The 71,665-nt window shown below is 45.2% G+C and overlaps 1 protein-coding gene and 2 long non-coding RNA genes across 5 annotated transcripts; 2 read left to right on the top strand and 1 right to left on the bottom strand.

Moving 5' to 3' along the window:
* Nucleotides 1–32,458: 32,458 nt before the first annotated feature.
* On the top strand, nucleotides 32,459–36,122 carry LOC132249394 (uncharacterized). Of its 3 annotated transcripts, XR_009460876.1 has the most exons (4): nucleotides 32,459–32,616; nucleotides 34,023–34,103; nucleotides 35,038–35,153; nucleotides 35,843–36,122. It is a non-coding gene; the product is annotated as an uncharacterized LOC132249394 (long non-coding RNA). The 3 variants fall into 3 exon arrangements; XR_009460877.1 differs by lacking the exon at nucleotides 35,843–36,122 and having other exon boundaries at nucleotides 34,051–34,103; nucleotides 35,038–35,479; XR_009460875.1 differs by lacking the exon at nucleotides 35,843–36,122 and having other exon boundaries at nucleotides 35,038–35,479.
* Nucleotides 36,123–46,418: 10,296 nt separating this feature from the next.
* MED10 (mediator complex subunit 10) lies at nucleotides 46,419–52,156 on the top strand. The gene is made up of 4 exons (XM_006271125.4): nucleotides 46,419–46,578; nucleotides 48,075–48,158; nucleotides 49,286–49,388; nucleotides 51,309–52,156. Exons 1-4 carry the CDS (start codon nucleotides 46,457–46,459, stop codon nucleotides 51,402–51,404), a joined length of 405 nt encoding a protein of 134 aa, XP_006271187.1. The 5' UTR covers nucleotides 46,419–46,456; the 3' UTR covers nucleotides 51,405–52,156.
* A 5,027-nt stretch (nucleotides 52,157–57,183) lies between these two features.
* LOC132249103 (uncharacterized) lies at nucleotides 57,184–59,296 on the bottom strand. The gene is made up of 3 exons (XR_009460502.1): nucleotides 58,904–59,296; nucleotides 58,224–58,307; nucleotides 57,184–57,941 (listed from the first exon to the last, which is right to left on the bottom strand). It is a non-coding gene; the product is annotated as an uncharacterized LOC132249103 (long non-coding RNA).
* Nucleotides 59,297–71,665: the final 12,369 nt, after the last annotated feature.

Below are 71,665 nucleotides of genomic sequence, written 5' to 3'. Positions count from 1 at the left end.
CAATGATAACTGTACCCCAGAGTCCTAAAAAAGTTGACTGGGGAAATCTCTTGGTGGTGTTATCTAGTAGATCTGGAAGTATTGGGAATATTCCAGAACACAGGAACTGTGCTAGTATGGTGTCAATGTTCAAAAGAGGCAAGCTGAGTCACTCAGATATACTGCTTTTTGGATAGTCTAATGTAAGACCTGGGTAAAATAATAAAAATGCTGATACACAAGTTAGTCAATATTGAATCAAAAGACAGGAATATAATTAAACCCTGTCAACACAGGATTATGGAAAATAGGTCTGGTCAAACAAACCTTATTTAATTTTTTTGATGAGATTACAAGTCTGGTAACAGCTTAGACATAATAGACTTTTATAAGATGTTTGACAGACTGATTAAAAATGAGCTGTATGCAATATCAAAAAAGCACATATTAAACAGGTGAAATCAAGCTGACAGAACACAATAAATGCTGTAAATGTGGAATCATCATTTGCTGGACAGGTTTTTAGTGGAGTTTCCCCACAGGGATCAATAATAGACACATTACAATACAATGTTTTTACTAATGATCTGGATGCAAATATAAAATCACTTGCCATGCCTACCTGTGTGCTTTACTACACAGTAGACTAATTTACTATGCAGTAAAGCATCACCATTTACATGTGCACAACAATTAGGCCGATGTAGACTAATTTACTGCCTCATCAGATAGTCCCGTCAGACACAAGGACTATCTGATGACGCAGTAAATTACTGTGCTTAAAATCATGTGTAGATAGTAATTGGGCTGGCTGGGGCATGAGGGTGTTTCAGCATAGGACTATCCGGCAGGCAGCCCCCCTGCTGAAGCACCCTCATGCATGGGCGACTGGCGCTGCCTTAGTCGGGGTGGGGGTGGGGCACAGTCCCTCCACAGCTGATCCTGCCAGCCAGGGGGGAGTCCCCCGTGCCCGAACTCACTGCCCGGGGGGACCCTGGCGGCCAATCCTGTGATGTCCGATTGCTATGGCCGATCACTGCACCTGCTTCCGGGAGCGGCTGCAGTGACTAGCAAGCACTTGCAGGGGGGCACTGGTGTTCCCACCTGCCCCCCATGCCCATTGCCTTAGTGGCGAGCACGGCCAGTCAGGGGGTGCACTGGTGCTCTCAAGGGGGTACACATGCACCCCTGTACACCCCTTACACATCGCCACTGCCCTCATGCTCCAGCCAGCCACTGGGCAGCACATAGAACCCCAGAGCTGCAGGGCTCCACATGCTGTGGAGGGAGTGACTGAGACAAAAGGGTGCTTCAGCATGGGGCTATCTGGCAGACTCCCTCCTCACTGAAGTACCATTGTGCCTCAGCCAGCTGCTCCATAGTATGTGGAGGCCTGTTGGAGCAGCCCTGGGCTGGCTGCTCCAGCAGGGCTCCATGTGCTGTGGAGTGGCTGGCTGGGGCAAGAGCAGCTCCCATGCTAAAGCATCCTTGTGCCTCAGCCAGCACCACTGCTGCACATATGTGCCCAGGACCAAAAAAATGCTGGGCAATTAGCTTCAGAGTTTATTCATGCATGGAGGGAACCTGGGGCATGAGGGCACTTAATTGAGGGGGTGGCCTGCTAGCTAGCCCTGTACTGAAGTACCCATGCTTCAGCCAGCTACTCTGCAGCACATGGAGCCTGGGCAGAGCATCCCTGGGCTAGCAGACTGACCCTCTGGGTCCCCTGCTAGCCTGGGCTGCTCCTACCAGGCTCCATGTGATGAGCATTAAGAAACTCTGAAGCTAATTGTCCCAGAATTTTTTGCTCCTGTGCACACATTCAAACAGTACATCTAGGAGCAAAAACTCTGGAGCAATAAGCTCCGGAGTTTATTTGTACGCATTAATTGCATGCATAGATGCACCCACTGTAGATAAAATAAAAGAATGATTCACAAACTTGTGGAGTGGAAAGTCCTAATGAGGACAGGGGAGTCACACAGAGCAATTACACAAGACCAATTACACAAAAGCGCCATAGTTAGAGCGCCATGAGCCCAACAGGCATTCACTAATATTGTGTCAATGTCCAAAAGAGGCAAGCTGATACACAGACTGGATAGTCTAAGGTCAGTCCTGGGCAAAATAATGGAAATGCTGATATACAAGTCAATAGTGAATAAATTATAATAATTTAATATTATAATATAAGCAACAAATATGATAATATAATAATATGATCAAATAAATAACCAACTGGTGTTTGTCTGTTGGGTGGGGGGAGCTGGGACCTTGCCTGCACTGAACCTGGCCAACAGGCAGGGGTGCTCCAGAAGCCTCCCAGGAGGCTGTTGAACTGACCTTCTCCCCAGCCGCCCACTCCTGCCCCTCCCAGCCCCCTGACCAGCTGTCAAGTGTCAGCAGCAGCTGGGGGAAAGGGGGGCAGAATGGAGCCTGCCAAATACCCCTGCTGGAGTCTCAGGGGCAGCTGGGCTCGGCCTGCATGGTGGGGGAGGAGGCTTCCTCTCTCCCTGCCCCCATGTGAGCCCTTTGATAGTAGCAGCCTCCTGGCTGCCACACCTGGAGCTGGGGTGGAAAGCAAGAAATGAAGGCCCCCTGCCTTGTGGGCCCAGCCCAGCTCCCTCCAAGACCCCAGCAGGGGTAGTCAGGCTGGGCCCATGAGGCAGGGTTGGGGCTCTGTTTCCCCCCTTCACCCTTTGCTGTGGCCAGATCTGGGCTGGGGACAGAATGCAGCCTTCCCTGCTGCACAGGCCTGGCCCTGTTCCCCCCAGTACCCCAGTAGGGGTAGCTGTGGCAGGCGGGGCTCCCTTCCTTTCCCTCCAGCCCCCACCTAGCTGCTCAGAGAGGAGACAGATCCTTTTCTGCCTCTTCTCTATGACATCCCAGGGGTGGAACTCAGTTGCAAGCAGCAGCCCAGCCCCACAAAGTTTCCTGGGATGTAGGTAGAATCACCCAAAATTTACCCACAATGAGAACCTCTACACAGGCTCTGTCCTAGAGCACCTTCATCTGATACTACATCAAATGAGACTTAACTTGTCACATTATCTGCCATCTTTAGAGCACCCTGCAGCCCCAAATGTTTGTTATATTAGGGCTACAGAGAACTATTGGTGGCTTCATCGTGTGAAAAATGTAACTTCTGTACATACCCTAGGTGGTCTAATGGTCCCTTCTGATTTTAAAATGTCTGAATGCCTACCAGTCATGTGATGAGTTGCTATTTGAGGGACTAGGATTTATATACAGAGTTATATACAGGCAGTCCTCAGACTTATGATACAATCGGTTCCTGATTCCTGAAAACCGTGTCTTAAGTTGAAATGTTGTAACTTGGAACCAATTTTCTCATAAGAAACAATGTTATAAATGGGAATTGGTTCCTGAACCAAGGCCCGGTACACTATTTTTACTAAAAATACCCCAGGATTTTGTACTCGGTCAATTATAGATGAGTAATATAGCTACATTAATGTATTTATATTGTAAATAGCAATCATATTGATTTGGAAGGACTTCTTTGAGGTGACTTTGCTGGACTTTTTGAAAGGCTCTTGGTTGGCCTTTTTTAAGGGTTCTTGGATGGAGTCTTCTCAGGAGTCTTGGCTGCAGGTTTTTCTGGAGTCTTGTCTGCTTTCTTAAAGAAAGTGTCCAAGGAAGTTTGGACAGATGTTCTCCAGGGAGATGAGCGACGAAGAGAACTTGTTTGTTGGCATGGCGTTGCATTGGATCAAGCATTGTAAAGTTGAAACTGAGGTCATAAAGTTGAAACAGGGTGTCAATTTATAAACATTGTAAGTGTGAAATGTTGTAACTCGAAACATTGTAAGTTGAGGACAGCCTGTATATAAAACCTGGCAGAACTTTGTCATGAGGGCCTGGTGAAAAATGTATAGTTGGACAAGAGACTGGCTGATTTTTCTTTTCCAATCATCCCTCAACATAGAGTCATAGACAATTAGGTTTGGAACGCACCTCAGGAGGTCATCTAGTCCCGTGTTTCTCAACCCATGGGTTGCGACCCAAAAGTGGGTTGCAAGAATATTTGCAAGGGCCACAAGCAAGTCCCAGAAAAACACAAGAGAGCACAGGTTTCCCCTTGCAGGGTGGCAGCATTCCAAAATTCCAGCCTGCAAGGAGCTGCTTGGGGCAATTGGAAGCACTTGGTGCACATGCATCTGTACCTGCACATGAATGTGGCCAGCATGCAGCCAGGCAGGGTTGTGGGAGCATCCCCAGCACCTGGATACACGAAACCGTATGGGGAGTGATGGTTGGAAGGTCAGGGCTTGGGCACTGTTTGGGAGGGAGGTGTGTAGAGGGGATGGGTGTGTGAGGTGGGGCAGGTACTTGCCAGCACTGGGGGAAGGTGGCTGAGTGCTGAGGCTGGGCTAGCAGACTGTGGCTTGGGACTGGCCCTCGATGCTTACAAATGGGTCCTGGTACAAAAAAGGTTGAGAACCTCTGAGCTAGTCCAACCCCCTGCTCAAACCAGGACCATCCCCAACTATGTTATCCCAGCCAAGGCTTTGTCTAGCTGGGTCTTAAAAACCTCCAAGAATGGAGATTCATGATGGAGATGACCATGTAATAGGGGATTTTTGTTCTTGGACCAAGGAAATTCTCTCATGATTTTTGACATCATGCCAGTAGGTTAGAGGTGGATAGACAGTGACCCTGCAAGCTAATACGACTTGGAAACGAAAGGGAGCAAAAACAGCTTTCCACAAAGACATTTGTTTGTTCCCACTGGATATCTAGAACCCTTCTACAGGCTACAGATTTATGGAAAACCTTCACCAATGGACTTCAGCAAACACCAACCTTTTTGGGGAAGAAAATGAATCAAGAAGATTGAAACACTAGCCAGCAACTGATAACAAACTTCCCAACATAAAAGGAACAAAAAGTTTCATTAGATATCACACAAAGAAAAGCTTCCTGCTTCTGATAAAGGACCCTGATCAGCTTATTGTCTTTCCTCAAATAGCTTCAGCTCACTACATTGCCATGGAGTGTGAATTTTAGAGTTGTAAATACCAAAATCTTCCTGCTTCTTTTCCATTTCTGCATGACTATTCAAGTACAGAACATGTAGCAGATGTGTGAGAAGGTGCCAGTTTGATGGGTTTCCCACTTGCATGCGTTTTGAGAAAAATGGAGGAAAGAATTGGAGTCTAGGGCAGAAGAGGACTTAGTCCAGGCAGCCCTCCAATACCTTGTTCAGTACTTGGAACAAAGCAAACAAGAAACAGAGCTCTTTTCACCCTTTCCTCAGGTTACATTGAACTCATGTTTGGAGCAGTGACATGAATTTCTCTTATCCCCATCACACAACCAGGTAATGTTTTTTTCTGTCTTTTTACCCATGCCTTGGCATTCTCATTTAAGTTTTCTTTGGCTACCTCACTCAGGCTTTCTGAGCCAGATCAGTAATCCATTTTCGATTGCATATCATTTACTGTTTTTGTCTAAAATGCTAAAGGTCCCTGACTGCACAGATACTATTACAGTCAGGGAAATCAACATAAATGGAATCAGGTATGGCTAAGCCAGTGAGCCTAGTGCCAAAACTACTGCCTTGACATCAGCCCAAGAGCTAATGACGGTAGGCTGGGGACTTCAAAGCATCTTGTAATTAGAGATAGGCAGCCACGGAAACATATGGTTGGAAGCAAGTTCACATTTCTGAAATTGGTGATGGTTGTTCTCAGGAGAGACTTTAGCTCTTGAAGCCCAGTCCTACAAGGTTTTAGTCAGGCAGGTCTTCAGATGAGCTCTTTGTCTGAATAAAATCCATTTGGGTAGAGTTTGCAACACCATACCCTTCAGGTGAAATATGAGGCAAGCTCTTTTTATTTGTTGCCAAAGATCCTAGCACTAGCACTGCTAGTGACTTATAACAGTGGTTTTCAATCTTTTTCCATCTGCAGACCCCTAGAAATTTTGGACGCAGGTGCGGACCCTTTTGGAAATTTTGAACGGAGATGTGGACCCCTCTGAACTATAAATGTGGGTCTTCACATACTTTTGATGGATCATAGTCATCCTTCACAGACCCCTTAGACACAATCTGTGCCCCTCCTCAGGGGCCTGCAGACCACAGGTTGAAAACCACTGACTTGGAACCCCAAATGAGAGCTCAAAAGACTCGTGGTTTATTCCTGGCTTTATCACTGACCTGCAGCATCACCTTTGGTAACTATAAAGTGTCTCAGGCTAATAGGAACATAAGACTGAAAGGGGCTTCCTAGGCCGAGTCCAGTGTCCTGTGCTCATAAACAGTTGTTAACTGAAGGAATCCCTACAGTTGTAATTTCAAACCTGACCCACAACTCCAAGGAGTAATACCCAAAACACCAAGAAAACCCTTTAAAATCTTATGCAATTTCATCAAAGTAATGAAGAGCTGCATCTATGGAAAATAAATTATCCAGCTCTTATCTGTGTGTCATGAAATTATTTATACTTAATTTAGTACAAATATTAAGTTGACAAAAAATTCTCAGTTAAACCCAGAGCTCCGAAATAGGATAAGTAACCAGACAAAAACATGACGCTTGCTGAAAACTCAAACCTGCCTCCGCTACATGCAATCAACTTTTGCTTTTAGTGTGCCAGTCTGGAAGAGAGGGTATACATAGAGGAAAGATGGTTAAAACAAAAAGACAGATTTAACATAACAGAAACAAATACCATTTCCCATCATTCCAGTCTTTGGCAATTTAAAATGGAAATGTGACAGCTTAGAGAAGCGTCATTTTTGTTATATTACAATGAAGGGGCCACTATGTGCAGCTGATACTTTGAATCGGAACTAAGGAAATGTCATCCTGGGTGTTGGGTTCACTGTAATACAAAACATTTTGTACCTCTAAATCCTGTAGACAACCATGCCTTCTCCATAAGTTTTAGTGTAAATTAAAAATCACAGTTATTTTCCCCTGTGAATATGCAATGAAGTACTACCACCACCACCAAATAAACAGTTTAGATTTTTAGACATTCCAAGAAAAAAGTTTTTAAAAGACAATCCATTCCCCTCATCCAAAGCTGATAAAGAATGTGTCCAATTACAAGTAAAAAACCCCCAAACCCTCTCTCTCTCTCCAATTGGAAAACATAACCTAGGCAAACGAAGAGTGTGTGAAAAGGATTCATTTATTTCTTGTATACGGTGTACTCAAGTTATTACGTACCATGCAACAAATGAAACAGATGGTTAGTATGTAACAGGACATGTCAGTGGATGGGTATAGGAAAAAAGGTGTTATAAACTGAAATGTTACTTGAACTGAAATAAAATAATAAGTTGAGAAAGAAATTAAAACAGCTATCAGGATAATGGCATTGCTGCAGCACAAAGGTTTGTGGTAAAGTATATTGCCAGTGGATCTGGTCAGAAAATCTTCCTTATGGCTGATTCACTGAACCCAAAATGTTTAATCCAAAACATCCTAAATTCAATGACCTTCCAGTAAATCAATGGTAGGAACCAGCAGCGGGAAGGAGAGAAGGCAGCACACGTGTGTCCCGCACGCACGTGTGCCCTTCTTACCAACCAACTGACCGGAGGCGGCGGCGGCAGCAGCAACAACAGAGGAATTGGCAGCGGGGGCAGCAGCAGCTGATCCCCCGAAGGTAAGTGGGGCGGAGGGACCCGGCGCAGCTGAGCCGGATCCGGAGGGGAAGCCCCCCGGGTCCCATATAGCTGAGCCAGTAGGGAGCCGCGCTCCCGAGCCACGCGGCGCGAACAGAGCGCGCAAACAGGCGTGCTCTGTAAGAGCACGCCGGCGTTTGCGCGGGCGCTCGCGCCGGAGGGCGGGCCAGGAGGGCCAGGAGTGGGACTCCTGTAGGGGTAGGGCGTAGACACCGCGCAGGTCTACAAACAGCAGCTTGTAGAGTGGTGTCTACGAGGAGTACTGCTAGGGCCTCTGCCCAGGGGGACAAGGCTACCAGGGGCAGGTCTGAGGCCTCCACCCAGACCGAGCCCATGGGGGAGCCGGTGTCCCCCTACCTCCTGGCCTGTGGGGTATCCCCAGCAGGGCCGGGGGGGGGCAGAGAAGGGGAAGAAATAGATGCGGGGCTCCTGAGGCAACTCTCGGAGACCATAAAAGCTAAAGAGGCGGTAGTCGTGGGGGACCTAAACTACCCGGACATCTGCTGGGAGACGCAGACAGCAAGGTCCCATCGCTCACGCAGGTTTCTAACTTGTGTACAGGACCTCCACCTGAAACAGGAGGTGTATGGTCCCTCTAGGGGGAATGCCATACTGGATCTGGTATTGGCAACGGGAGATGACATGATAGGGGACCTCCAGATCGGTAGCTATCTGGGAGACAGTGATCACCTTATAATAGAATTCAACATAAGACGGCGAGTGGGTAAGGTAACTAGTAGGGTGAAAGTACTAGACTTTAGGAAAGCTGATCTCATTGCACTCAGGCGATTAGTCAAGGAAGCACTGCAGAGTAGGAGTTTTGATGGGATGGGTGCCCAAGAAGGGTGGCTGTGCCTAAAGGAAACGATCCTTTGGGCACAAAGCAAGACGATCCCCGAGCGAGGCAAAAGAGGGAAAGGGGCCAGGAGGCTTCCATGGCTGACCAGAGAAATCCAGGGCAGCCTAAGGGCCAAAAGGGGAGCACATAAAAAGTGGAAACAGGGTGAGATCACTAAAGATGAATATACCTCCTCTGCTCGTGCTTGTAGGGAGGCAGTTAGGCGGGCCAAAGCTACCATGGAGCTAAGGATGGCAACCCAAGTAAAGGACAACAAGAAATTGTTTTTTAGATACATAGGGAGTAAAAGGAAGGCCCAGGGAGGAATAGGACCCCTGCTAAATGGGCAGAAGCAATTGGTGACAGATAGGGGGGACAAGGCTGAACTCCTCAACGAGTTCTTTGCCTCAGTGTTCCTAAGCGAGGGGCACGACAAGTCTCTCACTGGGGTTGTAGAGAGGCAGCAGCAAGGCGCCAGACTTCCATGCGTAGATCCTGAGATGGTGCAGAGTCACTTGGAAGAACTGGATGCCTTTAAGTCGGCAGGCCCGGATGGGCTCCATCCGAGGGTGCTGAAGGCACTGGCCGACGTCATTGCAGAGCCACTGGCGGGAATATTCGAATGCTCGTGGCGCACGGGCCAAGTCCCGGAGGACTGGAAAAGGGCTAACGTGGTCCCCATTTTCAAAAAGGGGAGGAAGGAGGACCCGGGCAACTATAGGCCAGTCAGTCTCACCTCCATCCTTGGTAAAGTCTTTGAAAAAATTATCAAGGCTCACATTTGTGAGAGCCCAGCAGGACAAATTATGCTGAGGGGAAACCAGCATGGGTTTGTGGCGGGCAGATCGTGCCTGACCAACCTAGTCTCTTTCTATGACCAGGTTACGAAATGCCTGGACACAGGAGGAGGGGTGGATGTCGTATACCTGGACTTCAGGAAGGCCTTCGATACGGTATCCCACCCCATACTGGTGAACAAATTAAGAGGCTGTGATGTGGATGACTGCACAGTCCGGTGGGTGGCGAATTGGCTAGAGGGTCGCACCCAAAGAGTCGTGGTAGATGGGTCGGTCTCGACCTGGAAGGGTGTGGGCAGTGGGGTCCCGCAGGGTTCGGTCCTTGGACCGATACTCTTTACTGTCTTCATCAGCGACTTGGATGTGGGAGTGAAATGTACTCTGTCCAAGTTTGCAGATGACACAAAGCTATGGGGAGAAGTGGACACACCGGAGGGCAGGGAACAGCTGCAGGCAGACCTGGATAGGCTGGACAAGTGGGCAGAAAACAACAGGATGCAGTTCAACAAGGAGAAATGCAAAGTGCTGCACCTAGGGAGGAAAAATGTCCAGCACACCTACAGCCTAGGGAATGACCTGCTGGGTGGCGCAGAGGTGGAAAGGGATCTTGGAGTCCTAGTGGACTCCAAGTTGAACATGAGCCGGCAGTGTGACGAAGCCATCAGAAAAGCCAATGGCACTTTATCGTGCATCAGCAGATGCATGACAAATAGGTCCAGGGAGGTGATACTTCCCCTCTATAGGGTGTTGGTCAGACTGCAGTTGGAGTACTGCGTGCAATTCTGGGCGCCACACTTCAAGAAGGATGCGGATAACCTGGAGAGGGTACAGCGAAGGGCATCTCGTATGGTCAAGGGCCTGCAGACCAAGCCCTATGAGGAGAGACTAGAGAAACTGGACCTTTTCAGCCTCCGCAAGAGAAGGTTGAGAGGCGACCTTGTGGCTGCCTATAAGTTCATCACGGGGGCACAGAAGGGAATTGGTGAAGATTTATTCACCAAGGCGCCCCCGGGGGTTACAAGAAATAATGGCCACAAGCTAGCAGAGAGCAGATTTAGACTGGACATTAGGAAGAACTTCTTCACAGTTCGAGTGGCCAAGGTCTGGAACGGGCTCCCAAGGGAGGTGGTGCTCTCCCCTACCCTGGGGGTCTTCAAGAGGAGGTTAGACGAGTATCTAGCTGGGGTCATCTAGACCCAGCACTCTTTCCTGCTTATGCAGGGGGTCGGACTTGATGATCTATTGAGGTCCCTTCCGACCCTAACATCTATGAATCTATGAATCTATGAACTTCATGGAACCCTACCTGGATTCATGGTAGGCTCCTGGTACTATGGTACCTTCAAGCAGTATAACTGGCATCACCCTTGCTATGGTCCTGGCGTAGAAGCAGCCCCACCAGGCAGACTAATCCAGTTCCAGAACCCCAGTGCTGCCAGGGTCCATATCTCCAAGGCAGTCAGCCATGCCATGGCTTCGCATCTTCTGCCCTAAAACGTGAGTCTGCTCTGTCATGCAGATTCACCATGGAGTTGGGACTCAGAGGCTGGCAGTCCTGGGGAAGCCCCACCATTTAGGCTGCAGATCCTGGAAACACTGGGGAAACCAGCTATGCCAGGGTCTTTTGGCTGGCCCCTGCACATCTGGGAATCTGAAAGACCTCAGAGACCTGGTTAGAGCAGGGGGGTCAAGGTTTCTAGGCTCCCAAGTAGAGAATTAGATCTGGGACTGCAGTTGGGGCTTGCATGTAGGATGCAAAATGTATGAAATGTAGTGGCTTAGTGCAACTTGAGTCAGTACTGAGGGGGACAGCACTCAGTGGGTTCTACCATATATCTTATTCAGATTGTTTGCATTAACTTTTTTTACATATCAGTTTAGATATCCCCTAGTCTTCTTTGACTTTAGCCAAAAAAACAAGCTAAAAGGAAAGCCTAAAAAGCAATCTCCCATCACCATAAATTGTGTAGCCAAGATGCTTGCATTTGGAGGCATTTGTAGACCAGGCACAGTGGTGCCTGCCAGTACTTTTTTTGTTTTTTAAAGACATTTTTCGTGTTCTAAAACCAAATCAGCCAAATCAAGTCCAAATCTGAAAGTCAGTCCAGAACCATAAGTGGCCCTACAACCAGCAAACATCCGCCATTCCCACCAGAGGCTTCAGATATTTCTAAAGTATTTTGTCAGGCATCCTAAGCGCAGGCCCAAGCCCAAAGTCTTGGGATTCAGATGCACCCAAGTTTTGCCTCCTCTCAGCCATATGGAGGCAGGAGCAAGCTAGGGAGGAGCCTCAAATTTCCATAAAGTGGGTTGAAGACCTAATGCCTCTGCAGGTACTAAATCATGCCAGATGAACAGTCATCCCCAGGAATGCTTAAGGAAAACTGCCTTCATGGACATGAACACATGGTGTTTCCCCTGCCAGGTGGTTATGATGCTTCCCCCCTACCAGTACTGCAAAAAAAGTTAATGCAAACAATCTGAATAAAATATATGGTAGTACCCACTGAGTGCTGTCCCCCTCAGTACTGACTCAAGTTGCACTAAGCCACTACATTTCATACATTGTGATTTCCTCTTCATTCCCACAGCTGAGCTGTACTTTTCTTCCCATTTCCAATCATTCCTATTTCTTCACCAAACTTAAATGTCTGGTAAACATCCCAAAAAGGACCCCAAACAGTTCACCCAGAATTCCTCTGTTGCCCCCTCTCTCAGCCTGTCACATATGATTAGTATGTCCCTGCCTTCCATGAAATAGAGAAAACAATCTACCACCTCCTCTGGAACTGCCTGTATGCCAGGGAGGTGAAAGAAAGTATTCATACTCCTCAGGATGATGACAGCAGTCAAGACCCTAACCAGAGAAGTGGTGCTGTTTGAACAACTGACCAAGCAGCGAGGGACCCCAACAGCCTACTTCATCCAGTTCATCTTCTGCTTCAGGAATGCCCTGTGAAAGACCAGGAACTTGGTTATAGGCAGGCATATGAACCTCCCAGTTAAGGACCAAGTCAGAATGGGAGTGAGTGAGCTGCCGGTGTACTACAGCAAGATGTAAGAAGGTGGTGAGGAGAAGACAGTGGGGGACGTGTGGGAGAGAAAAGACTGGCACAGACTGTTCAAAGGCAGGACCAGTGGAGAGAACAATGGCAGTGATGAAGACAATGATGATGACAATGACATTGATGAGTGAAAGGACTGGGGAAACAGGTGGAGGATTTGGGATGGGGGTGCGGGGGGAGGAGAGAGGGAGGGAAGAGGGCGCTGAGGCAGTCTTCTGTGTGATTGTGACAGGTAAAGGAGATAGGGATGAGCATGTGAGCATGCAGGCACACAGTTGTGGCTATTGTAATGGTGATGATAATGGTTTAACTGTAGATGTGTGTCATGAACTATCAAGTGAACCAGGCTGGTCACAAGACGGAACTGTAAAGGTATGTGTGTGTGTATGTGTATTTGCAAAAAAAAAAAAAGTTTGCCCCTATATAAGTAAATGTGAAAGTGCTATTTAAAAGTGTGTTTGTGAAATACCGGTGCTAAAACTTGCAGCGGTTCCAAAAAAGGCAAAATGGCATCAATTCTGGATGAACCAAGTCTATGGGTACTATATGCAAATTGCTACAGCTCTGTTTATTTCAAAGTTGGTTTTTCAAATTTGTTCCTAGCTTCCAGGTGCTCAGATAAAGCAGGGTCTGACAGTAGGGAAGGGGCTGCAGGGGAAAGAAGTTGGCAGGGAGGGAGTAGAGGGCAAAGGGGTTACATGACACCCCTTGCCAGATTTATTTTCCCTGCTGCAGTAGTGGGAGTGGGACAAATTCAAGACAAATCTTTAGTACAGTAATTAGATTCTATACCTGGAAAATTATATCAAGTTTATACATTTTCCATATGCAGAATCTAATTGTTGGGGGGTCATCTTATAATCCAGGGGTTTTCAAACTGTGGGCCACAACTCCCTGGGGGGGTCATGAGCAACTTAAAAGGGGGCCACAAACTTCCAATGGGGTACCACGGCAGCATGGGAAAGTGGCATGTGGCAGCAGTGCAGAGTGGTAGATGGTGGTGGCGGCAGTGACTGCTGGATGTGAGTTCCCTTTCCCCTGTTGTTGCCATTTAGCACTTGGGGTTATGGTAGCACAAAGTTTGAGAACCCCTGTTATAATCAGGTTTGTCTTATATTCAAATACATATGGAAGCTTGTAAACACCTAGTTTTGGTGTTTTTAAAGCAACCTGCCCTCCTCCACCTACATTTCTGCTGTTGAGAAATTATTGAAAAACAGGTGGGATTTTCTTGCTTACTAGAATCCTGCGTTTCAGCCAGCTCTCATTGCTGGTTGCTGCAAAAGACAAGTGAGCCAAAGCAGCATTTACTTAATTTTTAACTCCTCTGGAAGGTCCTGGGAAATTTTGCCTGGACAAGTACAGATAAACTCAGAATTAAAGCAGTGCCAAAGGAGTAAAATTAGATATTGGAGTTAATGTTATGGAGTATATTTATGTTAATGGTGTATATTTTGCACAGCTAGATAAGCATATACTGTAATCCATCTCACCGAAACATTTCACTGCAAATGTTGAGGTATGATTTGTTTCTTTCCTTGTCTCCACGTCTCTGTAGGTGTCACATCCCATGCGCACCATGATTCACACTACATTGTTCTATATTTTTTTGCCTTTCCCAGAAAGGTCTGCAGTTCTGTCTTACGTTCCAGCCAGTCTATTAGGTGGGGTTATCCAGTAATAAGCCAACAAGTTCATTAAAATACATTTTAGGAAAGGTAAAAGTAATTTCAGAGTTCAATGCACTGATATGTAATGCAATTCTACATCGGAGCCAAACATGTATGTGTAGAGTTTAACGTTAGCTGTTTGCTTCATCTAATGAAAATTTTGTATTTTCATTACTTGCCTAAGTAAGAGTGATATATATATGTGTTTTTGTCTCTTTTCTGTGGAAGTGTATGGTATGGGCATGCCTATCTAACGTTAAAAAAAAGAAAAGAAAAAGAAGATGAAATGCTTCATGATCCAGAAGAATGAAGAATAGGGCTTAATCTTCTTTTCACAAATGAGTCCTAGTGTAGTGTGGCAGGGTACTGTTGGTGCCTGTCACTTCTGGGGCTGCTCATATAAACAGGGCATTTCTGCTGCTAGAGGTCAGGTAGCAACATTTCCTGGTTGGAGGGCTGTTGGTATCATCTGGAGGTAAGGGAGGAGCTGCAGGCGATGGATAGGAGGCTCTTGGTCCTGGGCATGACTTAAAACTATACCCTGCTAGGAGTGGGTGGCCTGGTGGGGCTTTCAGTGACTTGGGAGCCCCCAGAAAATGCCAGGCCAGTTATCACCCCAGTGAAAGGCAGGTTGGGGTACCCTAGCCCCCACAACTGGGTGGGTTACCCCCTTTGTAGGTTCTGGAAGGTGCACCCCCAGAGAGAGAGAGTGAGGCCTTAGACTTACACCTGTCTGGACTTCCCTTGACTGGCCCATGCTGGAGCCAGGACCAGAAGGGTTGAAGGGCTGGGGGCCCACCATGAGGAATGCCCAAGAGCTGCATGCCTGGGTTTCTGACTGGCCTGGATGTGGGCCAGGGTTAATGAGGCAAAGGTCCTGGTGGGGGGACCACACCTGAAGGGGAAGTGGTTCAGGGAGCTATGCTGCCCAGGATGAAGGCAGAATAGGCTGCCTGAGGAGAGGAATCCAGGTGGGGTTCAATTAATAGGATTCTGGGTCCCAGAGTGGGGCTGGTGAGGATGATAACATCTAGATGCCATCTGTGAAGCTTGGGCTGCAGTGTAGGGAAGGAATAGAGCTGCAGATGGTGCCCCCTGGCATCAGGGCAGGAAATGTGTAGCCTCCTGCTTAATTACATCATTAACTAATTAATTCCAACAAGGCATGGCGGGTGAGAATGTGGGAGGTTAGCCCAGAAACAGATAGGTGGGCCATGGTTAAATAGGTTCTGAGAAGGCTCTCTGTTGCATGCAGCCTGCAGTGCTATTGATGGCACATGAAAACAATGTAAAAGTGTTCTGATAAATAATGTTGATATAGCAACAGAAAAGATAAAGTAATCCTAATGAATTCTATATGTAATCTTCTTATGTAATACCTTTTATATCATCTTCAGTGATGACATGAAGGTAAAAAAAAATCATAAACATGGTAGATATAGATGGATTGTTCTGGTGGGGTTGAAATAAGGTTCCAGCCCTAAAACCTGTGCTTGCATGAACAGGATATTGGCCACTTCTATATGAGGCTGATTGCACAGTTACTACTGCACAGTCATTTAGTTCTTGTATACACAAGTACTAGATAACTGTACAGTAACTAGAGTTACTATGCAGTAGCATTGCTGAATGGCTTTTGGGTGATGCTGACTGAGTAGTTCATTACTGCGCAGTAGCGTTGCATCACACTTCATGCCATGCAACACTACTGTGCAGTAGTAATGAGCTACTGAACAGTCAGCATATTGTGCACACACAGCCAGTGTCATGTAAATAGTCCTGCTTGCTTAGAGGTTGTTAGAGAAATATGATCCAAGTCCTACTGATACCAGTAAGAAGATTTTCATTGAGCACATCTATATGTGCTATTAATGCACAGCAAGCCTTCCCTGGGAGCACATCTACACATGCTCCCTGTTGAGAGCAGATTTGCTCCCAAAAGGACCAGCCCAGTATAGGGGAGCTCTTTCCTTGCTCTGCCCTACTGCAGCAGCCAGGGGGAGCTCCAGGCTCCCCTGGGTGCTAGTGCAGGGGTTGACAAGGGACACGGGACCAGTCCCTATATGCGTGGGGCCAGAAGAGCTCTGTTGGCTAGAGCAGCAGGTGTTGCCTGGCCTCAAGCACATCAGGAGGGCACATCTGCAGCAGGAAGACCTCGCCTGGCCCCATGCCTGTTGGGACACAGCTGCCAAGAAGCTCCCTGCTTCAGAGGTTTGCTGGAAGCTGTCCTGGCTGTGGAGCAGCTGCAGGCAATCCACCTGCCAGGTGGGGAATCAAGGGGCTTGCTGGCAGCTGCCCTGCTTGGCACAGAGCTGGCTGCTCTAGGGAGCAGGCCAGGGCTGGGACCCAGCCCCTGCCTACCCCCCCAGTGTAGCCAGCTCCATGCTGGAAGCCAGGAGCTGGGACGGGGCAGAGAGCTCCCTGTCCCTGTGGTCCCCGGCAAATCTGCTCCCAGTTGGTATCTACACAAGTGTTACTGCACAGTTAATCTAGTATCTGAATTTACAGGTACTAACTAGCTGTGCAGTATACTAATCTGCTGTGCAGTAAATGCCCCAAACATGTAGACAGTAATGCTTTACTGCACAGTAGATTAGTATACTGCACAGTAAAGCATCTCATGTAGACACACACATTGACTTCAGTGGGCTTTGGATTAGGCCAAACAACCTCTTAGGAGATACCCATTATCATGTGATATGTCCCATGGGCTAACTGTGCTTGCATGATTAAAAGGTGGAGCCCTTATTCTGCTGCCATAGTTGATCAAGTAGTATTACAATCGAGTTGATCTAGTAATGTTACAATCCTTATGTTGATCTAGTCAGGTTACAATCCAGCCTGTTGTGTGAATGTACCACCCCACCAAACTTGCAGTAAGGGTTTGATTTATTTCTAATCACTACACAAACAAGATGCTAAATAATCAAACTGTATGAAACATATAATTAAGTGTTTATATGAAAGAGCAAAAAGTTCTTTCACAGCAGATTCCTTCTCAGAAATACAGAGATAGGAACTTTATGACATGAATATCACTAACATGATGGGCCACAAACGGGTTTTTCCAGTATCTGGCATTCTTCTTGCTGCTCATCTGTCGTCTTTGCTCTTCTGTTGATTATCCTCTATTATGAATAATTCATCAAGAGGCAACTGGTTTTCTATAACTAAGTGGCTAGGCAGATCTACTATCTGGATTTATTATATGTGCATGGCAATTTTAAAAGCCACTAAAAAAGGAAGAGATCCATTGGAAAGCACAAGATAGAAAGGCTAAAAATAGATATAAAGAGGAAGTGAGAATGTGAGCAAGATGGAGGGGGAGATGGAGAAAAGGAAATAAAGAAACTGGACAAGGGATAAGAAAAAGCAAGAATGATGTAGGCATTTTTTTTCAGGTAAGTAAATTTTATTTGATTTAGGCTCTTCCCGCTCTCAGGTAGAAGAGAAGGGCTAAGAGGAAGGGTGTGGCCACTCAAGGTTTCAGACCTCAGGAATTAGAAAGTGAAGCTTCAGGTTGTCTGTAATTCTGGGGACCATGCTAACCCTTGTAATTATTTTATTCTAAGCACCAGTTTGTACCATATATCACAGTGTAACCTGGGTGCTACGCAGAAGGTACCCCGTCTCCAGTTGAAGGGATTCAGCAGGTGGGGATGGTGGCTGCCTACCTGCAGGCCAGCTCACCTCCTTTTCCTACAGAGCTGTTCAGGGACCAAGGACACCCAGGGATATTTAACTATTTACAGATTTAATGATACAACATGATATGGAACTTGCCTATCTATATCCATAGGTATAGCTATATATGTATATACACAAGTGTTATTGACAAATAGGTTTATGTAGGCAATAACCCTTTTGTTTTTTAACCTTGAACTCAAGCACAGGTCTAACCCTCTATGGACTTCCAGTTAATTTGCAGCCTTGCCTCCTCAACAGAACCCTCCCAGCAGCAGGTGAAGGAGCACTTGATGATAAAGCATGGGTTAGTCTACAAATCAATGACGGGAATATCTGGCAGTCTTGGGACAATAATTCAACATACACTATAAGGTTACACCAAATGAAATACACATATATACAGACAATGCATACAATGAGTTCAGACGTAAAGGACTGTAAGCTCTTTTTATAGTACAACAATAAGAAAACAGGGTTACAACAGGAATCCCAACAATGTAAGGAACCAGATCACCACAGTGGCTCAGCAGCTGTGCCCAAAGAAGAAATGGCAACCCAGGAAAAGTTCCCATTACCTAATACAACATCATTATCCTCTCCCAGGTCGCTCAACTAAGAGGGGTCCATAATCATGGCACCACCCTTTACAAACAGGGGCCCTAGACTCCCCTCTGTGCCTGGAGGGGGGGGGGGGTGCAGGGGCAATCATCCCCTTTCCTCAGGGGCTTCCCTTTAATCACCTGTGGTGAAGAAGGCCCCTCTTCCCCTGTGAGAATCCCCTCACCCTGGGTAACTCATGACTCCCAGCATCCTCCCTCATGGAGGTGGTCAACCCATCCAGTCGCTGTTTGCGGCAGGAAGGCTTGAGCTGCCTTGTGCAGCCACCAGGGCCTATCAGCCCACTGTGCACTGCCCTGTGCACAAGAACCCATGTTGCCCCAAGCAGCCATGGCATCCTGTCAGCTGTATGGCCCTGTGCAATGATCTGTGCACAAATAGCCTAGATCCTGCCTCAAGCAGGGTTAGGGACCCGTGATGCCTCGTGCAGCTGCCAAGGTCCTGTCTGCTCTTGGACCCTCTGTACACCAATCTGTGCACCATTGTTCCTGCCTTGTGCGGGGCTGGAGACCCACACTGCCTCATACAGCTGTCAAGGTCCCGTCCACTCCTAGGTGCTCTATGCACTGATCTGTGCACCATTGCCATGGTTCCCCCCATGACAGGGGGCTGGGGATGCAGCCACTTGCTGCTTTTCCCCACCAGAAGCATCTTCAGGGCACTTCTGGGGCAACTGCTCTGCCCTGCTGGTCAGCTCAACCAGCTCTTTTACAGCTTTCACCTTCATCATCCCTCACTGACAGCTCCCTGTGTGCTGAGCACACTGACTTTTTATTCTTTTCAGAGATTCCACCCCTGGATTGGGAGCAGACCGATCAGGAAGCTCAAGGGGTGAATTCCCTTTCAGGTCCATTCCTCACCCCATTCCCTCCCTCCGCCCCTGGGTCAGGGTGGGGCAAGCTTGCTCCTGCCTTCCTGATTGGTGGGGAAGGAAAACTGTCTCTGCCAATGGAGCCGGAGTCCTTCGGGCTCAAGATAACAGTGCCACAACAGGAAAAGTAGTTTCCCCAGTGCACACCAGAGTTGTACAGGACAGGGTCCCCTGGACTGTATTGATTTTGTACTTTTAAAGACCTCCAGGCATAGTTTCAAGCTCCCTTTCTCACAATCCCCTTTGTCACAAATTACTGTAGACTTTCCACAGACCTCACTTAATCCTTTTCTGACAGTCAAGTGATACAGCTTGACAGCCTCTCCCAGTGAGCAGGAGAAGAGACTTAAGAAACTTGCTGATTTATGTTTACTCATACATTTGTGTGTGCATGTACGCACGCACACACTATAAAGTGCATATAAGGCACTCAATCTTGCCAGGGTCTGATCAACTCCTGGAAAGTGCTTGACACCCACTGAAGTCAATGGTAATTAAAAGCACTGACTAATCTTGAGCAATTGATTAACTCTTTGCAGGTTCAGATCTTAATCCTACTTTACTTTGGCTTTTGGTTTGGACCTTTTTCAGCTTTGTCAAGCCCTTTGAGTTCTCTTAGTTAAAACAGACTAAAGTACAGATTCCCAAAGCTTAGTGCATCTGTCACATGATGAGCAGCCTGCAGGTGTGGCAGGGGCCAATTAGAGAGTCATCTGACCAGAAGAGCTGGGCTCGAAGTATATAAGCCCAGGGCCTCAGCTCATCATGGAGTCTAGTCCTGGGAGTCATGGGGGAGAGGAGCTCTTGGACAGCAGGGTTCCTGGGTAGCATCTGGGCTGGAGGCAAACAACTCTGGTGGTTTGTGGATGGGACTAAGGGGAGGTAAGGAGATCCCAGCTGTCCAGAATGGAGAGAGGGACCAGAAGGCCAGAGAGCCTGGAGTTTTATAGCCCAGGAGCAGGTGAATGTCAGCAGGGCCAGGGAGCCCAGAGGTGTGTAGCCCAGGAGGGATGAGAATCAACAGGGCCAGGGAGCCAAAAGTCTCACTGGCCCATGAGCAGGTCCAGAGAGAGGACGAAGGCTGAGGAAGGCCACAGCTGGAGACTGGTGGGGTCAGAGGAGCCCAGAAATCTTGACTGGCCTAGGAGAGTGGCCAGGACCCAAGGACCAGGTGTTGCAGCCAGAGACCAAGGGGGCTAAGGAGCCCAAGCCCAAAAAGGATGAGGACTGGGGCTAGAAGCCTGTAGCCCAGAAGTGGTGCATGTTAGCAAGAATGAGTAATATCTGTGAGGCATGGACATGGTGTAAGGGGTGGTTGGAGTGGTGTAATTAGCCCTTAAGGTGGCGAGTGGAGACACCTGAGCTTAGGATTGTGAGATCTGACTTAGGAAGCCCTGGGCAGTGTCTTTTTCTAAAAGATAAATACATCAAGGCTTGGCAAGTGAGGAAGAGAGGAGATTGCCCAAAGAGAGCCAGGTTGACAAGGGCTGAGGGGACTGAAAGGGTATCATAACCACCCCTGAAGCAGGACCCTGTTATTGCCTCATATTTCCCAGAGATGTCACAGATACCTACAGCACTGATATAAATAGGAATTGCCTACATAGCTTGGAGGATTTGAGCCTAAGAGGCTGAGAAGCTATGCTGGTCTGTCAAGAGGAACAGCCCAGAAAATACAGATGGGAAAGTGGGAAGTGCTGCCTTCCTGCCTTTTCAATAACGGGCTATTGATGGTTCCCCAAATGCCCTGGTATAAACTTAGCTCATGGTAATACAACATGAACAGTCTGCCTCTGTCTCCTGAAAATAAAGCACAATCTGCAATTTTCAGACACTAATCTTTACTAAGCAACTTCTCTTCACAACTTTTTCAATGTACACTTATTTGTTCGATCTTCAGAAGGAACATTGTATCTAGGTATTTTTTAGCAGGCTTTGCTTCAGTATAGCCATTAAACCCCCTTGGTGAAGCTGACAGCTCTAAATGCAACTGTGACATTTCTTGGAACAGCACGTGATATAATCACAGAACTTGATATCATGCTGTAAAGTACCTGGCTGTAAAAGCTCTGTAATGTTAACTAGGTCTCCATCCATCAGTCTGCACTTTGCATATTGGATAAGTAATGATTGTCTACATTATTGCTATAGGAGCTCAGTTGGAATAGCAGCAGTTAATTGGCCAATACCTAGCATGACAACAGAGAAGAAAACTGAATTTTATTGATACACTCTTCAAATTGAGATTGACGGGGGACAGAAAGTACCAGCAGCACCCATTCTGACTGCTCTTTAGTTCAGTTTTCTACCTATTGGCATTTATTTTGTACAAGCTTTCCTTTCCCTCCCCCACATCTGCTGTAGTTTTAAGATATGAGACCAACATTTCAAGTGGGACATTCAGGGAGTAGAAGGACTGTAACCATTTCTTCCTCCTCCAATTTGTGTTTTGTGCAAGGGCTTATCTGGCAGGCATGCTCTGGGGATGCCCACTGCATCAGGCCTTGTGAAGAGAAGGATGTAGGGATGTCTCATCTGACACTTATACTTGAGTTTAGGCTCAAGCTGCTCCATGCTGCCAAGACTTAGGTAGCAATGTTCAAGCCCACTGGTGGAAATCTAAGAGACTTTGTTGGTAGACATTCAGGGCCAGATCCTATTTCCCCCCATGAGGCTCCTACACATAATCCTGTTCCACTCTCCTTAGTCCCTGCAAAAGGATTCATGTCTCTTCTTTTGTAGCTCTCTGGGTGCATCTACATGTGCGCTTTACTGTGGAGTAGACTAATTAACTCCGCGGTAAAGTGTCACTATCTGTATGTGTGCCAGTATTAGGGTACAGTAAACTAATTAACTCTGCCGTAAGATAGTACTGGCGGGGACAGTACTATCTTATGGTGGAGTAATTAACTGCACTGAAATGCATGTGTAGACAGTGACTGAGCAGGGCCCAGTTTAGGTGTCTACTAGGTAGAACAGGACCTGGCCTTTAATCACCTGATGAATAGTGGCATCCAAAGGATTAGGCAGCAGCTGGGAAGAGGCAAATCTGGGGTCTTGTCCTTATTCCCTTGGTGAACTATCTGTTTTTAAATCAGTGACTCTCTAATGTGAAATGCAAACGCATGTTGGGAGCAGGAACTGAAACCCAGGACTCCTCCTTTCCTCACTGGACCACACAGTTGCACTTCTACTTCTTCTGGCCCTATGTCTCTTGGCTGCCCTGTGGATGGATAATGCCCGATCCAGCCTGTTCCTGGCCTGGTGCTTTGGAGACTCCTTGGGAAGTAGCAGGTGTGGATTTTTGTCCCCCACCCCCTCCAGGATGAGAAGGGTCTTATCACCTAGGTCTACCACTTCCTAGATTAGCCCTCTAACCATTAGGCTAATACAAAAAAGTTGGGAACCAGCATTAGCACTGGTCAATCAAGGACCTGCATTCAGAAATGGGCTTAGGTGCTTTAAATACTCAGTGGATGGAGGAGGCTAGGGCCTGTTTATATTCCAGCTATTTGACATGTAAGTGGACTTAGGTTCCTAAGTGTGATTCTATTCCACTTTGCTTGAGTCCCTGTAAAGCTGTTAATGCAAAAAGTGGGTCCTTCTCCTCCTCCCTGCCTTTGTCTCATTTTGAAGGGTCAGATGATGGTGTGTTATAAAAGTAGAGGAATTAATGGATTTTCAGGCCTTGAGCAGGGTGGAATAGAACCACACTTGGGCACTTTAGTCCACATACATGATGAATAGATGCAATAGAATCTGGCTCTTAATGTGCAACCTGAAGCAGGTTCAGAAGCCCTTGCAAGTTTAGATACATCCTGTGCTTAGCATTTCCTGCTGGGTATTTCCAGGTTTCTCTGGGCTTTCTGGATTGTGCTGTGAAGATGCCTACGTCTCCCCATTCTCTGTATATGGCACCTAGGTGCCTGACATTGTCTATTTGGACCACTCTTGTGGAGGTTCCCCATTTCCTGAGTGGGGACCCTCAACATCTAAACCTGCTCAAATTGGATTTCTCTTCTGGGTCAAGGTTCCAAGGACCAGATCCTCACTCACCTATTAGGCTGTGTCCAGGCAAGCACAGACATGCAGCATGTAATGCGGCAGACCCATCTGCGGTGCCACATGCCACACACATAGGCATTCCCCGTGCTGCTACTTTGCAGCACAGGTGTTTGGGTTTTTTTGACCCCAGGAGATCCCAGGGTCAAACAAACCCAGGCTGAAAAAACCCAGGATGGTGTATGTGGCAGCAATGTGCACCGCCCAAAATCAGAGCCTGGCTGGTTGGAGCCATGCTCCAGCTGCCGGCTAGGCTCCCGACTGAGGAAGCGTTGCAGCTGCAGCTCCCTGAGGCCCCGGGACACCAGGTAAGGCTGCTGGGGCCAGCACAGTTGCTGGGAAATATACGTTCCCACTTCTCTGGACGTGGCCTTAAGTGCCTATGTGTAAAACTATCCCATCCTGCTTGACTCTCTCCTGCTTGCTGCTTTTTGTGACTTAGACTTAAGGCTAAGATGATGCCATATTACAAAAGTATGCGAGTTAATGGATTCACAGGGACAGGGTGAAACAGGTACCTAATAAGCAGAAAAGGATCTCTTCCCAATATTTTCAGGGCCCTTGCAATACCTAAGTGCAGGTGCCTATGTAACCAAGCTGGATCTGGCCCTGAGGTCCCTCAGTAGTGGATCTGCTTGTAGCTCTGTAATTTTATGTGGGCTTTCTGGTGAAGGTATAATTCATGAAACCAAAGCCTAGAAAATGTTAGTGTTATCAAACAACCCTAAGTCAAAACAACAGCTTCTTTTCATGAACACTGACAAGGAAAGTGCAGTATTTAATTAGACAAGGGCTTAATACCAAGGTTTTATTACCAACTTTCCTTCTTTGTTATTTATTTTAGAACTTGCCTCTGATATTTTGGTTGTTCTTCTGAGCTTTGTACATTTTTATTTTCAATAATTGCATTTATCATCTTGGTTATTTTGACTTACTGTTTATTAATATTCACTGTTTTTAAAAATAATTATATGATCATTGTTTACTACTACTTTTTGCATTTTTAGCTTTTATCTCTTTTCTTTACTGGTGTGTGACTAGCCCCTGTTAATTTTTAAGTAAAGGTTCTCCTTGCAGTAACAGGTCACCCCTATAGTTTTTCATATCCCAGAGAGTGACATATTGTTTAGACAACCTCCTAAGGTCCCTTCCAGCTCTATTTTGCTATGATTCTATGAACCAGGCCTCCAAGGTGAGGGAAATGACCCATGTGCCACAAGGACTGTGCAGTCCCCAGTGGTACTGTGTAGTCCCAGTGATGCACGGGTCATTTCTGACTCTACATTGTCGTGACAAGCTGCTGTACAGTAGCTTGTTGCTACTGCACAGTAGTGGTGGCATTACAGTTAATGCCCATTGCACAGTACTGGTGGGTACTGCGCAGTGATTTAGTACTTGCTAAAGACAGGGAAAAGGCAGTGTAGGAGTCTATAAGGAGCCTATAAGGAGCTGACAGGAGGCAGTAACTCATGAAACCGTATCTACTCTGGTCCTTGAGTGCAGGGACTGAGCTGCGGCTCTGCCCATCACTCTCAGCAGAGATGGCTAGTGGTTTTCCCTGGCAGAATGTGTTCATAACTCTGAAGTTGCTTCCTGAAAAACCCATCTGAGCAGCAGAAGCCCTCCATAAACATGGTCATCATGAACAGAGATGATGTCTATACTAGTAAATCAGCTCCTACACTGTCTTCTCCCTGTGCCATCTTCCCAGAAATGAGGACAGGGGATGGTATATTTACTAGTCTCCTGAACTATGAAGTTTTCTCTTTAAGGGCCTTGTTACACTTTACACCATGAGCCACACAAATGTTGATCAGTGTTAGTACTAGTTTGGAGAAGTCACACCCTTAGTCTAGAAATCTCTGACTTTCCCCTATCTGCACACCCGTGACTTGCCACTAGACACCTGGTGAGCAGAGGCAGGACCAGGAGATATAGCTGTGAGTTGACACTAAAGCACTGGTGAACCACGACAGGTTCTTTCTATCCCTGCTCTATGGGCAGGGGTGTGAGAGATCCTGGGATACTGAAGGACTTCAACTTGGGTGGCAAATATGTGGGGAGTGGCCACACCTTAATGGAACAGAAGCTGGATAGTGCCGATTAGAGCTAATCCTGCCCCGGATGTCATTTTGAGCTGCATAATGAGTACTTAAAACCACTTTAAGGTGTTAATGTGCAGACAGTCCAGGGGTTAAGAGCTCCAGGAGCCATCCAAAATTACCATATAACAAGGCCCTAAGTCTTTTATTGGCCCACTCTTTTTTTCTGAAATAGGGAAAGGAAGATTTAATCTCCTCCAATAATATTACTTATTAATAACAATACAACAATACTACCTATCAGTTCATTTATATGCCACCTTTAATCTTAAAAGCACTGTATAAACATTAATCTAATTAAATTAAGTCCATTAATCTCATTGAATTAATCTAATTAAGATTTTATATAAACGACATGTTTCTGTGTTTGACTTTCAACTTCTATTAAATCTCTTGCTGACAGATGCTTCCATTTGTCTAGATTTGGCAGAGGCCGGGGGCCAGATTTCACTGCCTTGGAGCTAGAAGAATTCAGTCCTGCTAATCATGAGCAGCACAATCAGGGAGGAGGGTATAACACTGGATGGTGTCTCCAAACCCAGTTTTGCTATTGGTTCTGAAGCAGTTCAGCAAAAGCCCTACATCTAAGCTGGATGATGCCATTAAGTAGCACATCACTGCTAGCCCTGACTATGCTTCAGAACTGGTACCTCCTGGCAGAAACCTTGGAGCAGTGCAGCAGCAGTACCAATATCTGGTCCTCCAGGATGAATTCCACCAGTTTGTGCCTGAAGAAATGACTCAGAACCAATGTGTAACCATTATGGTTGGGCCTTCCAAACAGCAAAATTTGAAAATGTAGCCATCTTGTCACTATATCCACCCTTAGCATACTGCCAGATCAGTGATTCTCAACCAGAGTCCTGTGGCACCCTGGGGTGGTTTGAAATCCTTTTGAGGGTGCCACAGGATACCACTCAATGTTGGCAAACATTCTGACCTGCTGTGGTCTCTCTGTTTTTTGCAACAGAAGACTTGCTTTATTCTTTTCCTGTAGTCAAAAAACAAGTTAAACTGAAGACCTGGCATGTTCTTAATCTGAAGGGTGCCTTGAGTTTAATGAGGGGTGCCTTGAGTCTAAAAAAGGTTGAGAACCACTATTAGATAAATCCCATCTGTACTTAGCATATTGTTAAAGAAGCAAGTTTTACCTCTTAACCCAAAATACAGTAATAAACTTCCCAAACTTTGAGAAAACAAAAAATGTTTGTCTCCTCTCTCTAGTCCTAACACGATATGTTATGGGCTTTCTACTAGCTCCTCTCATTTGTTCAGTATAAAAGAAGCATTTCAGAAATTATGTAATTCCAGTCCCCTGTAAATAGTACCTTCAGAGTAAAGTGTGCAGCAGTATGGCTGACCACTAAGAATGTATTTCATGATATTTTGGTAACTCTTGACAAAGGCCTAGAACTCATTCACTTCTTTTTTCCCTCTTTTTTTCACAGGAAATACCAGGGAAGGCTTTTCTCCCTGTTTAAAGTTCATGTAATACATCTTTCTTAACATAGCACCTGCTCACATTCGTTTGGTATTTAATTGTTTGTACCAAATATTTTTATTTTTTTCATTCTCAACTCTGGACAATGCTTTTGCATTTATAAAGGACCAATTTCTATCTTACTGAGTATGTACAGGACAAGGGAACAGCTGAATTTGCCCCAGAGTCTTTTTTTAAATTTTAGTCTGAGGAAAACTGTAAGTAGTTAAAAGATAATGCATGCAAGGTATGAATATCCAATTGTGGTAATCCTCATTGTGGATGGGAATTGATTGGCTTCTGGTTGTACCAAAGGCATCCACATTGTGTTTGGCATATTCTGGGTTCAGCTATAAATTGGATGATCCCATACATCATGAAAAATGGACCCTTCTAAGAATCAGTCCAGAGATCACTTGTCTTCCTCCGCTGGTTCTAAGGCTGAAAATATGGCCTTTGCATCCTTATAGGCCAGAACTCATCACTGCTGCCAAGCTCACTGATCAATTTAGTGATCAATCATACGAGAACAAGGCAAGCAGTACCATAGTAAGGGTGGTGCCAGCAGCACCAGGTGCGCTTGCGCAGAGGGCACCAAATCAAATGTAAGTAATTATGTGGCAGTACATGTAGGGGGGCACTCTGCACATGACCTGCACCAGGCAACAAAATGCCTGGCTAGAGTTCTAAAGGCAAGGCTGGATCTTCTTTGGGATCTTTTTGTGATCAACACACAACTATTCACATTTTGGGGCAGCGACTCAGAGATGCTGAAGAGTCTTCTGGGACCTAGGAAGGCAATCAGTGGACACAGTAGGATGAGGGTTTTCAACCTTTTTTGGTTGGTGTACCCGTGGTGGCCAGCTGAGAAGCAGGGAGTCCCCCAGCCAGTCAGCGAGCGGGGTGTGGTCCCCCAGCAGCCGATTGACAATTGGGGGGGGCCCTTGGCAGCTAATTGATAAGCAAGAGTGGGGAGGGCCTGCATGCAGTGGCGAAACCAGAAGTGCCAGTGGTGAAACTGGAAGTGCCCTCCGCTTCTTTGTGTCGCTGCTGCATACCCCCTGGGGCTTTCCCAAGTACCCCCAGGGGTACACATACCCCTGGTTGACAAACCCTGCAGTAGGACATCCAGCAAGGCCTGTGTGAGGGTGGGAAGTAGGCCTGTGTGAGTAGGCAGCTATTCGATTCAGCTTTGGATCCGGTCACTTCAGATGTCAGTGATCGGATCCAGAGCTCCGGACCAGGTTTACACTTCGATCCGGCTGAAGTGGCTCCAAGGCTTTGGAGTCACCTTGGAGATCTGGCCATAGAGTATAATGGGGAATCAATGAAATATCTATAACTTTGTTGTTTTTTGTCTGATTTGGATGAAACGTGTGGGGGTGGTAGCCTCTGCTGAGAGCATAAAGCCTGCCACGGTTCAAGAAGATGGGTGCAGTGGCTCGGGGGGGAACTGCATCTCAAATTCTTGAAAGCAAAACTCACGTCAGGTGTATTTGTTACGCTACAGTGGGGTGAAAACTGCAGGGGTAGTAGCCCCTGGTGAGGCCACAAAGCCTGCCAGGTTTCAAGAGGATAGGAGCAGGGGTTTGGGGGGAATTGCACCTCAAGCTGCTGCCAGGCAAAACTCGTGACATGGGTGCTTGTGCAACTGACTGTCTCTGTCCTGGGGCAGTTGATTGTCTGTATTATTTCCTCTCCTTAATCTGTGGTTTTGTAGGTGTTAATCCTTGCTAATTAACTCATAACCTTAATTAGCAAGGATTAACACCTACAAAACCACAGACTTGCTAATTAACTCATAACAACCTTAATTAGTGGGCATCTCTGCACGTTTAATCCAAATCAGACAAAAAACCCCAAAGTTATAGATATTTCATTGCTTCCCCATTATACCCTATGGCCGGATCTCCAAGGCGGCTCCGAAGTTTTTTTTGAAGCAGTTTGGAAGCTCTGAACCACTTTGGAAAGCCTAACCAAGTCAGCGCTTCAATCTGGACACGCTGCTTCTGATGCTGAAGTGTCCGAAGCTTCTCTGGATTTGAAGCATGGTCTGAAGCACTGCATAGCCCTAGTGGGAAGAAATCCATTCACTGGGAAGTAGAAGTGTATATACTACGTAGCAGGTTTTACTGACCTAAAGACGACTTGTCCAACCCAGCCCATCTCCTATTGACCCAGCTGTAGAGGTGATCTTAGGGCAGATCTACCAGAGAGTGGTGGGACCACATTGCTTTGTGGACATGGGATGATGAGCACTTGTGGCAGATTGTCCACACATTCAAATGGTGTGCCCAGGAGCAATTTTAACTCTGGAGCAAGAAGCTCTGTTTAGTCGTGTGCTGTAATTGTACATGTAGATGTGCTCATGAAGAGGCACACCTTCATGGGTATATACAAGGAGCTTCCTCATGTCATAACAGTGCAGTAGTAGATTGCCATCGCAGCCTGGAAACTGGCTACACCAGACTGCACTAGGACTATGATGAACCAGTGTGGTATTGGCAAATCAACTGTTATGGTAATGGTAGTAGAGGCTTGCAAAGACATGTGGAGAATATTTTTTACTTGTGAGCTGCTTGCATCAGAGATATGCTTGGAATAATAGCTTGCTTAAGATTGGTGGGGCTTGAAGGACCCTGCAGATACTTTAACCCCAAGGAATAGAATTCCCTAATCCTGCTGGACCTGGTAAACTGCTGAGGAAATAGCGCACATACCAACTGTAGCTGCACAGGCAAGATGCTCTCAGCACCAGGGTTCTGAGGACAACGAGTGCTTACTTGTTTGGACAAACTGGAAACTTATTGCCTCTCAATGGCAAGGTCATCAAAAGGGTATGGGTACCAACCTGCATTAATTTCTGTGGCATGACACTGACCCTTTCCTGCTGTGTCTTATGAAGCAGTGCCCAGACAACATGGGGCCACACAGAACATAGTATTGCACCACTTAAGAATGGCAGAATGGTGGTCCTGTGTGCAGTTAAGAGGTTGAAGGGAACATGATCCTGCCTCCAGAATTAGTTGGACAACAGCATTGGAAATGCATGTGCACTTGTAGCCTGCTGCAGTCTGCATAAGGTCTGCAAATGTAGCGATGAAACTGTACCTGGAGACGACGCAGGGCATTGCTGGGCTTGGTCATCATTTCCCAAAGCCAGAAAATACCCCAAAACCAGCATGGGCTCAAAGCAGGCTAGGGAAACAAGAGATGCCATATGTGCTTGCCTTGCTGCACACATCCTGAGTGATTACCCGCTTGCCAGCGCATGTGCTATTTTTGTGGTGTGCAGATTTCCAATTATGGTAATTGGTCTTCTGGCCATTCTGTGAGCCTCTTTGTCAATGTGCTTGGGACATCTTGATCCAACCAGAGTGGATGATGGAACAGTGCTGTCTACTCCCAGCCAATCTCTGCATTAAATCGAGTGCTTCTTTCAGTCATGCCTTTCATCCCCTAATGATTTTTGATGGTTTTGGCAAGTGGGTCAATGTATCAATTGCTTGTCTGTGCTTGCTTCATTTGGGCCACTTGGTCCTGGATGAGTTAAGGGCTGTTGTGGGTGGGTGAAACCTCTAGTCATGTCACTTTCCAGGGTTAGGCTTCTGTGACATTTTGGCCCTTTCTGGAGTCTTTGGGATTTTGTTGGTAGGTAGACTTGCTAAATTATGAGCCTTTGAATGCCAGTTACTTCAGGGCCAGTTAGCTCTGGAGGGTGGATGGGGAGGATTTCTCATTGTTTCCCTGCCTGTGTCTGGATCACTAGGCAATGAAGTCCTCAGTGTCTTTGGTGTGCCTTTTATTGCTCATTACTGCAGCCCAGTTGGCCTAGGAAGAGCATCCTGGGCAAGGGTAGCACAGTTAATACTTTTGTGCATTTCCCTGCCAGCAGCTATGTGCAACTGTAGGCACTGAGTTGTGCATTGTGCATAGGATTTAGGATTTTCTATTTTACAGTGTGTAACAGGAAGCCTAGGGCCCCTGCTATTTTAAGAGGAAAAAGCAGTAGTAGACAGCACGTGGAGAGACAAACAAAGGCTAGCTGCAAAGGGATAAGTAGCTAGAGGCTAAAAGCTGAGTGTGCCTACTGCTGTGTTGGTAACACAGCAACAGTATAGTAGGACAGAGTACTGCTGCAGGTCACCTGACCAGAATTGGGCAGAGCTGGAGCGGCATATAACCAAGGCTTGAGCCCAGGTAGTCAGTCTGGCTCTGGAAGCTGCAGAGGGAAGAACTTTGCAGGGAGAGGGCTGTAGTGGTAGCAAGCTGGCTGTGGCTGAGCTAGCACCTGGAACACTGTTATGCTGGGGAACAGCAAGTACGATGCTGAAGGCTGGCAGAGAATGAGGACCAGGATGTGTGGGGAACTTGATATGCAGCCAGTGTGCTGAGAGTTTAGTTAGGGCCAGAACGCTTATGCTTTTCATATGAGTTTTCCCTGGTCGTTTGGTTGGGACTAGGTAGGGGTGGTTTGGAGGTCCCATTACTTCTCAAGGGGCATGTAACTGCCTTGAGCCCTGCCAGGGGTCAGGCTTAAGGGCCAGGGAGCCCAACATTGCCCAGGAGAGGCAGAAATATGACTAGAGAACCCATAGCCCAGGGAGGGGCAGAGCTTGAGGCCAGGGAGCCCGCAGCCTGGAAGAGGCAGAGCTAAAAGCCTAAGAGGGCAAAACAAGGACTGGAGCTGAAAAAAGCCAGGCCTGGTATAATCAGTCTAGGCCAAATGGACCAGCCAAAGCAGTGGGGTGGAGACAAGAAAGACCAAGGCCCCAACAAGGGAGTGGAGGTCTAAGGTGGTTTGGGGCAAAAAAGAGCTCACCTAAGTAATGAGTGGAAATATCTGCAAGGCATGGGCATAGCTGTAGGGGAGTTATGGAGGCCATGGTTAGTCCATGAAGCAATGGGTGTCCTTGGGAGGCACGTGGGCCAGGAAGGCCCACATAGCACGATCCAAAAGAGAGAGGTTACAGCTCACTCTAAGATCTGTGGGCAGCCTCACTTTTCAAGTTTTATTAACTAGATCAAGGTGTGGCAGGAGAGAGCAAAGGGAGGGCACTTTAGAGTGGAAGGGATGCAGGGGTGAGTTGCCACCAGGGTCATGTTATAGCCACCCCTGGTGAGCTGGTCCTCTTACAAGTGCTTTAATGAGATCTTTTTACAAGGCCCACATTTTCCCTTTTCACAAGAATTGGGCAGTAAACACACAGCAAACAGCTTAGCAGGCAGAGAACTTAACTGAATGAACAACACAAATACATTGTTGATGGTTCCCAAATAGTAGTAATCCAACCCAAATAAATAAGGCTAAATAGCTAAAACTGACCCAATGAAAAAAAAAAAATCAAAACAGGTTAATTAAAAAAAAATTAAATAACCCAACAAACAAACTAATTGTTACTATGTACAAAGTCCCAGAAAACAGTAAATTAACTATGTGCAATGTGTAACCAGAAAAATAAAAAGTTAACTGTGTGCTGAGTGCAACCATAAAACAAGGAACTGCAGAGAACAGCTGTTGAACAAAAATTAACTTTAAGCGACTAGCCACAAAACAATAAATAACTAAACTAAACTTCAACCAGAAAAGGGGAGAGGGAAGAGATGGGGTTGAACTTACAGAGTAGCCAGGAAAAGTACTGGAAGCTATAATATAAGGCTGCATCCTGAGGTACAAGAGCATAACTTGAGCATTAGTGGTTGTGATGCTTGTTGCCTGCAGCCCCCACTTTGTATTCCCCCTCCCAGGCCTCTTCTGGCTCCTGTCATGCTGCTGGAGTGCAGGTGAGCGGTAGGAGATTGACTGTATCTAGGGGGAATCCAGGATGCTGCCCATGTCATCAACCCAGTTCTCCCAGATCTCCTAGGTGGGAAAGAGCAGATCAGGGCTGCAGTCTCCCCACCCCTGCCAACTGCCCCCAGTTCTGCCAGACCCCTCAGTGGAGGGAGCATCTGACCTAAGCTAGGCACTGCCACATGCAGGTGAGACCCACAACCACCCCAGTGTCTCTGTCTGTCTGGCAAGTTATGCTGCCTTCCTATCTCTCTGCCCTCCTCCTTCCCTCTAGCTCAGGGGCAAGCAATTATTTTGGGTGGAGGGCCACTTACTGAGTTTTGGCAAGCCATCGAGGGCTGCATGACAGGTAGCCCAGGGCAGATTAATATTCATTTTCTAAATTTTTTAGGGGCCCCGCGGGCCGGATAGAATGGCTTGGTGGGCCACATCCGGCCCACGGGCCACATTTTGCCCACCCCTGCTCTAGCTCCTTCCTCCATCCTATTTCCCAGTCACTTGGATCACAGCCCTCAAAGCCTCTGGCGGGAGTGAAGCCTGTGGGAGCCAGCGCCACTGCCCTGCACCACCAGGGGTGCAGGGCTGGTGTTCGCCCACCTGGGGAGAGCCTGGGTGAGCAGGCAGCGGCCAGTGCACCCCCACCCATCTGGCTGCAGACGGCTGGAGGAGGTTGTCGGGGTCCGCACTGCTGCCAGGGCGGGGTTGAGCATGCCGAACTCCTTAGGGCCCTGCTGCAGCTTCCCCAAGGGTGCTGCCAGGCAGTGCTCATTGTGCAGCCCAATCACATCCACGCATGGGGCTGGAGGCAGGGCAGGAAATCATCCTACTTGTTGAGTAGCCTGGTGCAACACAGTGGAGGACACATTTGGTGGGGGATGCACCTCTACACGTCCCAGGATTGGAGTTTGGGCCTGTACAAGGATCTGGGTCTATCCTTTGAATAGTACCAGCATTTGGGCCAAGGACCCTATGTGCTCTGGGGCCTGTGACTGATCAAACCAGCCCCCAGGGGCTGTAGGACTTCCTAGTCCTCTATCTGTCTGTGGCCTCCGTCCCCCAGAGACATTCCGCTTCTCTGTCTTCTTGATCCTGCCTCTTGCACTCTTCCTGCTGCTCTGACAAGTCCCTGATTTAGAGGAATGTCTTACCCTAGTGCAGCAGTTCCACCAAAATGTTGTTGACAGCTTATTTCCTTCTTGGCCCAAACTGCAGTTTCTTGCAGTGAGGCTGAGGGGTGAAATCCTTGCAGACTGAGCTGTGTATGCCTTGGCAGGGCAGGGAAGTGTCTATGAAGGTATGCAACAAGATGCCCCTCATGCCTGTTTTTGAAATGTTAGAGCTGGACTCCCACAGGACTGCTGCCACCCAATGTCCAACTTTGTACCTTGTATTATAGCTGATCTGGTGTCTCTGCTTATCTTGAGGTGGCTGGAGGAAGAAATCTCTCTAGGAAGCACCAGAACATATACCAGTAATGGTGAGTTAATTTTCTGTTGCTTCTGTATTTAAGCATTACTTCTAGAAAAGGGATTGTGCTTTCTAGATGCATCAGTTTGACTGTCCATAGCAGAAGGGTAGAGAAGGACTGGGTTTTGAAAACCTGTCTGACTAGCCAGGCATCCCTGCATCTCTGGTTTTTGGGGTGGAAAACTCATTGAGGTCCCAGAATGGAAAAAAAAAGTTGCTCATCTTCCTGGGAAGAGGTAGGGTATCTTTAAAGCATGCATGGGACCTGTTCAGAAGCCTCATTGTTACACATAACATATACAAGAGGACGTGTCTTTCTTTACTGAGATGGTTGAGTGTGGTTTGTCTTGCTCACTCATTTGACCAATTGGCTTATGTTCCTGCTGAATGAAAAATTGCCCCCTGGAATGGGTTAGCGTTGGAAATTCACTGATAAGTTGCTTAAGCCAGTGTTTCTCAACCGGTGGGATGGGACGTGAAGGTGGTCTAGGGGGGATGTGGAGAAGTGGCGGGCTTGCCGCTGGCTCTTCTAGGTTTGCTTGTCGACTGGCCGCTGGGGGGCCCCCCTTTCCCCTGCTCATCGTTTATCATGGTGGGACCAGGGTTTTTGGGACCAATGGTTGGTGGGACATAAGGTCAGAAAGGTTGAGAATCTCGCCGGTTTAAGCAACTCGAGCATGGACTGCACTTTCACTCCCTTGCCCTAGCAAAGTCACTGCTGTGGGGGAAAGGGGATTGCAGGAACTGTTTGGATTTATTTCCTTTAGGAAGAACTGAATCGCCTCTAAAGCTGTATATGGAACCAAAGATTGTTGATTTTCTTGCTTTTTGCAATGGCCTCAGCTGACAAGGGCTCTCAGTTTTAGCTGGTTTTGAGCCAAATGCCTAACAGCCCAGTCACTGACATTATGCAGTTCAAACCATCTTTTAAATCTCCCTTACAGATGAGGCCATATGGATGAGCTTGTGACAGAGGCAGGAAGGGAGCACATGGCAGTGAGTGAGGTGTCCTGGCAGAACAATCATGCCACCCCCTTTGGCATGGCTTTCTACAGAGATGGTACTGTTTGGGTTGTTGTCTTTTTTTTCATTCTTCCCTGCTTGTCAGCAGGGAGCATATGGTGAGGAATGGGGGAAGAGAAGGCAAAATCCTGATATCACTTCCACTCCGAACAAAAGCTAGGCATCCCCTACAAAAGCCAAAATCTATCCTGATAGAATTGCCCTGTGGGAACAGAGCTGTCTCCTTGTTCCCATAACGGAGTAACTTACATGTCCACAGGAGGTAATGGAATTGCTCCTATGCAATTGTTGGGCAACTCAGAGTTGATCACAAGCTGTACTTTGGTTGTCCACTAGGTAAAATAAAATTCTGTTCAAAATGTACATGCATTGTAATGAGCCTCAGGCACTACTCTATCATTCCATCAAGAAAATCTTCCAGATGAAAAAATCGTATCCACTCAATTTAATATAAGTAGATATTTAGCATTTTGTAAGATTGTTTCATTGTTGGGGTTTAAAAAAAAAAAATTTATTGTGAAACTGGATTATTTTCCTCCTGTGTAGGTTATTTCTCTTTCTTTATTTTTACAAGCACTTTAGCAAAACGTTGTTGTTTTTTTTTATCAGCAGTAGATATGTGAGAGAGAGAGGTGGGGGAGGATTGCTTAGTGACTGACAACTCCAAAAGTCTGTATTTTGAATTAAATTACTTTTCACTTTAAAGCTCTGTTTTCCTAATTTCAGTTGACTGAGTCATCTTGAAAACTTTCTGACCTAAAATAAGAGAGAAAGCATCTTGCCCACAGAATATATTTCCCTGTTTGTATCTAAACTTCATGAAATCTAGAAAATTATCAGGATCGCAGAAGGTAATGAGATACAGGAATGATATAAAGAAGGCAATCAGAAAGGTCAGAAGCTCTCTTGGGACTGTGTTATTCTTATGAGCAACATCATATTTCTATTTTAATCATTGTAATGTTCCATTGGGTTAAAATAAATGTTGTCTTTTATTTTCCACAAGCCCCCTGACAAAATATTTGTTACCTGATGAAAAGAATCCACTTATTAGGTAAAATGGATTCTTCATTAGTCAAAATCCTTCATTTGTCAAAATTGTTTATTCAGAACTATTAGTACTTTTTGTAATACTGAAAGAGTATATGTGGATTTAAAAAAAAAGGTATTTTTCTGTCCAATAGCAGGTATGGATACATTGCAGATATGATAGTACCACAGACCAATGCATGTATAATTGATAGGCTCTTTCCCAAATTCCTCTATCCCTTGCACTCATTACTCTGGCTCTCTTTAAGCTCAATTTTCTACGGTCATAATGTCTGCCTATTATTTACTTGAGGAACCTGTGAGCAGTAAAATGGCTAATCAGACTGCTTTATATGTTTTCAACCACAATCTTGAACACCTTCAGTATATTCTCTAGGCAATTTACTGTTTTTCAACACAGTTATGAGAAAAGGAGATAGTTAACATAATAATGACCATTGCAGATGGTGTGCCAGATCCCAATCTACTTTTGAATCCACCTAACTGGACTCAAGCACCTAAATGTGATCTGAATTCCTCCTGTTCAAGTCTTTAAACAACATCCACACACCTACTTCTATCGTATATCCTCATCTTAGCTTCAAAACTAAATCAATCACAAGATGCCATGAGCGAGAGAAGGACCAATTTTTTATGTTAGCTTTTCTTCAGGGGCTTGAACAGGATGGAATAGGATTGCATTTAGGCATATAAATGAACTAAGTTACTGTAGGGAACGGCTTAATTTGTGATTTTGCAGATTTTGCTGAAATCATGAAATTGGGCATTGTGGGTGAAAAAAAAATAGTAAAAATATAATGCTGGCTCCCCAGTGGCAGTGAATATCTGCAGCCCCTTGAGGTTGGGGGGGGGGTAGGGGAGCAGCCAAGATGGCACCCCCTTGCCCCTGATTGGCTGAGAGGGTTGTCATGTGGCTCTGCCCTACCCTTTTCCACCATTCAGCAGCTACAGGCAGGGACACACAACAGGCAACCCTCCCTGCCAGTCAGTGGTGAGGTGCAAAAAGGCTACAAAATGAGCTCTGCACAATGCAAGCAGCCCATGAAAAGCCCTGTCACTCTCTATGACTTAGGTAGATCTCAACTAAAAGGTGGACTAGGATCTGGCTCACTTTGTGGAACTTAACTGAGACAAGCTGACATGATACTGAATATGATTCATCCTTATCTACACTGACCTATTGGTGCTGACTCTGATTTGAAATTGTAATAGCTGAATTGTAATTGCTGCCAAGATGCTAGTACAGAGTACAAAAGGGCTAAAGGAAAAGGGAGTCGGATGCATTGGACACTATAGGTCTATTACTCTTTTTAAAGAAATATCAAGTTTGCAGCTTTGTTGTGCGATTAAACTCCCACTGGTTTAATTTGAGGTCCTGCTGAGTCAGTGGATATTTTTACCTGAGGAAAAACTGCAGGGCTGGTCACTTTGAAATATCTACAAGTTTCAATAAATGCAAAATAATATAACAATAACAGAGATGAAATGTCCATCTTATTCCTTCACACATCTTAAAATACACTAGTTATAGTGCAAATAATTATTGAAACAAATTATTTACAGAATACAGAAAAATTAAGCTTCTCTCCAGAAGAAAAGTACCTAACAAAATATAGCCATGGTCTTCTAGAGGGGAAAAGAGTTTTTAAGAAGTTAAAGTAGTCCTACCTATAGCACATCAGTCTCCATTCAGGTCAGTAGCATCATTGGAGCATGTATGAGTATTTTAAAGGCCAGCTGTAGTGCCCACTGAACTCATGAGGAATCTTTCCACTGTGCAGTGATTTGGTCTCTAAATGAACCAAGCTTTCTATTTTCAATTGTCCATCATCTCAAAGAAGCTGAGATGGAGGTAATCCATGCACTCTGAGGCAAGCACGTGGCTGTGATCACGACTCGGTAGTATAAAATGATGCACTGCTGTTTTTGCTTCTTTTTCTCTTACAAATAAACTTGTTATAAGATATTAAAAGCAACGACAATAATAGTATGTAGCTCTTATATAAATCTCTTTAAACAACCTTCACTTCAAGCTGGTAGTTTTGATTTGATAATGATCTACCAATATATTTTTCTTTCATACATAAATTTTAAATTTGCCTGTAAGAAGCAAGGCAGCATCCTCAATCAGCCATTTACACTGATGGATTTCTTAAACTACATGTGAAGGTGACTTGTTAAGAAATTAAACATTTTAGAATTGGGAGCTCTGAGCACACTGCGATGTAACACAGAAGATATGCCTGTGGATGGAAGAGGAGAGCTGTCATTAGATCAGACCAGAGGTCCATCTGGTGTTGTAGCCTATTTCTGACAGGGACCAAAACTGGATTTTTCTGGGGAAGGTTGAAGACTGCTGAAATAAGATGTGGGATCATCTGTTCCTCTTACCACCCATGAAGTCTCTTCCTCATCCTTTATAGTAGACACTTATATCTGAAATATGAGTTGTAATATTCCTTCCAAAGTTTTGATAAGCAGTGACAAAGGAAAGGATGGGAGGGATCTGAAGGAAGGTAATGAAATTTGGAGGATGTTTACAAATAGGGCTTCCCATGCATGGGAGACAGCACAGGGCTGCTTATTTGAAAATCTAACAGGTAGATAATAGAGATTAGCAGGTGGTTTTATTCTGGGGCAGAACCTGACTCCTTGTACTTTCCTTTTTTGTGTCCTTGTGACAAGGTATTTAGCAGAATTCATAGATTCACTGGTATTAGGCATGGCCACATCACAAATACTTCTGCCATGGCCTTGAACTTACAACCTCTGGGCTGTCCACTGTGTACCGTAACACACACATCATCCCAGCCCCCTCCTTGTACTAAATGAGAGATGATAGTGTGAGGATAGTCTGAGAAGGGCTCTGAAAGTGAAGACACGGCATATGTTTGATGTAATAGAAGAGGCAGGACCAATAGAAGGTTGCAAAGAGAAGTCACCATATCGAAGTGGTGGATTATTAGCGGCATTCTGGCATTTGTCAAGGCCAGAAAAAGGGTATTGCAATAACTGAGACATGAACTGATGTGAGCATATATGAAAACTTCAGCTATGTGCATAGATAAGAAAGACCATATCTTAGAAATGTTGTCCAAAAAAATCTGCAGAGACTTAGATACAGGCCAGATGTAAGGCCACAGAAACCAGCAGCCAGTTTTCAGATCTCAGCATTTCAAATGAGGCACTGGCAAAGTTTTGCACAGAATTCACTAGCTAGACCGTGTGCTTCTTTCTTTTGCTAGGCCCTGTATCAAGAAGTAGCATAACTGAGCGTGCACCAGAGAGGTATCTACCCCAGGTACCAGGTTAGGAATCATTCCACTAACCCTGTAGAGTCCACACTCCAGCAGCATATCTATGCTAGGAACTCCAAAATAGCCCCTGGCTGCTGCTACTTTAAGAACAGCATCTGGAGTAAGCACAGTGTGCATCGGTGGTGGCAGCAGCTCAGCTGGGAACTGCTTAGGAGTTCCCAGCATGGGTATTGCTGCTGCCTCCTTCCCGCCCATGCTCTAAGAACCAGATACCCAGCCCTGTTTCTCCTGCAGGGCTTTCCCAGGGTGGTACTTCGGCTTGTTACACCATTAATAACAGCAGTTCCCAAACTAAATGTTACAACCCCAAGTGGGGTCAGAGCTCTTATGACTGGGCCACAAACTCCACAGGAACTCAATTTAAAAAGTTAGGTTTAGAACAGAAGAGGTGTCATGAGCCAAGCAGAACTGGGATTGTGAGTGGAAGTAGGTTTGCAAATCATGGTAAAACAGGGATATTCTTTAGCAAAATGAAAGGAACAACAAACCAAAGCAAAGTTATGAAGAACAGAAGTAAACTAAAGCAGAGCCAAGAACTCCTCATTTGTCCACAGCAAAATGAAAAACAGAAATGCTATTAGACTCTACTCATCTGGCATTTGTATATGATGCTAAGTATGACATAGTATTGATTTACCTTTATGGGGAAAAGAATTTCTCAATATTGCATATATTTATTTGATAAATTGGGAATGCTGAAAGCCAATACCAGGTTGTAGAGACTAAGATTTATCTCTCTTATTGTCATCCAAAACTAGTTTTTCATCTCTTGTGGAAGTGGTGTGAATTTACATTCTTGGATTTCATAAGGCAAGCTACAGGTTTGTGATAACTTACCAGAAATACTGATTTGCTTTTTAATACAAAGCTATGGGATATTCTAAGAATTCTGTGATGGTTATTTTGATGAAATATACTACATTCTGAACAGTAGTTAAACTCACCGGGGGGCAAAACTTGAAATCTGCGATTAAAAAAAAACAAGTTCAAGACAGGAAAAATTTTCAGCAAGTTGGTGCATTTCATTTGAGTTAATTTAATGAAACAACAGAAACCACTAGAGATATAAAAGACAGTGTGTGGCAGAGCAGTATTATACATGTTTATGTATTCTACAACCTAGCAATTACAAAATGTTCCACTTGAGCAAATGTAAGCTATTTTATCTAAAGAGATCTGCGCTACTGCAAGAATTGAACAGAAAGTTTCAGTATAAAAAACCAATATATCTTTGCTATGGCCCAAAATTTAAGAAAGAAAATATGCATGGTTCGTATGGAGGATTTCTGCCATGATTAGAGACTAGGCTTCTGTTAGTCTGCAAGAAGGTCACTGAAGGCACTCTGAAATCTTCACTGAAACCTCTAGGCTTAGCACCTTGAGCAACAGGTGTGCTTCTCTCTTGGGAAAAAGTGGTTGGTGGTTCTTTGGAGTCAGACATGTACTAGACTCTACATTCCCTGGTCCCTCATTCCCCCGAAACTTTGTGTGTGCTAGTACACAAGTAGCTCCTGTAGAGTGTTGCTCTGGAGCAGGCGAGGAATAATAACTTCATACCCCAAACCTCCACCTCCAAAGCTTTCTGAAACAGAACTCCACTAGTCCACATGGGTCAAGATCCTACTTAGCCAAAGGCCAAGCAGGCATTGACTATATCATGAGCTAAATTCCAGAACAAGTAGATCAAGGAAAATGGCTGGAATTAAGAACTGGAAAAATCCCAAACAAACAAACAAAACGAAACAGTGTGACTCCTAAGAATGATTAATGCTAGACTCAAAAAACAAAAAGCCTAGGAGATGCAGCATAAAGTCATGCAGGTGCATTCATCACCTTCTCACCCATATACACCACTTGCAATCAAGAAGTGATAGCACAGCAGCTTTAACTCCATATCCTGTGGGACAACAGTTTCAAATGAGATGATTGCTAGTTTATGTGGTCTTGATCCAGGCATTATTTGCCTAATTCTAAGGTGATGGGCAAGTGCCAACAGGTGCAGGTACTAATGATTACCAGAAGTCTCTAGGCATGGATCTACATGGAAGTGAAGATTGTATTATAGTCATTTTGTATCTGGAACTGAGGTGTACAATTTGGCAGCTTCAGTCATGACTGAACAGGCCTAATTAGGATCCATTCTGCTCATCCCTTATAGGGAAGGGCTAGACAAGGTGCCCTCACCTGTTTCAAGGTGCTTCTCCCTCTCTATTTGGTGTCGCTGAGGCCACAGCTGAAGTACTGTGTCCAGTTCTCGGCACCACAGTTCAGGAAGGATGTGGATAAGCTTGATAGGGTACAAAGAAGGGCCACCTGTATGATTAGGGGCCTGGAGGGTAAGCCCTACAAAGAAAGACTCCAGGAATTGGGCCTATTCAGTCTGAGTAAGAGAAGGCTGAGAGGTAACTTGATAGCCACCTACCAGTATGTTAGAGGTGAGCATCAAGATCTAGGGGAGCAACTCTTTAGGAAGGCACCTCAAGGGAGGATGAAGACAAATGGGCACAAGCTAATAGAGGTAAAATTTAGGCTGGGCATAAGAAAAAAATGATTACGTAAGGGTTACCAGAAACTGGAACACACTCCCAGCAGAGGTGGTGATGTTGCCATCCCTGGATGTGTTCAAGATGAGGCTGGATAAGCATCTTGTTGAGCTCATTTGAGCCTAATAATTTCCTGCCCATGGCAGGGGACTGGACTTCATGATCTTGCAGGTCCCTTCCAGTCCTTCAATTTTATGATTTCACCTGATGGTAAACCATGTCCCATGGGATCACTCTCTCTATGGTTCAAATCAAGTAAAGAAATTTGCAATCTGGAACACCCACACTCTGATGGACAACCCTAAGAGTGTCTGACCCAAATGAAGGACAGCACTCGTGACCAAAGAACTTGCACATTTTGATATGGACATTGCTGCACTAAGTGCAACCAGATGTGCAGGAGAGGAACAGCTCACAGATGATGGTGTGTTTGCCCTTTGTAAACCATATTATGCTATTGTTATGAAGAAGTATTAGCACATAATTTTACAGCTTGTAGAGTAATCATTGAGTTGTTAGTCAAGGCATAGTTTTTGTTTGGCAAACCATAGAGAGCTGAGTTAAGGATGACTGGTTGACACCTTAGTGACCGGTTAATAATTGTTGACTTGGGTAAAGGTGGTATGTATTAGTGAGCATGCATGCATGAGTCATGATTGTAAATATTTACTTTATATGTTTTGCTTTAGTGGTTTTGAAAAGGCTGTTAAGAATCTGAAGTAGTTTATAAAAAAAAAAAATGAAAACAACCTTAAAACAAAACCAACACAAACCCCGCAAACCTTGTTTTTTAAATCTAATTTAAAGCTGAAGACTTTGGTTAAAATTTTCAGTGTCCACTTGGTCTTCACAAGGCCTCCTGTACTTTGTTTCGTGCCTTCACTGGTCCAGCCACAAAAGCAGGTTCAGCAAACCTCTTTGAACTCTGCTAAGGAGTAAGGCTTATTTAATCCAGGTATAGCACTGTGCTGGCCACACTGTTTCTGGTTCTGTGTACAGAGAGCTGGTTTGGGATACTTCAGTGCCTCATGCCTTGTAGTCTCTGGCATGAAAAGTAGTACATTCATAACCAGTTCAGGATAACTCTGCACAGTACTGCATTGGATAGTGTAGACATATCCATAACAGTTTGTGAGAGTGAAACTCCTGGGTTCACTGGGCGACCTGGCTATGCAATCCTCACAACCCTTGAGAATAAAGCTCCCCCACTGCAGTCAGTTCCTGAAAGTGGTAACTTGTCAGACAAACCTTGAAAAGTTTCCAGATATTGCTAAGCAGAATACATCTTATGAATTTGTCCCAAATGTCACTTAACAATTCACATGCGGCAAACTGTTATGAGATTCTCAATGGATATTTGGAATTGCTCCAGGTCTACATCTGCATAATGTCCATGTCTGATTCTCCTTTTTTTAGGATATAGATGGCTCTTGATCACTGGTATGTGGCTCAGGCTATTTTCTACTGCTAAATAGCTCTCTTTAAAATGCTAGGCTGCCAGCATTCCAATTAATTCTGTAAGTGTTGGGCAGGTTGTAAATAAATATGATCTGATGAAGAACCTCAGCCCAGTTCTCACAGTCAGTATAGCATTTCATGTACTTCTACTCAGATGACTATCTGGCTTTCCCCTGACAACATTCATGGGCGCCTAAACACGTGCAGCGAGGCTGCTCCGATGTGCTGTAATTACAGCACATCGGAGCAGGCTCAATTAATCAAGTCTGCTGGAGCGTGGTAATTACCGTGATCCAGTGGACTCCAGCATCATGAAAGTTGGTGTCCCTGAGCTGAAAAATGGCAGTGGGGTGCTTTAACTAAAGCTTGTTCGATGAGCTTTAGTTAAAGTGCCCGTGCTGTAATTTTTCAGTGTGGGGACGCTGATGCGCGTGATAGTCTGGGTGCTTTAATTAGATTCTCAGAGCTGCTCTCATTAAAGTGCCTCCCTCCACCCCCCGGAGCATGTGTATAAATGCCCCACTAGACTGTATAGATCAGTGGTTCTCAACTTTCTTAGGTTCAAGGCACCCCGTGTTAGACTCAAGGCACCCCTCCAAAAATACCAGCTCCTAGTTTTCACTTGGTTTTCTGACTACAGAAAAAAAATAGAACAATTCTTCTGCTGCAAAGAACTCAGAAAGACAATAGCAGGTCAGAATGTTTCTGACATTATAGATTTCTACTTGAAATCTCTAGGTTTATCTTGTGAATCATGTTTGCACACCTAAGAGTGCTAACATGATGTGGCACCATGCATCACCCTTGAAAGGATCTCAAAGCACGCTAGGAGCCGTGGCACCCTGGTTGAGAACCACTGGTATATAGACACAGAACTTCAGCATAAGAGTGCACCAGTTAATGTACTACTAGTTCCACTTGATGGAGATCTGCCAAGAGGTTAGTATTCCCTGCAACACAAAGCTTGCTGACTTGAGCTCAGAAAGACAAAATATGAGATGTTTTCCCATCTGATAAAATGCACATACCTGTCACAACTCTATCAGTGGTCTCAGAGCTGAATCCAAAGACCTAAACTAGCTCACTTATTTGCACCTTTACTTTTGGAAAGACTTCCTCAGCTCTTGGCATTGATATAATTTATAATGTTTTCCCATTCGGCAGGAGCCACTACTAAAGTTCTTTGTTAAGCTGGACAGCAAATTCAAATAGACTTTTCTTGAGTAGCCTTTCATTCTCTGGTGACTGCCTGGCTTCTTTGATTGCTTTCCCAAAACTGAAGCTGGAATCAGGCAACAGACCAAAATGATTTTCAGTGGGAGCACTAAGAACTTCAGTGTATGCCATGGGAATCAGAACCATCCCACATACACCTGTTAAAGAATAATCAGCATATGGACGAGTTTGGCAGGGTTGGTATACTTGCCCTCAAATGCCCTGATAACATTTTGCACTTCTGCTAGTATAGACTTTGGGTGAATTAAGTGCACACAATTCTGCTTGTTGCTGCATATGGCAAAGAGCATCTCTGCCACACAGCAGTTGTCCTTCTTCCTGAAAAGCTGGACACGTGGCTTCAGTTCTTCCCAATGGATCAGATCCTACTGACAGCTGGTTTGACTGAGTGCCAGCATGTGGTGCACAATTTTGTTATCTTCAGCAGCTGTTCTCCACAGCTGATGGTCTTGAATACTTGATGGAATGCTTCTCTGTGGCTCCGAGATAAGGAAAACCACATGCATGTTGCTCTTTAGGGAACCAGATGTTCCAAGTAAGGGTTTCTTTGGGTACATAGGAACCGTACAGAAAAATAAACATAGCAAGCAAGAACTAAACAACGCAAACCACATTTGTCCTGCAGCATCTTATATAGCCTGCTATTTGTTCTCATCATCACTGATGTGATGCCAGTTCCAATGCTAACAAGGTTTTTAGGCACCAAATCTGATTTTTCAAATATCTAGGACTGCTGCTAACCCCCATTCATTGGAGTGGGAGAAGCTCCATAACATTGAAGCCATTGTGGCCAGCTACTTGTGGGTCAGGTAACCAACTCCTAAGTGCTGAGACACCCTTACGTCCATGGATTCACTGGAGATCCGCTGAGTTTCTGGTTGTGTAAGTCACTTGTTACCTTCTTTCCAAAACCAGGTGCAAACAGCTCCATCCCAATGCCAGTGTGGTTTTGTACAGCACAGCATCTGGGCAAAGACGGCTCGCAGGCCACCAAGTAGCTTCCATCAAACACTCCCAAATGAGAAGGAAGCGGCGCTGTGCAATAAATGCTGCCGCACATTGGCATTGCACTCTTGCATGTAAGCTGGGCAACATGCAATGACCTCCTGCATCAGTTTGCTGTAGGTGGGCAGGTGCAAGGACACAAAGCAACCACGGACAGGCATTCGTTTGCTGTAGGTGGGCTGGCATGGCTGCCCAAGGCACTACTCCTGTCTTTGGGAGCCCAAGTCCCAGCGGGAACTTGGAGCCAGAGCCCAAAGCTGCTAAACTGGCCCCTGCAGGGGTGCTGTGGAGAGTGAGGCATGGAGCTCTGCAACTCCTCTGGCAGCCACCCTAGCTGGGCCGGCGCCCACTTGCCTGGTGCACCCTCAGTGGCAGGATATGGTACACTCCTGCAGGCTCGGGGCATGGATGTGAAGGGCAGGTCACCCTGCAAGCAAGGCATAAACCACCCCTTCCTGCTGATGCAGTGCACATGCGCAAAGCCACGCCGCAGGGATTAATCGGACCCAGCCTCGAGATGGAACGCGCATGCGCCCTCCGTACGCCCCGGCCGCCGGGCAGGAATCTGCTCTCGCACTGTTGCCGCGCGCATGCGCCCGGGTGAGCGGGACGACCCAATTCTATTGGCTCCCGGGGGGAGTGGGAGGGGCTTCCCTCGTCACCGCCCACTCCTTGCCTCTCGCGGGAAGCGGAAGCAGATTTTTAACCCGGAAGCGCCGGCTCGGGCGGCGATGGCGGAGAAGTTCGATTCGTTGGAGGAGCACCTGGAGAAGTTTGTGGAGAATATCCGGCAGCTCGGCATCATAGTCAGCGACTTCCAGCCCAGCAGCCAGGCCGGTCTCAACCAGAAGCTGTGAGCGGCGTTTTCCCACCTGCCCTCTCCCCACGTTCCCGTCTCCGCAGTCCGCATGCGTGCGCGGGGGTGGAGGGAGGGGGTTACGGGACCCGCAGCAGTCCTCAGGGGTGTAAGTAACGCCAGGCGAATAGGGGGATGGCGGGTCCATGTAGGTCTGGGGGGGTGGCCCCGACCCTAGCTAGACCTCCGTGGTTATGCTCTGGCATCTCTGAGCTCGTGGCGAGGGTGAGGGGCAGGAAACAGATCACCCTCGATTGCCCCGGGGTGCCTGGAGGTCCTGTCAGGGGGCACGTGCCGCAGGGTGCTGCACACTGTCGGTCCTGGTAGGCGCGCAGACGGGATGTGCAGGATGGGCCTGGAGATCTTGGACAGGAATCTATCATGGTAGAAACGCTCTAATCTGCTGTGCCAGCCTGCGCTCTTTGCAGCAGCAGAGCTACTCTGGTGTTTTTCTCTGTGAAAGTGAAGAGCTGGCAAGTTGTTTGGGTAAATCCAATATCTCTTATTAGACCAACTTGTCTGCCTGTGTGCTTACAGCAACAAGACTTAACCGACACCCCTAAAATTCAAGAGCTGGCATTTTCGGAGTGGTGCCTTGTGTCTGAAAAAGTTGAAAACCGCTGGTCTAGCTCTCCTTCTCGAGCAGAGGTTCCCAAACTTTTTCTTGTGTGTGCCCCCTTCCAGATTTACCAGCTGCCCACATACGCCGACCAGCATACATTTAATATTTTATAATCCCAATTATTATAATGAAATTCAATCCACCATTACAGTTTCTCCTGCATACCTCCCTGGAGATGTGTTGTGTATCCCCAGGAGCATGCTTACCACAATTTGGGAGCCCTGCTAAAGCATCTGTTGCCACTGGATACAGGGCTAGTGGAACCACTGGTCTGACATAGTATTGCACAGATTATGCTTTTGGGAATGTCATTCCTGGCTGTAGATAACTTTCAGGGAGCCCTCTTAATCCCCTGGCTTGTTCCTGTAGTCTTCTAAAAGCTAGCAACCAAAGAGTAGAGACCTGGGAAGTAGTAGCTGGCGGGTCTGGCAGCCTGCCGCTTGTTGCTCCTCCTGACCACTTGTTCCCATCTAGTGCCTTCCCTCCTCTTCTTTCCCCTCGTTGCACTGTGCACCACCCACCTTGCCTGTGCTCTTCTCACTACTGCATCCCATCCCTTGCGCTTTCCGTGTTGTCCCCTTCCCCTACACTCTCCCCCCCCCCCCCCCCCCGCACTGCACTCTGTCCGCTCCACACACCATCCCCCCGCCTGCCACATGAGCCATGCTGGCCTTGTCCAGAGCCCCAGCAGCTGCTTGCATGGCCTGTTCTCAGATCTAAGATGAGGGGTTTTTTTTCCATGCTGAATTGTAGAGGGGGTGGGGTAGAGGTTATCATCTTAGACTCAAGAAAATACAGTGATAATGTTGTTTTTTTAATTGTAACTCCAGTTTTATAGGCAATAAATTTATGTTTGATTCTCTCTTCCTAGGAATTTTATGGTTACAGGACTGCAAGACATTGATAAATGTCGACAGCAGCTTCATGATATCAGTGTGCCTTTAGAAGTTTTTGAGTAAGTAACCTTGCCACTGGAGAGGTAACAGCTAAACAGCATCAAACCGTTAGATAGATACCAGGCTACTGTTATGCATTACTAATTTTTTTTTCACTGATGTTTGCCTACTTTTTTAATTTCTCACAGAAACATTCCTGAAGAGTTTGAAGGAACACAGCTAAGACAAATCATTAATGTGTGTGTTCATTCTCAGGTCTGCTTTGTTACCTGTATTTGTGGAAAGCTGAGGCTGAGAGAGAGTGTGACTAATTTAGATATCTGATATATAGCTTTTCATCTGAACCTGATAGCATATGATGGCTGCAGAACTAGAACTGCATGTTTATAAGGCTTAGTGGCAGAGTTGTCTGATGTGTATTACTGGACTTATATTAATTCTTCAATTGCATAATTCCATATTTTCTTAGCTTGTCATTTGGTATTGCTAAGTAAATGTGCTTCAACTGGATACGTTCAAACTTGTTTATGTTGTAGTCTTTTTCTTAATAGTATGAGGCTTTTTTCTGTTTTATTTACAATTTCAAAATATTTTTGTGGTAATTCTAGCAGTTGTTTCCATAGAAAATAGGGGTGGGTGGGTGTGTAACTCTTTGAAAATATTTTGCATGCTGATTTAATTTTAGGTTCTCACTCTACTCATTTCTTCCATTCCCTTGCTGTTCAATTCTTCTCTTGTGCCAGACATTGTTCACCAAATGATTATTGGCTTTATTTACAGCAGTATGCTGTTTCCTGGGGTTAATTCCTACTGCTGCTGTTGCTCTCTCCCTCTCTCTTTCCCTTCTTTTCCTTCCCATGTGGAAAGATGCACTTTAGTTGTCTGTAGGAAATTGTCTTCGTGTACAGTGCTGGTTCCCAGTAGTTTCTCCAGACTTCCTGGATGTTTTCTAAAGTCACTAGAAGTGGAGAACAAATACTGCATTACCAGCCCAGCTGCCTCTGGTTCATCAGCAAGTATGATCTCTTTCATGGTTTAGATGTGGCTGCCTTTATATCGTACTTTACACAGATGAAGAAACAGATTGTACCCAGTGCTTTCTTTTACTTGTGTTCATTTTTGTTGTGTGGTAAAGTTGAATTCTAGCCTGCATGGGACAGTAATGTAGCATCTTTCTTGTTTCCAGGTACATCGATCAAGGCCGTAATCCACAGCTTTACACTAAAGAGTGTTTGGAGCGGGCTTTAGCTAAAAATGAACAAGTGAAAGGAAAAATTGACACAATGAAGGTAAGATCAAACCTAATATTTTTAAAAAATATCTGTCAGTGTGGAAATAGAAGTGACTTCTTTTTTTTTTTTTGAAAGAGAGTCTTCTATTTGTAGGGCTTCTTTTACGTTTTCTTACAGCAACAGCCTGTTTGAAGAGACCACGTAAAGCGTAGGTATAGAATCATGTCCTTTGCCAGAAACACTTTTTAGATCTGCTGAAAAAAGGACTGTAAAAGAGCAAGAGAGATTACTGCTTGCAGTATTTCATGGACAGTGAATGTAGTCCCTTAAATATAACAGTAGTGTGCACATTCACTGCAATACATTTTGGGGAGGGGGAGGGAGAATCATGAATGACCTCTCTAGATGTTTCTTTCTGCTATGTGGCATCTTTTCTTAATTTGTTACTGGAAGAATTAAATATCTCAATTCCCCACCCCTACATTATAAAGGGCAGTTTTTAAAACTCGTAACTGGAACTGCAGTTGGTTCCATGTTATTTCCCTTAAACCGGAGTGTTGTTTTCCATATCTTGTTTAGATTCATTGTACTTATAATACCAATGTGTGATTAGTATGATGTATGACAAGACAGTGTGTAGATTTTTTTTTTCAATTTGTACAGTATAGTTTTATGTTTTGTCTATCTTGAGTGGGTGAGACCATAACAGAGAGACTACTAAAAATGACTAAGTGCAAGTTAACTTTTCATTGAAAGAAAACATTTAAAATATGTGTCTACGTTTTTTTTTCATTTTACCTTCTTTTATAATAAGGTTCTGGGCAAATTGTTGCATATACCATGTTTCAGCAGTAAATTCTTATGATTGTGGCATGTAGTTTAGCAAGATTCAGAGCAAGACGGTGCATTTTTAAGAATAATGTGGATTTTGCTAGCTACATTTAAGCAGACCCAGAGGACTGCAGTTCATGCTGCAGTATATAAACTGATGTCAGGGGCTCAAAGCACTCTTCCTTCTCCTGGGAAAATGGTGAGTGCTTGTCTAAGTGCTTATACTTTTTTAAACTCTTGGATGTGTTTTTTAAAAGAGGGGAAAAGAATCAATTTTTTCACACAGTGCTGTACTAGGACTCATTTTATGCCATCATAACAACCTTAAGCTCAACTAAAGGAGGAGCACATAGATTTCTAATGCAACTTGAACATGAACTCTGTTCATAACCAGTCATTGGAGATCGCTGTCACCTAGCACAAGTCCACGAGTTCCTCTGCTGGTCTGACTGGTTTAAGGGCAAAGATTCTCTCCCCTATTTTTCCCTGTGGTGGTGTGAGGGATGGAAACCAGCTATACTAGGTACTTCCCTGGACAGAAATAGTGCTAGCTAGGGGGCTCCCCTTACTCTCTTACATCTTGCTCCATTATCACAATGTCAAAAATAATGCAGTAGTCAGAGCTATTTTTCTTTTCTTTTTTTATATATATATAACTTCCTTTATTACATTCTTACACCTTACCTTACTTTGAGGTGCAAAATGTAACTAATGGATTAATTGCTGAGGTCTTGCAGCAGGAGAGAGGCAACAGTTGCAAGATCTGTTCCTTGGCTTGAAAGATATAAACAATACAAAATGTAACGAAAGGTAGTGGAGGTAATTGTCTTTCACAAACTGAAGGTATTTGCTCTGTACACTAGACAGTGGAGGGCCATGCTGGACCCGGCACAGCAGAGTTTAAGATGCTACTTGTTTAGCACACTTATACTTATAAGGTTCAAAACACTTTTGAGTTTACCCCTCAACAAATTGATGCCAGACTGTTACTGTAAATAATGAGTCTTGTAAGATTCATTTCCCACTTTGCCATCCAGTGACCCCAATGTATTCAAAGTAGCTGGCTTATGTTTGCAAATAGTTCTGTTCATTCAGTATCTCTGTTGGACTGGCTTGCATAAATAGTAATTTTTCTTTTTTTTCTAGAAATTTAAAAGCTTATTAATTCAAGAACTGACAAAAGTCTTCCCAGAGGACATGGCCAAATACAAAGCTATTCGAGGTGAAGATCCTCCTACTTAAATATTCAGCCTTCAGTAGGTTCTAAAATATTCTCTGTATTTTTATGGAATTGATATTTCCTGTTCTGACTGGAGGGAGAGGGAAGCAAAGCCCTCCTATCAAGAGTGCTAATAAATGTGAGAGTCAATGACTATGAAGGAGTTGATTACCACTTATTCTACTTCTGAAGCCATTAAATTTTCCTACATATTTCTATGTATCAAAATATTGTAATGGAAAGTTTGTCTTCCCCCGAAATATTTGGGAAGCATATATGTAACCTGGGAGCAGTGGTACATTGTTTTCATTTCAAGAGCAAAGTGCATTACTAGAACAGAATAATGGATTTCAATTTCAGATGAGCTGGTGATACAATGTGGTTTAATTAGCTGCTGAAAGAAGTGCATTTATTTATTCTTGATTATAACATAGGCTTCAGTCTGTTTCACACAATGGAAATAATAAATAAGAGCCAATGACTTAATTTTTTTGACAACTGTAAAAGCAGCACTTTATCTTTTTGCCAAATTCTGCAAAACTCACTATCAAAGGCAGCGTTGGATTTATTGAACCACAGTCGCATATGGCCTCAAAAAAACTTGTCCTGTGAATAAAAGGCAGGGGGCCAGACCAAGGGAAAGAAATCTTTGTTAAGGGTAGCTTCAACAGCAGTGTGTTTATTTTGTACCATAATGTTTAGTGCATAAACACTTTTTTTTCACTTTGTGTTGCATTTTCTTTAGGCAAAACATTAAATTTAAACTTTGAAATGAGTTGCGTGTGGTGTTTTTTGTATGTTTACCAGTATTGTAACTATTTCTTTCAAGCAAAAATGGTAGAAAAATGTGTGAATGTGAGTTAGTGTACACCCTTTTGTCTTGCACTAGTCAAATCATTCTAATACATGCAAAAAGTCTTGGGTTTGAACAATTTCTATCAGAAAAAGCCTTAGTTCTTTCTTAGGCTTTGTGTCTTAAGTGGAAATTTTTTGCTTTTTAATTTTCTTAAGGCAGGCAACTATATAGACTTTGGAAATGAATAATTTTGGGATTAATAAACCGTGCAGAAGTATTGGCAGCCATAGTCATCTATAGATGTCCCTTTCAGTTGGACAGACTGAATTGGATCATCATGTGACAGTACTTCACATAAAGAAGACAAACTTTAGATAAGAAGTTTTTGGTCCTTTCCATTATGAAGTTTTAGGGGTGCTCAGATGACGCGAGACATCTGTTTATCTCGTTCCCTTAATCTGACAGCTAAAGTCCATCGACATTGGTCTGTATATTGAGAGTTGGTTTCAGTTCGGCAGTTCAATAATTCAGCAAGGCTTTAACAGCATTTTACCAGCAAAGCTGCTAATTAGAGATGGGGCTGATAGTGCTGCCTATTATGTCTAAGACCCTGTTTTCAGTTGCTCATGACTTTGGCAGTCTTAAGCATTTGTGCAGGGACTTTACATCCTAGATGTGGGTTACATGACACATCTTTTTTTGTACAATTCCAAATAAGAGTTCCAAATGACAGGTTAAAGTGAATCATTTTGCCTATGCTAAAAGAACTGTGTTTTCTTTGAAATGTTTAAATTTCCCTGTGCTCTGAAGCCAGGGATTTAAAATTTGGCAGGGACCTGACTTTTTTGCCTTTCTTCATGAGAATCCAAATTTGGTCAATGTGGACTTAATAGAAAATTACAGTGCTGCGAGATTTGGGGCCAGGTCTAGTAAAGGACTGATATGCCTAAAATGAAACTTGGTTGGGATTTAGGGTAATCCAAATGTGCAGTCCAGTCTTCCCTACTGCTCAGCTTCTGTACAACCCTCGAAACATCTTGGCTTTCAACCTGAAAGATTCTCTGGGGCCTAATGTTCTATTCATGCTGTACATCCAAAAGCACAGCAGGCTTGACAGTGCTTAGCAGCCAGGAACCTTGGCCCTAGTGCAATCTAAAGGCTGGTTATGGTTCTGCTGTATTTTCTGGCAATCTAGTAGCTGTTCTCAAAGGCCACCTAATGGTTGGCACTGGTCCCAATGAAGGTGAGCCAAATGCAGACCCCATAGAGATGCAGGGTGGGGGGCACTGGGAAACATGGTAAATGTGAGAGCCCAATTCAAGAGCAGGAGATGTAGATGAGCCTTTATGACTAAGCAGTGAGCAAATAGGGCATAAGAGGTAGTGTGGTTGATCATGGATAGGGAATGGAATATGTGACTGCAGTGTGAAGATCGGGGACACAAGTAGCCAGTAGAGGTGCATTGGTCCCATAGTGTATTGGCACCAATATAAGGAAAATTGACATTATTGCTAATTGGGGTTTTTTTGGCTTATGTGGCTGATAAGATCACCAATAAATGCCATGTGCATGCACACAGCCACAGTGCAGCACAGAACGGCAGCGTTGGGCTCATAAATCTGTTGCGGGGGAACGGGGGGTGGGGAATGAAGGGCGGTGGGGGGGGGCCAAGCGGGGCCCCTGGGGTGATGGAGGGAGTGGGGCAGGTGCTGCACAGCTGGGGCAGAGTGTGGGACAGAGCTGTGAGCAGCTTATCCAGGGGGGCTGCCACCCGGATGAGCCATAACTGTGTTCCATGTCTCGCCCTGCCCTGGCTGTGTAGCACTTTCTCTAGCCCCACTTCCTCCCTCACCGTGAGGGCCTTGATCTGCCCCTCCCATGCCCCTTCCCACCCACAGACTTACCAGCCAGACACTGCTTTCCAGCTGGCGGGCCGCGTATCGGCAATCTGATTAGTTTTAGCCAATATAGCTTGTTAAAAATTGTCCATCAATATCGGCCCAAAAAATCTTTATCGGTGCACCCCTAGTAGCCGGTCATGATGGGGAAGGAGGACCACAGGAAATCAGAGCAGAGAGACCTGGGAGTGGGGTATGAAGAGTTTCTTTTAGGTGAAAGGAGGGATAGACCAGAAAGCAGTATAGATGTAAAATGCCCCAATAGCTGCTGTGTGCCACAGCACCTAGTCAGGCAAGGGAAAACTAAGCCCTAGAAGGGCCCAGGTCTGCACTTGCCAGGGACCTGCCATTAATCTTTTATTACATCTCTGCACATGTTCTGATGTGCTGTTGTCCCCAGGCAGAATCTTTATGACCATCTGGAGCACCTCAACAGCAGAAGCCAGGCACTGTCTATGTTCGTATGTTGTATTTTCTAGCGTATAACCTGACTCTGAATATAGCACACCCCCTGTTTTTTAAAAGGTACCAGGAAGAAAAAAAGATCTGACTGTGGGTAAGTGTCTGAGCAGCAGCATATGAGATGAACTTGTTGCCAGCCCCATGCAGCAGGTCTGGGGCCACACAGTCCAATCCAGTGCGGCAGGCCTGGGGCTGCACAACAGACCCTGTCCAGTGTGGTGCATGTGACTGCATGTGGCAAGTCTAGGACTGTGCAGCCCAAGAGCATGTCAAGCTCAGGACCACATGTACCTTGGGCCACATGCAAGCTTTGGAGCTACAGGCCGAGTCCAATTTAGCACGTGACTGGAGTCAGCGCATAGTCCCAGACTCAGCGTACCAGGTCTGACCCAAAGAACAGCCCCAGAGATAGTGTGTGGTTCCAGACTTGATGTGTCAGGTCCAGGGCTGTGTGCTGAATCAGACTTGGTGTGCTGAGCCTGGCTGTAGATCAACCCCATATGCCTGCCTGATCAAGTGAACTGACAGGGAGAGGTACTCCTCATGGGTCTGGAAACTTGTTGTTTGGGAGGGGGTGGAGATGGGGGGTGGAGTGGTGCCAGTCTTAATTGCTATGGCTTCTAGAGCTGTGAAACTGGAGAGGAGAGAAATTCCCAGGGATAGCAGGCAAACAAGCTAATTACTGGGAGATCATGAACAATCAAAAGAGGTAATGTGGATTGTGAAAGGTCAGAAGGGAATGATTGTTTTATGAAAAATGTGTTGCTACTTCTGCTCGTCTCTCTCTGTCCCTTATATGTTTTCTCTGAGAGTTCATCTTAGTGCATAGTTTCTGTTTAGTTTCACCACGTAATTTTGCAAGCTGCAGGAAGAATGTGGGGAACAACATACACTTCTCTAAATGGTCCTCTGACCTCATGGGACGCATTCAGACAAGCCTGCACGTGCCTTTTGCCCTGCCTCAAACCCCTTTGAGGTGGGACAAGAGGCATGTGCGGGAATGAAAAAATGTTCCCTGCGCTGCAAGTTCGCAGCACAGGGAGAAAACCAGACCCCTGAATATCCAGGGATCTAAAAAACCCACTCCGCAATAGAGCGGAGCAAGGCATGGTTCAAGACCGTGCCTGGAGACAGCAGGGTGTCAGTCCTCCAAAAGAGACGCTCTGGTTTCAGTTCCAGCCCCTGGTGCTGTCCAAGGTAAGTGGTGGGGTGTTCATGGGTGTGGGTGAGTGAGGGGTGGCAGGGGGATATGGTGGGGGGGATGTCCCCGGGGCTACAGGGGGTGAGGAAGGACCTGGCCCAGATCCCTGCAGCTCGCTAGTCCAGTTTTGCACCAAAGCAGGTCACATGGCTCTAGGAGGCGTGGCTCCTGTGTGCACCTCCTGGAGCCCTGCGACCCACTCTGGTGCAAAGCCGGACTACAGAGCCACATGGGGCTGGGCCAGGGCCTCACCCCCTTGCAGGCACAGCAGCCCCAGGGCTGGCAAGACCTGGCTCCACATGGTCCCTGCACGCCAAAATGGGTCCTGCTGCTATAGGGCAGCATAAGCAGCCCAGGGCTGGCAGGACCTGGCTCAGCTCCGTGCAGTTCCTGTGCTGGATGGCAGGGTGGCCCCAAGAGTGACAGGTCCCGGCTGGGCCCGACACGCAGGGACCACATGCTGTGCCGGGTCTTGTTGCCATGGGCCTGGCCTGGCTGGGTGGCAGAATGGCCCCAGGACCTGGCTGGGCCCGGTGCTGGGTCTTGCCATGGGTCCAGCCTGGCCAGGTGGGACACAGGCCCCAGGACCCGGCTGAGCCTGGCACTTGGTCCCCACATGCCACGTCAGGTCTTGTTGCCATAGGCCCGGCCTGGCTGGGTGGCAGAGGGGCCCCAGGACCCGGCTGGGCCCAGCGCTGTGTCTTGCTGCCATGGGCCCAGCCTGGCCAGGTGGCAGACGGGCCCCAGGACCCGGCTGGGCTCGGCACGTGGTCCCCATGTACCATGCTGGGTTCTGCCTCCATGAGACCGGCTTGGCTGGGGGGCAGGAGGAGCCCCAGGGCCAGCAGGATCCAGCTGAGCTTGGCGCATGGTCCCCTGCTGCTGCTGTGAAAGGTTAGTTACGGGCTTTGGGCGGAGGGGCTGGGGCCCTCCAGGGTGGAGCTGGGACCTTGGGTGGGGGGCAGGTCTCCAGGGTGCCTGGGACCCTAGGCAGCGGGGCTGGGGTCCTGTGGGGGATAGGTGCTGTGGCCCTCCAGGGGCAATCTGGGCTCGGGGGGGCAGGGTGCCTGGGACTCTGGGCAGAGGGGCTGGGGCCCTATGTGGGATAGGGGCTGTGGCCCTCCAAGGGCAAGCTGGGACCTTGGGTGGGAAGGGGCTGCCCCCTTTGGGGGCCAGGGGACCCACCCCTCCTGAGTAGCCCCCTCACAAGATCCCCCCACACCCACAGTGCCCCAAGCAATTGCCCCACACCTACCCACAGACCAACCCACGTCCCTCCACACACCCACCCACCTTCCCCCACACCCCTTCTCACCCCCTTCCTGCAAACACCATGTCCCCCCAGCACACACCCATCACATGTGAAGAAAACAAAAGGCACACATCAACACATACAGGTATTTAGAATTTATTTTTTCATCATGATAGAGACACTGGTAGGCTTCCAAATTGCTTTAACATTGTAAATATACCAATAAAACATTACTCAACTGATCTCTCTCTCTCTCTCTCTCTCTCTCTCTCTCTCTCTCTCTCTCTCTCTCTCCCCACAGAGAGAAAGAGAGTGTTTTTTTGCTTTAACTGTGGAACATAGATTTTGTGGTATTTTTAAAAATGGATTTCAGATGCTGCTGCAGCAGTCCAGCTGGCACAATGGGTATTGTCCCCAGGCACCAATTGACTGGGCCCCAGAAGCTCCTGAGAGCGAGTAGCACCGAGCTATTTGCCAGGGCAGCTTTTTGTACTGATGGGGACAGCACAGGTGCTGGCCCCAGGCTCCAGCTCCCCCTGGCTGCAGATCTGGGAGGAGCCAGGCAGGGTTATTTTGCCCCAGGTGGCACAATTTGCTCCACAACAAAGTGCATGCCTGAGCACGTGCGCTGAGGAAAAAAGCCCTGGCTCAAATTTGTACCGCTTCTATTTGAGCTGCTGCAAGTGCACATGCTTGCATGTGTGGACGCGCCCTTCAACCCAGTCAACAGAGAAGCGATATGGAGGATCCTTCTGAGGTGCGGATGTCCACCGAAATTCATCTTCATTTTTTGCCTGCTCCATGATGGTATGCAAGTTGTGGTTCTCTAACAGATCCCTTTGAGGTTAAGCTGGGAATTAAGCAAGGCTGCATCATAGCTCCAACACTTCATGATATTCCTTACTGTGATGCTACGTCTGACCACCAAGAAGCTTCCAGAGTGGAGCTAAACTGCCAAATGGATGATAAATTGGTTAATTTCAGCCAAAATCAAGACTACTGGACATCAATTGTTGATCTCCAGTACACTGATGATGCTGTAGTGTGTTACTTATGTGAAAACAGATCTTCAGGCAATTGCCAACCTCTTTACTGAGAGTTACAAGAAAGTGGGAATGCTGCTTAACACTCACAAAGCTAAGTTCCTCCATCAACAAGCTCTTAATGAGCAATCCCCAGCTCTAGTAATTCAGATTTATGGCGAGACTGGAGAACATTGAGTATTTCACGTACCTTGGAAGCCATCTCTTGCAGAAGGCTGACATTGATGAAGAAATCCAACATCTCCTCAAATGTGCAAGAAAAACATTTGGATGCCTGGGGAAATGAGTGTTCAAAGATCATGATATCAGATTCAAAACCAAGCTCACGGTTTATCAATCAGTGGTGATCCCTGCCCTTGTATAGAGCTGAGACGTCAACGTACAGGAGACATCTCAAGTTGCTGGAGAAGTACCAGCAACGCTGCCTGCAAAAGATCCTTCAAGTCCAGTGGGAAGACAGATGCACCACCATTTGCAAGCAAACACCATGAGCAATGAGGTGAAAATCATCCAATGTAAATGTTGCTGGGCTGGCCATGTCATCTGGATGTCCAACTCCAGATTCCCAAAGCAAGTTTTATTCTTCAAGCTCAGTTAAGGTGTGTGCTCAAAAGGAGGGCAGAGAAAGTGACTCAAGGATGTCCTCAAGGCCAGCTTGAAAAAATACATCAACATCAACTTTTGGGAGATCTGCCCAGGACTACCCCAAATGGAGAAAAAGTCTGCTGAAAGGATCTCAGTATTTTGAAACCCCCCCACCACCACCACAACAACAGGAGATGGAAAAGCAGGAGTGGCAGAAAGCATTTCGTGGACCAAATCAAGAATCCAGAGCTGCCGCCCCCCACCCCAATGCATGGAAACACATACCTGAGTTGCAACAGAGTCTGTTGATCCTGGATTGACCTTGTCAGCCATCTTCAGGTAAAGCTGTTATATGGAAGGCAATCATCCTCCACTGCAAGGGATTGTTGATGATCACAAGAACATTTGGTGCATTAGATCTGCTATATCATGTTTAGGGAAAGGCAGGTGTAGAATTCTGATGGGTTTGTTGTGGGGTATGTTCATGGTTGTAGCAGAGGAGATGTGTTGACAGGTTTAGCATCTATTAGTAAGGCAAATCTCTGTCCCATTTGATATCTGTTGAGCGGTGGGGAACACACAGATGACATAAATTCTGGTATTTTTCTCATTTCCAAATGCTTGACTTTGCAACCTAAATGATCTTTTAACTTGTAACCATTAACTTCTCCTTAGCGATCTTTGCTCATTAATGTTTTCTTTTGGCATGAATTTCTGGTGACTTGCATAATTCATAGGTGCCGGATTCATATATATTGTTCTATATCAGGGGTGGGCAAAATGTAGCCAGCGGGCCAGATGCAGCCCGCCAAGCTATTCTATCCCACCCATGGGGCCCCTAAAAACTTAGAAAATTAATAATTATCTGTCCCTGGCTGCCTGTCATGTGGCCCTCGATGACTTGCCAAAACTCAGTAAGCGGCCCTTTGCCCGAAATAATTTCCTGCCCCTGTTCTATATTTTAAGTGCCTTAAGAAACCCTTGTAGTAGCTGATTTAATTCAATATAAACTGCGCTGTTCGCTATGCAAGATTCTTAAATAAACAGCTAAGGAGGCATCGGGAATACCAAACAAGGGAAGAGAGCAAGGTTAAGGCACTGTTTGTGATGGGTTACAACATGTATATTTGTGCTAAATTATATAAATTTATTTTTAGCCAAAGCATCTTGATTTAACTTCCCTTAAATAGTTCCCTTGTCAGTCTAATACCAGTAAATTGTAATCAACAAGAGCAGTGAGTATTTGTTTTTTAAAATTATATAGATAATACAGATTTGATTGGAGTCACAAATTTTAAAGAGATCTTTAAACTTTTCCCAACATAATTATGGGAATTTTAAGAAATATAATTTTGAAATTACTCATGAATCTAATGTCAAAATCACAACAGAATTATTTTCTATTTGAAACTGTTCTCGAAAATTAAATGAATCCCAATCTGTTGTTATTTCCTGAATCCTGCATTTATCTTATTTTTTTAAACCTACGTGGAAAAAATAAATGTACAAAGAATAAATAGAAAACATCATTTTCCACTGCTGTTCTCTTTGAAGCAAGCCTTGTAGGGTTTGGGCTGCTTTTTTTTTTTTTTTTTTTTTTTTTTTAAATAAAAAGGGAGCTGCATTGAAATAAAAGTCTGTTAAATCAAAGCTAAGGAATATTTTGACATTGCAGTAAAAGTCAAGAAATACTGAAATTAAGTTTTATGTACAATAATTGTAAGTAAGGAACAGAAGGCTTTTCCCCTACAGGATTCTAGCTTCAATCAGTATATAGAGTAGATGGTCCTGAGGAAATGAATGGGAAAATGAATTAAATTAGATTGTAGATATGCAGTAAAAATGGCAGGAAGACAAAAGATGGTCATGTGATTAAGTTGAAGGTCACCCTGAAGCATTGCATTTGATCCTTGCATTTGCCTTGGTGTCTGGGCACCCCAGCTCATCTGCTCTGCACCCACCTCTGTGGCTGCTAGATGGAGTGGGTGGGTGAGCTGTCCATAGAGGCTGGCCCACCACCCCTGTGGGCAGGCCATCCTTGGCCAGGTGGATGGGAAGGGGCTACAGGAGGGCGGGGAGTGATGTCCAGGGTCAGGATTGGGGGTCAAAGACAGCATGGGGTTGGGGACCGGGCCTGGGGCAGAGCCATGATCTGCTCCATGTACATCCCTGCAATGAGTGCTCGTTCTGTGGGCAGGGATGTGTGGGGAGCAGATTGTGGCTTTTCCCCGAGCCTTGTCCCTATGCTGTCGCCACCCTGCAACCTTGGCCCTGGCCTTGCCCCTGCCTGCTTGTCCTGCTCCCAGATGCCACTCCCTGCCTGCTTATGTCCCTATCCCATCCGCCTGATTGAGCACGCCCTGTCCATAGGGGTCCTGGGCTGGTCTCCATGGAGACCCTAACCTCCTGCTCCATCCAGTGCCCCTGGCAGTGGGCATGGGGTGGACAGGCCAAGGTTCCCAGGTACTGGGGCTAGGTCTGATGGCAACAGAGGCGCTGGCAGTGGCAGGTGGGCAGAGTGAACTGCCCCCACAGGGGCTGCCAGGAAGCCAAGTCCAGTTGCCGCACCACTGTGGGCCAGATGGGGATCCCTTGGTGGGCCAGATCCAACCCACCGGCCAGATTTTGCCCACCCCTTTTTTAGAAGCTGAGGTGGAGGGTACCAGACCTCGCGGCAGGCCAACACAATGATGGAAAAGTGACATAAAAACTGATTTGGGAGGGATAGGTGAGGGTGCAACAAAGTAGAAGGAGACTGTACAAGATAGGAGGAGATGGAAAGCTGTAGTTAACGCAGTTATAGGCCCCCGAGGCCTGTGAGACCAGAGAGAAAAAATGTCACATACTTGGCAGATTATATAAACATGCACTTAGCTAGGCTGTGCTTTTGTTTTCCCCCTAGAGCTGTAATGGTTTTAAGTCCCAACTGAGGTACATCTTAAAAGGGAGTAAGTTAATTCTGCCTATTTCTTGAGGATTGATAGTGGAAAGAATGGATAATAAAACGATATTTGGAGAAAATGTGTGTGGTGGGGTAGTTTACTTCTGAATTTGGATTTTTTTTTTTCTGGGTGGGAGTGGGGAAATTTGTTCTTGTTTGAATATTTCATTTTGTTTCTTTAAGTCTTCCTCTCTCTTTTTTCAGCTGCCTGAAATTTTTTGGGAAGCATATAAACCTAACAAATATACATACATGCACAGACACACATACACAGCTACACACACACAAGCATAAAATACCCATTTCTGTTTATTATTGCCTCCAAAATAGGGGCCAACTTCATCTGTAACTTATTTTATTTTTGCTCAAATCCTTGCTAAAGATCAAGTCTTTAGATCTGGCATCATTTGTACTTCTTTTTCCTGAATTCCTTTGACTTCCATCAGTTTTTTTTATAGCAAGGCTATCTCCTTTCCTTCTTTTTTACCAGAAATTGAGCCACATTTCCATAGAGTTTTGAATAAATCAGCCAGAGATTTTGAAGTATTCGAAGAACACATCATTTGCATTAAATTCTCCACTGGTTTATCCTTGTTTAAAATCTATTATTGGTTACCTGTGGGCATACTGAAATAAATGATGATTCCAAAATAAGAAGCCAAGTCTGGAATATAATTATTTTATGAGCAAGTAATTTTGAATTATAGCCACTGACTTAAGTTTCAGCCTTGCCAGAGGAGGGTTGTTGGTTTTAATTCACAGTATGAATTTTATCGAGAAACTTGTTTTGCCTGAGATGGAATAAATTGTTGTTTTGTTATTTTCCAATCAAGCCTTTTCATCAAAATATAAATTCTTGCTGTTCTGTTTGAGAGACAGAAACTAGCCTATGTTTTGAATAATTAAAGTCTTGTGACATGTTTAATAGATTTCTACCTCAACATGTAATGAGATGGCTCTGCAGGAGGCAAGATTTGTTTTGTCCTCTCTTTTAGGATCAATTAAATACCAGTTATCTTCCATGTACTGGGCAGGCTACTTTGTATACTATCAATTATTGTTTCTAAAACAAGTATGACTGCATCTTTTAAAGGAAATTTCCACTCTACCCCTCAAAGCCTGGTGCTTTGTTGTTTTTGTGAGGGATTTGATAGTAATTCATTCTGATATTTATTTTTGTGTTTAGCTAATTTTGGACTGCTCATCAGATTATTCAGAAAAGAATAAATGATTACTGTATTTACTCCCATATAAGATGCCCCCCCCCCAATTAGATTCTTTATATGGAAAATGTATAAATTTGTTATAATTTTTCTGGTATGGAATCTAATTATTGGGGGGCTGACTCGAATTTGTCTCTCTCCCACTGCTACAGCAGGGAAAATAAATCAGGGGGGTCAAGTAGCCTGTTTGCCATCTGCCCCCCAATGTCTACCCTCTGCAGCCCCTTTCCCCAGGCACACCTTACTCTTAGACTTTGCTCTCCCTTTGAGCACGCAGAAGTGAGGAGCAAATTTGGAAACATTGACTTAGAAATAACCATGCCTGTAGTAATTCACCATAGACTTACCATATTTCACAGTGTATAAGCTGAAGTTTGATGCCCAAATATTTACCCTTAAGTTTCCACCTCAACTCATACACCGTATCTAGGGCTTATACAATGAATCTATGAAACAACCAACAGCTTAGATGTGAAGTTGGGGTGAGGAAGAAAGAAGATACCCTACAGACAACAGAAGTGGAGATAGAGCAAGACAGAGAACCAGAGAGAGAGGTTGGGAAAAGAAAGAAAACTCAGGGGCTGAAGACCAGGAAGAAGAAACCTGATAACGGTGGAGGTGAGTTGGAGGAAGAGCTGGAGAGCAGTTTCTTTCCGCTAACGCATCCAGGCACCAACCTGGAGTGGAGACCAGAAGGTGGGAGGCAGCGGGGAGGAGGGAATATGCGAGCCTGCCTAAATGCGAAAGCAAACTGGCAGCTTGCAAAGGCTACAGGAATGTGAGTGAAGGAGGGGTACAAGTTGAGTACCCAAAACAGTAGCACAGATTAAACCTTGAAGGGAAATGTTCAGTCAGTTTAAAGCATGCTTGAGCAACCCTTAAAATCGCCAGGAGAAGATGGACTACCTATGGAATTTTCTGAGAAATTTGGCCATGGGTTGGAAGGGATATAGTGGACATTTTCAAGGAAATAGCGGAAGCATAAGAGGCAGGGAAAGCTTTTACAAGAGGTGTTGTGATCTCACTCTTCAAGAAAGGGGAGAAGGAACTCTTGAAAAAATGGAGACTGATTATATGCCTTAATATGGACTGTAAATTAATGGCCAAGATGCTGTCTTTGAAGATGAAGAAAAACCTCCAGAGGATGATAATACATGAAGACCAAGTACCAGATAGAAGGAGCTCCGAAGTGGTCAGAGGTGCACTGTCCTACATCCAAGAGAGGAAGACAAACACAAACCTAGCAAACCTAGATTTAGAAAAAAGCTTATGACAGAGTGGATCATGATTATATACTCAAAACGCTATGAAAAATGGGGCTCCCTGAGAAATTTATATGTTGAATAAGGTTATTGTATAGAGAAGCAAAATCAAATCCAAATTAATGGAGAAGCAGAATCAAATCCAAACTAAACAGGGCCTCTTACATCCATACAGGGGTGAGACAAAGGTGCCCTCTGTCACCACTATTGTTTTTCTGTGGCTTGGAACCATTAGAACAAAGAATGAGAAAAGACAGTCATAAGCAAAGTAAAGATACTGGGAGGGGCTGAGGTAAAATACTATACATGGATGATAAAATGTTGTAGTTAGACTTTTGTTGTAAAGGGTGCTAAAGCATTATCAGAGTATGGTAGCAATGTGGACTAAACAAAATAGATTGAATTTGGGATTGTTTGGCTATGTGAAATATATAAGTGCATATACAAGGTGGTAATGTAGGGAGAGGGGAAAGCAGTGCTTATCACTCAGTTTCACGCAGCTGCAATTTTGAGGAAATGGGGGATATATCAGACCTCTTTGAAGAGTCCATTAGTGTGGCAACAACAGATTTATTATGTCAGGATGGAAGGATTCATGCAGAGGTATAAAATAGGGAAGGTAGGGCTGAAGGTCCTGAAGGATCATAAGAAACTGATGAAGAAGCTAAGGGAGAGAGACAGGATGGCAGTCGTAGGAAACTTCACAGAAGAACAAGTGAACGTGTGGGGAACAATGGCAGGTAAACAACTAGAAGGTGAACGTGCTGACCTAGCATGGATAGTTGTAAGAAATATATTGCTTGTGAGAAAAGTGCAATGCAGATAAGGCTTGATGAGCTCATCACAGTGCCCAAGGAAGAGGTTGGGGTGGGGGGGAGGGGGAGAAAGAGAGGGTCATGTGTTTTGGAAGTGTACATATGTAAAGAGGGTGTAGGAAAGGGTCTACTGTTTTCTGATTGTCACCAAAATAAACCTGTCATTAGCGCGGGAGATGGTACTATATGGACTCATACCAAAGGGACTGGAGGAAGTGATAAGGATTTTATTAGCATGTGTTAAAACTAGTTTATGGAAACTAAGAAACCTTTGGGTGTTTAAGGGGCTGGCTTTCACTGAAAGAGAGTGCCTGAAGCTGGGGCTGCATGAACTGAAATACTACATCAATCGGGATAAGAAAAATATCGGAAAGGAAGGGGCGGAGAAAAAGTGGGGGAAAGAGGACTTGGACTCGCTTATTTTACTAAATCAACAGAGAGGGCTGATAGGAGGGGGCAGGCAGTTTCAGGTGGTTACTGAGGTAAAAGTTTTTCATGGGGTTTTGTATGAAGGACAAGATTTCTGTAAGGGTTTGGTTTTCTTGTGGGAAGTTGATGTATGTTGTTTAAGTGTGATATACGTAGTTGCTGCACTGAAGTCTGACAATCTCATCCTCCTTGGCAGTTTCAATGCCAGGATTGGCTCTGACTGCTGAGCATGGGATCGGAAGCCGCAACAGCAATGCTTTTCTACTCCGACTATGTGCTAAACACAAGCTCCTGGTTACCAACACTGTGTTCCTTCTCCCTAACCGGAAGAAGACATCATGGATGCACCCTTGTTCCACGCACTGGCATCTCATCGACTATGTCATTGTCCAAAGGAGGGACAGATGTGATGTCCATGTAACCAAAGCAGTGTATGGCACCGAATGTTGGACTGATCATCGACTTATCTTCTCACTAAAGATCACAATTCAAACCAGATGGCATCCACAAAGATTAAGTGAACTGAAGCACCTCTACACTGCAGGGTTGATAAATGACAGCACCAGGCTGTCTTTTGCAAACCATCTGAAAGATCAGCTTCGCATTACACTGTTCCATTCTGGCTCCATCAAAGCCAACTGGAAGTGGCTCCATGAAGCTATACGCTCTGCAGCTCTTGAGACCCTGGGACCAAGCATCCACAGACACCAAGATTGGTTTGATGAAAATGATGAGATACAATGGCTGCTGGAAGAGAAATGTTTCCACAGAGCCTACCTCTATGATAAGTCCAAGTCGGCACAACACGCCTACAGCTTGATACAGAAGACCATTCAATGTCAGCTGCAAGAGATGCAGGGCATATTGTTGAAGAACAAAGCAGATGAGATCCAGCACTGTGCTGACCACAATGATGTGAAACATCTCTTTGATGCTCTAAAGGCTGTCTGTGGTCCACAGGACCTCAGATCCTCCCCTCTGCTGTTCACCAACAGGACTATGCTGCTAACTGACAAGGCCCAGATCCTCCAGAGATGGGCTGAACACTTCAGCACCATTCTCAATTGGACCTCATTTGTCAATATGGATGTCATACACCAGCTGCCTCAAATCACCATTAACACCTCACTTGAAGCTCTGCTTACAATCACAGAAGTCCAAAAGGCCATACAACATATGTCTAGTGGCAAAGCTCCTGGAACTGATGCAATTCCAGCAGAGTTCTACAAATTAGGTGGTGACGGCCTCATGGAGAAACTAAGCAAGATCTTCTGCAGTATGTGGGTGCAGGCAGTAGTCCCTCAAGAATTCAAGGATGCCTCCATTGTCCACCTGTACAAGAGAGAGGGAAATCACCAACTCTGTGGCTACCACAGGGGCATCTTCCTCCTCTCAACTGCCAGCAAGATTCTCATGAGAGTCCTCTTCAACCGGCTGACTGACCATCTAAGCGACCCGCTGCTTGAGAGCCAATGCGGCTTCAGAAAAGGATGTAGAACCACCAAGATAGTGTTTGTGGCTTGGCAGCTTCAAGAAAAGTGCCAGGAACAGAACATCAACCTTCTTCTCACATTTGTCGACCTAACCAAAGCCTTTGACATAGCGAACTGCAAAGGCCTCTGGGAAATCATGAAGACGTACGGATGCCCGGAAAATTCATCAATATGGCTTGACAGTTCCATGATGGCACGAGTCCTTGCAAATGGTGAATGCTTTGACCCCTTTCCAGTCAGAAATAGTGTCAATCAGGGCTGTGCGCTTTGCACCTACCCTCTTCAGCATGGTATTATCTGCCATGCTGTCAGATGCCTTCCAAGATGATTACCTTGGTATGGGGATCAGGTACCGTTTCAACGGAGACATCTTCAACCTGTGCAGGCTCCAAGCAAGCTCTAAAATCCAGACAGCCACGCTTCGCGACTTCCTCTTTGCTGACAACTGCGTTATGCACAGGCTCACAGGCTGGATTGCAACGGTTCATGAACCTATTCTTGTCAGCCTGCAACAACTTTGGACTCACTATCAACATGAAGAAGACCAAAGTGATGTTTCAACCTGCACCTGGCACAACACCCCAGGAACCAAATGTCTTAATTAAAGGCCAACAGCTGTCAATGGTCAACAAGTTTGTCTATTTAAGCAGCACATTCACGTGTGCTGTCCACATCGACAATGAAGTCAACGCAAAGCTAGCGAAAGCCAGCATAGCCTTTGGCAGACTCCGTATGTCGGTCTGGGACTGCAGAGGCATCAGAATGTCGATGAAACTGAAGGTTTATCAAGCCATCATTCTCCCGACCCTCCTTTACGCTTGTGAAATCTGGACCATCTACCAGTGTCGTGCCAAGAAACTATACCAGTTCCACCTGTGCTGCCTGCGAAAGATACTAAAGGTCAAGTGGAAGGAGAAGATTCCAGACACTGAGGTGCTCAGAAGATCAACTCTCCCCACTATCCACACCCTACTGAAACTGTCGCAGATAATTGGGCAGAAAAAAACCTTGTCTTATATTTGAGTAAGTGCAGTACTTTTATCTGAATCTTTCTTTTCATCTCCATGTAAACTCTAACGGAATACAGTAATGCTCCAGCAGCTTTTGACATTTTAAATGTTTTAGGGTATTTTATTTTACTTACCCTTGAATATACTGTTTGTTTCTTTATTTGCTACCTCAGTCTTCTGGCTTTTTTCGCTATGCTCAAAATACTTCCGTTCGTTGTATCCAAGGTAAGCAATTTTCTCCTTCAGCATGGCAGAAAGCTAGTTTCAATTTAGTTTCAGGAAAAAAACAACCCCTCTCCCACTTAATTTGAAAAACAAGGGATGATGACTCTAACTCATCTTGCACCCAGGAGGAACCTCCGTCACTCCTACTGAATGATGATATATTGCCCTGTACCTGTGGCCTGATTGGCTAGCCTGTCCTTCATTCCCATTGGACACAGCACACTGGAAGTGGGATGCTGCTCAGTCATTTAAGAGGTTGGTGAGGATAGTTGGCTCAATACCTACTCTGAGCCAGATTGTGACTCCTGATCTTGTCTCTTATCTGGAACTTGAATTTCATATACTGATTCTGAACCTTGCCTCTTACCTGATAACCAACCTTGACAAGAAGCTGCTAATGAGTGACAAAGTAATTACCCAACACCAAGCCCTAGCCTATAACTATTTTCCTGGCCTTATATATGAGTATAAAGAATATACGAGTATAAAGAAATGCATGTTTAATTACAACTCGATTTGATCAAAATCCAGAACCTGTAACTTGTTCAGAAGCCTTAAACTAAATTGAACAGGATAAAAATTTTGTGGTCAGAGTTCCAATCTGAAGGATCAACATTAACCTTAACCAAAAAAAATGGCTTTTTAATGACCTCTTATCTGGGCGAAATGATTTAAACGGCTGATTTTAATCACTATTTTAACTCAGCGAGCAGAAAACCATTATATAAATAACTAATTTTATCAGGTTTGTCTTTTGTAGTTTATTATTTTCATCACAGTTCTTTCTCATTGACTTTGCTGAATGCATTAATTTAATTATTTATAACTAAATTTATCCTTTACACTTGATCTGATGCCCTTTGGGTGCTCTATAGCTGTATACTTTTATTCAAGCTCTTATGTAGATAAACACATTTTAAATTTTTTGCATATGTCTCATTGCTAGAAGATATATTTTTTTACCAGATGATTCACTTCTTTTATCATGAATTTTACTGAGCTGTATTTGGATGGAAATTAGAATTCATTTAAAATGCATAAATACATTTAAAATCAGTTTTTATTAGTGCAAGATCTATAAAAAGAAGTGAAGCTAAAAGATTTCTTTTGCAACAGAGATTGAAAATACTGACATTTGGAATAAATGCAAACATTCAGTCCATTATAAAGACTGAGCTTGTTAAGAGATGCTTACTTTGAATATTATATGGCATAATATTCATAAAGCTATACCTCACAATTTAGGAGCTTATGATCATAGAAAAGAAAGGCTGGAAGGGGCATCACAAGGTCATCTAGTCTAGCCCCCCTGCTCAAGGCAGGATCATCCCTGATTAAACCATCCCAGCCAAGTGTCTGTCCAATCTGCTCTTGAAAATTTCCAGGGATGGAGATTCTATAACTTCTCTACATAGCCTGTTCTCATGCATGACCACCTCATAGTCAGAAAGTTCATCCTAATCTCTAACCTAAATTTCCTCTACTGAAGCCTGAGGCCATTCCTCCTGAGGCCATTGCCCCATGGCCACAGAGAAAAGCCCATCTCCATCCTCTTTGCGATTGCCTTTCAAGTCCTTAAAGATTGTTGTCAAATTCCTCGTCAGTCTTCTCTTCTCCAGACTAAATAACCCTAGCTCTTTCAGCCTTTCCTCATCAGTCATGTTTCCCAGGCCTCTATAATCCATTTTGTTGCTCTCTTCTGGACTTTTTCCAATTTGTCCACATCTTTCTTGAAATGTGGGGCTCAGAACTGGACACCATGCTCCAAGTGAGGCCTCACAAGTGCTGAATAGAATGGAAGAATCATTTTCCTTGATTTGCAAGTGACACTGCTGTTAATATAACCCAGCATACTGTTGGCCTTTTCCCTCCTCAACAAGAACATACTGTTGGCTGATAATCAGTTTGTGGTCTACTGTAACCCCCAGGTCCTTCTTTTCAGTACCAGTTTACCTAATAATTCCCCAGTCCATATTTGTGCATGCAATTATTCTGTTCTAAGTGCAGGACTTTGCACATGCCCTTGTTCAATTTCATTCAGTTGTTTTCAGGCCATTTTTCCAGTCCAGTCAAATCATCAAGTCTGGATCATAGCCCTGTCTGCCATCCAGAGTGCCTGCTACTCCACCCAATTTGGTGTCATCTACAAGTTGACTAAATTTGCACTCAATCCCATTAGTCAAATCTTTAATGAAGATATTAAACAATACCAGACCCAGGACAGACCCCATGAGGAACCCTACTTGACATCTCCTTCCAACTAGACATTGAACAATTGAAGACTACTCATTGAGTATGATGATCCAACCAGTTATGTACCTTGAAACAAGCAGCAGTTTCAAACTCCTAAAAGATTATGATAGGCAAGACAGTTCTCTGCATCACAATTTTCATAGTTAGCAATGCAATGCCTTTTGTAGATGTGTTTCACATGCTGCTGCCAGATGGGTGCAGTTTATAGTACTTTCATCTAGTCTGTAGTTCCTTAGCTTGTTAGTGAGAAGGTCATGGGAGACTGTGTCAAAAGCCTTGCTGAAGTCCACTGCTCTCCCCCAATCCAGCAAGGAAATCAGGTTGGTTGTGGATGACTTACTCTTGCTAGCTGTTCCTGATCACCTTGTTTCCCTCTAGGTGCTTCACAGTAGATTTGTTGAGGACATGGTCTATGGTCTTTCCTGGGATCAAAGTCAGGCTGACTGGTCTGTAATTCCCTGGATCCTCCTTCTTCACTTTCTTAAACATGGGTACTGTATATGGCTTTTTTCAAATATCCAGGACCTCATCCAACCTCCATAAGTTCTCAAAGAGGATAGCTAATGGCTCTGAAATTACCTTAGCCAATTCTTTTAGTAACTTAGGGTGTATTCTATTTAGCCCTGCTGACTTGAACGCATCTAGCTTCTCTAAATAATCCCTAACCTGTTCTTTTAATACTCTAGGCTGTTTGTCTTTTTCCCTATCTTTGCTGCCAGCTGTAGTCATCATCTAGGAGCCGCCCCAATTTGTGAAGACTGAAGTAAAACAGGCATTAAATAACTCAGCCCTCTCTGTATAATCCATAACTAGCTTCCTTTTTGCCTTCTGTAAGGGACCTATGGTTTCTTTGTGCTTCCTCTTACTCTTGACACTTGTTATTTCTCTTATTCCGTTCATACAAAAGCAGTGTTTCCCTTACTATTTGAAGTTCATGAAAAGGACAAATTGATTCAGTGTATTTTTTTCATGTATTTAAATAATTAGATATTTGGAAATTTAAGCCTTAGCATAGGCTTTCATAAATTCAGATTTAAAGTTTCATTTTTTTAAGAAAAACTTGAATAGAAAATCTGATTTAATATTTTGCTTTTCATTCTTACAAAAATATAAATTCTTTTTTATTCCAACTGTCTTAAATACTGTGAATTTTTTCAGTGTTTGCAGAAACCATTTTCCTTTTGCTTTGAAAGTAAATCTGATCATTTTCACACCAGACCAGCTTTCCAAGCTAAGAGCTTTTCTCCATGAGAGGATTTACACTGAAGTGAATGCATCTATGCAGAAGTTTCATATGTAGCTGCTTTGATGTAATTGGGTTCAGATAAACAGCTGCCTTTCACTTGATTATAAATTATGGGTTCCACATGGGAGAAGATGGAATCTCCCCCAGAGT

This window comes from Alligator mississippiensis, chromosome 3 (assembly GCF_030867095.1).
Source record: "Alligator mississippiensis isolate rAllMis1 chromosome 3, rAllMis1, whole genome shotgun sequence".
Taxonomy (NCBI): Eukaryota; Metazoa; Chordata; order Crocodylia; family Alligatoridae; genus Alligator; species Alligator mississippiensis.
This window is presented reverse-complemented; position numbering and strand designations above follow the sequence as displayed.

Excerpts from the sequence above, each read along its gene's own strand:
- MED10 (XM_006271125.4), top strand. The coding sequence starts at position 46,457 with ATGGCGGAGAAGTTCGATTCGTTGGAGGAGCACCTGGAGAAGTTTGTG. Across the intron at positions 46,579-48,074 it reads GCCGGTCTCAACCAGAAGCT|GAATTTTATGGTTACAGGAC; the intron begins GTGAGCGGCGTT and ends CTCTCTTCCTAG. Across the intron at positions 49,389-51,308 it reads GAAAAATTGACACAATGAAG|AAATTTAAAAGCTTATTAAT; the intron begins GTAAGATCAAAC and ends TTTTTTTTCTAG.